The sequence below is a fragment of the Pogonomyrmex barbatus genome, unplaced genomic scaffold (genome assembly GCF_055798465.1).
Source record: "Pogonomyrmex barbatus isolate J1 unplaced genomic scaffold, ASM5579846v1 scaffold1, whole genome shotgun sequence".
NCBI lineage: Eukaryota > Metazoa > Arthropoda > Insecta > Hymenoptera > Formicidae > Pogonomyrmex > Pogonomyrmex barbatus.
The window spans coordinates 8,263,516-8,334,311 of NW_028297098.1; the positions used below are offsets into that span (position 1 = coordinate 8,263,516).

At 35.4% G+C, this 70,796-nt stretch overlaps 7 protein-coding genes and 1 pseudogene across 18 annotated transcripts; 3 read left to right on the forward strand and 5 right to left on the reverse strand.

Moving 5' to 3' along the window:
- Positions 1–7,964: 7,964 nt before the first annotated feature.
- Positions 7,965–16,366, reverse strand: LOC148938004 (uncharacterized; annotated as a pseudogene).
- A 7,467-nt stretch (positions 16,367–23,833) lies between these two features.
- LOC105431936 (galactoside alpha-(1,2)-fucosyltransferase 2) lies at positions 23,834–29,445 on the forward strand. Its single transcript, XM_011646459.2, has 3 exons — positions 23,834–24,253; positions 25,923–26,670; positions 26,831–29,445. The coding sequence occupies exons 2-3, from the start codon at positions 26,198–26,200 to the stop codon at positions 27,369–27,371; spliced, it is 1,014 nt and encodes a 337-aa protein (XP_011644761.1). The 5' UTR covers positions 23,834–24,253; positions 25,923–26,197; the 3' UTR covers positions 27,372–29,445.
- On the reverse strand, positions 29,020–32,506 carry Gas8 (Growth arrest specific protein 8). Of its 2 annotated transcripts, XM_011646458.3 has the most exons (8): positions 31,829–32,506; positions 31,385–31,602; positions 31,060–31,321; positions 30,703–30,963; positions 30,450–30,617; positions 30,294–30,380; positions 29,992–30,201; positions 29,020–29,923 (listed from the first exon to the last, which is right to left on the reverse strand). In XM_011646458.3, exons 1-8 carry the CDS (start codon positions 31,829–31,831, stop codon positions 29,708–29,710), a joined length of 1,425 nt encoding a protein of 474 aa, XP_011644760.2. In that variant the 5' UTR covers positions 31,832–32,506; the 3' UTR covers positions 29,020–29,707. The 2 variants fall into 2 exon arrangements, with proteins under 2 accessions (XP_011644760.2, XP_088935844.1); XM_089079718.1 differs by having other exon boundaries at positions 31,060–31,602.
- A 98-nt stretch (positions 32,507–32,604) lies between these two features.
- Positions 32,605–38,687, reverse strand: fbl (pantothenate kinase 3 fbl). Of its 7 annotated transcripts, XR_016139881.1 has the most exons (11): positions 37,413–37,955; positions 36,647–36,828; positions 35,442–35,620; positions 35,180–35,353; positions 34,931–35,098; positions 34,782–34,858; positions 34,501–34,677; positions 34,268–34,403; positions 34,082–34,195; positions 33,753–33,897; positions 32,605–33,535 (listed from the first exon to the last, which is right to left on the reverse strand). XR_016139881.1 is itself a non-coding variant. In XM_089079751.1 (10 exons), the coding sequence occupies exons 2-10, from the start codon at positions 36,768–36,770 to the stop codon at positions 33,844–33,846; spliced, it is 1,203 nt and encodes a 400-aa protein (XP_088935877.1). In that variant the 5' UTR covers positions 36,771–36,828; positions 38,537–38,687; the 3' UTR covers positions 32,605–33,843. The 7 variants fall into 7 exon arrangements, 6 of the variants coding, with proteins under 6 accessions (XP_088935877.1, XP_088935873.1, XP_088935883.1 ...); XM_089079751.1 differs by lacking the exon at positions 37,413–37,955 and adding an exon at positions 38,537–38,687 and having other exon boundaries at positions 32,605–33,897; XM_089079747.1 differs by lacking the exon at positions 37,413–37,955 and adding an exon at positions 37,962–38,103 and having other exon boundaries at positions 32,605–33,897.
- A 1,615-nt stretch (positions 38,688–40,302) lies between these two features.
- Positions 40,303–46,538, reverse strand: Lamtor5 (Late endosomal/lysosomal adaptor, MAPK and MTOR activator 5). Of its 3 annotated transcripts, XM_089079816.1 has the most exons (5): positions 46,341–46,533; positions 45,812–45,873; positions 45,582–45,696; positions 45,425–45,497; positions 45,130–45,377 (listed from the first exon to the last, which is right to left on the reverse strand). In XM_089079816.1, the coding sequence occupies exons 1-4, from the start codon at positions 46,373–46,375 to the stop codon at positions 45,434–45,436; spliced, it is 276 nt and encodes a 91-aa protein (XP_088935942.1). In that variant the 5' UTR covers positions 46,376–46,533; the 3' UTR covers positions 45,130–45,377; positions 45,425–45,433. The 3 variants fall into 3 exon arrangements, with proteins under 3 accessions (XP_011644752.1, XP_088935942.1, XP_011644751.1); XM_011646450.3 differs by lacking the exons at positions 45,130–45,377; positions 45,425–45,497 and adding an exon at positions 40,303–44,869 and having other exon boundaries at positions 46,341–46,538; XM_011646449.3 differs by having other exon boundaries at positions 45,130–45,497.
- On the forward strand, positions 42,534–45,233 carry LOC105431934 (man(5)GlcNAc(2)-PP-dolichol translocation protein RFT1). 3 transcript variants are annotated; one of them, XM_089079709.1, is made up of 8 exons: positions 42,534–42,675; positions 42,926–43,143; positions 43,344–43,530; positions 43,604–43,888; positions 43,949–44,080; positions 44,141–44,272; positions 44,349–44,854; positions 44,958–45,233. In XM_089079709.1, the coding sequence occupies exons 1-8, from the start codon at positions 42,616–42,618 to the stop codon at positions 44,995–44,997; spliced, it is 1,560 nt and encodes a 519-aa protein (XP_088935835.1). In that variant the 5' UTR covers positions 42,534–42,615; the 3' UTR covers positions 44,998–45,233. The 3 variants fall into 3 exon arrangements, with proteins under 3 accessions (XP_088935835.1, XP_088935825.1, XP_011644754.2); XM_089079699.1 differs by having other exon boundaries at positions 44,349–44,849; XM_011646452.3 differs by having other exon boundaries at positions 42,941–43,143; positions 44,349–44,849.
- A 350-nt stretch (positions 46,539–46,888) lies between the features above and the next one.
- Positions 46,889–58,331, forward strand: LOC105431932 (cytoplasmic aconitate hydratase). Its single transcript, XM_011646448.3, has 15 exons — positions 46,889–47,026; positions 47,701–47,793; positions 47,878–48,044; positions 48,124–48,269; positions 48,536–48,929; positions 49,176–49,347; positions 49,559–49,776; positions 54,440–54,599; positions 55,182–55,402; positions 55,672–55,828; positions 55,905–56,140; positions 56,685–56,821; positions 56,902–57,049; positions 57,416–57,582; positions 57,816–58,331. The coding sequence occupies exons 1-15, from the start codon at positions 47,020–47,022 to the stop codon at positions 58,066–58,068; spliced, it is 2,676 nt and encodes an 891-aa protein (XP_011644750.2). The 5' UTR covers positions 46,889–47,019; the 3' UTR covers positions 58,069–58,331.
- Positions 58,332–68,885: 10,554 nt separating this feature from the next.
- LOC148938005 (uncharacterized) lies at positions 68,886–70,670 on the reverse strand. The gene is made up of 2 exons (XM_089079781.1): positions 70,550–70,670; positions 68,886–70,437 (listed from the first exon to the last, which is right to left on the reverse strand). Exon 2 carries the CDS (start codon positions 69,720–69,722, stop codon positions 68,889–68,891), a length of 834 nt encoding a protein of 277 aa, XP_088935907.1. The 5' UTR covers positions 69,723–70,437; positions 70,550–70,670; the 3' UTR covers positions 68,886–68,888.
- Between the last annotated feature and the right edge of the window lie 126 nt (positions 70,671–70,796).

Consider the following 70,796-nt stretch of genomic DNA (forward strand, 5'->3'; position numbering starts at 1 on the left):
AGATGAAATATTTCCCATATATTACGAATGCTCAAGCCTTAGGCATTAAACAGGCATTAAAATTACATCAACAAAGCTTTCAATAAAATTTTAAAAAGATTGAATAATATTAATTTATTTTTATTTCTCGAAAATATTTATTTTAGAATAAAACTGAATACAAATAAATGTTGATATGGCATATATAAGAGAAATCAAACAATACAACAAAAATAGTTAGACTAATTAATATGCAATCAATTTAAAGATAAAAATATCCAATCAGAATAATAATACGTAGCTTTTTAAGTTTCTTATCGACTGGACGGTCTTCAAGAAACTGCAGGCGGCACTAATAATCGTTCCAGTGGGACGATTCCATCCGTTCGTTGTTATCACGCAACATTACCCCAAGATAAAGCGTTCGACATAGCGATGGCAATGGCGCTGCTGCAAAATTGCTCAGAAAAGGTCGTGGAAATGTAACAATCCAAAGTCAGATAATAATACAATTTTCTTTTAACATCGAATCGTACTAATTTTATGTAACACCTTGTCGATAATTTTATCAAAGTTGTATCTATTGTATCACAAGTATATCTCAATATCTAATATTAAATTAAGATAGCTGTAATAAAAATTTTTCTAAAATGTTTTACACGAGAAACCGTTGAGAATTATTTCGATATGATTTCCAATGTTTCATTCCAATTGCCCATTCTTTTTAAAAATTTTACCAACTATAATCCTTCCCTCGGGGAACGATATTGAACTTTAGCTCTTGGGTAATCGAAGCCAGCTTTGGTTGTTATCGCACAGCATTACCTCGAAATAAAGAACGATACGAGGGAAGAGAGGACAGTTGGCACGAAAGCTAAGGTGAGTACAATACCTAAAAGGCGTGATCTCGTAGTCGTCCTCCACAGATAAGGATTAGGTAGGACTAGACCACCATTCAGTATCGCGACGCTCATAAAGCTGACAATACATAATGCTGCTACACAAATGAGAATCAATGAACGTACATACAAAATCACGCATCGCATATACCAAACATATCCCTGCTATTGCGGGATGCCATAGACGACACATAATGATGTTCCAAAGCCATATGCAAACCGATAAGACCGACTCGTCGGGTGATTGGAACTCGCTTTACCTCCCTTAGGAATCGATCTTATGTTTGCTTCAAAGTGTTAATACATAATAAACGTTTGTCGGCAAACTTTGCATTAACAGAATTGTTCGCAAATTTCATTTGTTTTTATGTCGATGAAATAATCAAATATTGATTCTACATACTTACATGTGCATACGTGATATTGGGATATTTGTTCTTTGATTTCCAAATTGCAGCTTAATTCTAAATTAGGAACAGCGACAGATTTACAATTAGGCATATTCATGCACTGTTCTCTAATTTGCGACTTATGCATAATTCAGCTTTTAAAAGACAGCATTGCAAACTAATGAAATCGATTTGTTGTAACTTGCTTGAGGCTCCTGTTAAAGCATTGAAAATTGTGTATTTAATCAATTCATTAGCATGTTAATTTGCCAAAAATAATGCAATTTGTATGATCAAATGAAGAGAGTTGTTAGTATAAAATAGTCACACTTATCATATTAAAACATACTCAGACAAAATAATTGTCAAAATATAACTTACATTAATTTATTTATTAAATATAATATCTTATTCAGATATTCGCGCGATATTGAATTTAATAAATAAAATTAAAAGTCTGATTATATCGCTAACAAGTTAAACGTCCCATTAAAAACACAACTGTTACTTTTAAAAATATTACAATATAAAGCTAACATATCTCTTAATAAACACGAGTCAATGATTACGAGCATTTGTTACCATTTTATAATATGCACTAATTTGCGAGAAAATTTGTGTTTCATTTGTATTTTATTAAAAAAATTTCACTGTCTTACAGTAGGTTAGTTTTATATATATATATATATATATATATATATATATATATATATATATAAAATGCTTCAAGCAATAAAAATACAGAACTAAAAGACACTTGTTATGATTTTTAAAATAGTGAATCTTAAAATTTTTAAGAGAGCTAAATTATAAATAATACGAACTCATTTAATCTGCTAAATGTAATACTTCTTATATGTATACATAAATTGTAACCAAAAATGTGGTAATTAGATATATATATATATATATATATATATATATATATATATATATATATATAGATGAAACAAAATGAGAAATAATCTTTCGTATTATTCTCAGCAACAACATAACAAGATACAACGATCATATTGTAAACTTTGCATTCCGACTTACAAAATTGCTTCGTAATAAGATATATTAAAGTGTCAATGAAGTAAAATCAGAATCTGGCAAGTTTGTAATAACAAAGGAACCTGCGAATTGAGGACGAACTCCGAAATAAGATCGGCCGCAGTCAGTCATAATAAGAGATATTACCGAAAGAGACACGTGCGCCCGGTTAGAGGCGAGAATAGCCGAAGGTTCATAAAATTAATAAGCCATAAATTTCTGAGAATGTTGTCGGGAAAATTATTCCGACATATATTACCTCGTCTCCGGCCGACTAACTCTTGGCATTTTCTATCCCGAAAATCCTTATTGTTCCCAAGGTGCGGGAAACATCCGGCATTCAAACGCTATCGTCGCTTTTCTTCATTGATCCAGTATGAAGAATCTTGATTAACGGACTGATTCGTTTGCCTATCGATGTTCGTTACGAACACGTACGCGTACTTTGTCACGCGAATAAATTTGACATAGTTCTCCTAAGAATATATTCCGTTTCTGCGACAAACAATGCTTACAAACGTTACTTAGAAGGTATACGGTTATTTACCGAGAAGGTAGGAAAGAAGTCAATATTTATTCAGTAAACAGAATGGAGCATACCGCGTTTCACGCATCGTACATCGACTACGATCGTATTGTTCTAAAGATCTCACTGCGTCCAATCAAACGTTACACGAGCATCCAATACGAGTTTCCCTTCCCATCCTTCTCCTCTTCTCTATTCTTCTTTATCAATCGTCTCTTCAATCGTCTATCAATTCTTCCTCTCTATCTTACCTCAATAGTGGAATCTGTAATAGAGGCGCCGGATCTTCCGGCGTCGTGATCGTTCTTGGTAATTGCGATAGCGATGAGTTATTGTTACGAGAAATATGAGTCTCACGGATAAAACGGATCGATTCATCGCCTTTGGCATGCATTTGTGAACTCAAACAAAAAAAATCTACGGAAACTTTGGCAAGACAAACTCTTTATGAAATTGAAAGTTGGCAACATTATTTGAAATTGTTTAATGTATGGCTCCAATTACAGGAACTGTAATATCAATACAGAACTCAATTGAAAATGCAAGATATTAATTTAAAAATATTTAGTTTTAATTATACTCGATGGATTATGTGTCCGAAAAGTACTTCATATTATTTGATAAAATATTATTAAATAATACTGGATCTTGCAATTTCGTTTATATTCTTCATTTAAGTGAATTGAAAGTTTCTAATTCCTTAACATTTTTCATCAATTTAGGCAGCACGAGAACCGATGAGTCCTTTATTGGCAATTGATAATACATAAATTTGCACTTCGACATGCATCGCGAAATCTAAATTTTGCATGTACGCCGAGAGCAATCACTTAGATCACTATTTCAAATCCTCGTCACGAACAGCTAAATCGTAGGATCTCCTAAGTTCGAAATAGTAAAGTAAAGTACAGCTCTTCGTACTTCGATGTACGTCTACATCATCAGAGAGACGTACATTTTTGAAAAAAAAAATAGGTCAGGAAAAAATATAAAAATAAAAATAAAGTAACCATCGTTATACATATATATTTGCTTAAATACGTTAAATACTGATATAAGCTTAGTTGCAATTAGGATCGCTATATAATTTGAACGATACAATATGATCTTTCAACAATAAGATAAAAAATTATCGTTTCTTTAAGAAAATTATTTCTTATTATTTAAAAATCTTATGATATTTTTCAAATCTTTTGCTTAATCTTACAAAACATTTTGTATCATCATTTTAAAAATCTCATTACATATTTATTCTTACAAAAGCGTAAAACTCTTATTTCAAAACATCAACTTTACTGTGATTCTGAGAAGAAATTCGCCTCTATTTGATACAGCTTAAGAGTATGCGATTTTAATAAATTAACAAAGCGATTATAATAAGCCATTATCTAAGGCCAATTTCTTAAGCGATTAGTCTACTCCTCGAAAGCATTCAAAAAGATAATTAATTTTAGAAGAAACATGCGGTAAAAAAATATAATTAATAACTATTGAAAGAGAATCACTAAAGGATATTGAAAAAAGATAAATTTTTTTACTTTTTTTTTATTTTTGTAAAGTAATACATTTATTTATTATCGCTATAATATTCTATGTTAAACATTTACAGATATTTTTCTAGTGAATTTAAGTAAATTAATAGAAAAAATGTTCGATACTAAACATCACGTTAAATAAAGTAAGGCCGCTATTTTCATGGAGAAGTAAACGATGTTGTCGTTGACACGATAACTTTCGGCAATGAAGAAGTTTTCGTTGGACTCGACGGACCGTCCGCCAGTTACTTTTGTCCACGACTGCAAAATCTATTAGATGCTCGCGCGTCTCCCTTAGGGAAGATACTTGCCGAACTATCGGCTTCCTCTGTGATCGAAGGAGAGAAAGACTCCACAACCGAGTTCAAAGATGTTGCGCTCAAGGCCGCTTAAACTTTACAAGTGAGACGTTCCTCATGCACGCTACCATGGCACAGACTTTCAAGAATCTTTTTCCCTACCCTTCGTTCCTGTTTAACTCCCTTCCCTTCCATGCCTTTACTCGAAAACTTTCACGATGCTCCAGATAAAGCCGGAACGAAAAGCAGGCGCGATGAAATCGAGCTTGGAGAAAGCGTCCCGTAAATTGGGTAAGATTCTGTTTACCTTTCCGCCACGCGCAAAGACAATGACGATCAAAGCTGAAAGTCCCATCATGAGGAAGTTTCTATCATCTTGTCATTGCTATAATCGAATTTAACTTACGTTCCAATTAAATTAATTTGCAAACTTTCTTATCGGTCGACTTATGCGTCATCCAAACCAAGGCCCTAAGTGTCACTTATTAATTTGCAGATATTATCAAAAATACTGTTCTATATATTTTGTAAAACAGGTAACTCGAATGAGGAATAATATAAATTTTTAAATATCTAGAAAATATCTAGAAAAACGGAGTCTCCTCCAATGACTTTGACCTTGACATTTGTTGTCAGAGTCACTACTTTGAGTGACCTTGAGAAGGTTTTAGATGGCGATCTGCATTGTTAAAAAATTATTAACAAAAAAGTAAAGGATAAAGTGAATAATTTATACATTATACACTTAATAATTCATCATAATAATTCATCATAAACGAATCATAAACGACTGGTTAATTTCGCGTATTTAAATGCTATATCGAAAAAATTTTTGCACGACATCTTTCACATTAAAAGAAACATGTATAAAAATTCGGAAACGTGAAATTCATGACAAATTTATTTATTTAAATCATAAGGTAATTTTATTAACCATAATTAATAAATTAATTATACATTATAAAATATTTGTAACATATTTTTTAAAATTTATAGAAAATTTGAACCACAACGATGTAGCCGCGTGTATAGTTACAATGTATATTTTAAAGAAATGTTAGATTTAAATTTCAATCCATATAAAAAAAATACATAAAGTTTAAATATTAAACTATTTTTTGTTTTAAAAACACAAATTCTCTGCTTTAAAACACAAATTTCTTGCTTTAAGACACAAATTCTCTACTTTGAAATACAAATCTCCTATTTTATAAGAAAATGATTGTTAGATTGGATGAACTTACCTGTGAAGTTCGATTCTAATTATGCTCTTTATCTCATCCGGATGGAAGCTATGTAGTCGTGCTCTTGTACCCTGACAATAGATTTTAGAGTACCATCAAAATAAAAACGATACTCGTGCATACCGAGCGCTCCCAGCGCTCCCATCGCGCGCTCGCAGCTTTATAAGTTCAAAAAATTCAAGGCAAAACGCTACTTTTAGGGAAGGAAAATATTAAAAAGGGATGGGGAGTCCATCCGAACGAGACAAAGCGCATAATTAGAATCGAACTTCACAGATAAGTTCGTCCAATCTAACAATTATGTCCCCATATGCCCACGTATGTCTTATCCGGATGGAAACTATGTAGATGTTTAAATCAGCAATTTGCCGCAGAATAAGACGGCTGAAATGAAAAGTAGACATAAAAGCAATATATTTAAGGATACAATTTGAAGCAATAATATTTGAAGCAATTTGAAGCAATTTAAGCAATACACTGTTATTAATAACTGACAATAAAAAGCGTATGACTCATAAAAGATGTGTTATAAAGTCGAACAAACGGAAAATCAATTAAATAAAAACAAATTGAATAAACAAAAAGTAAAACAAGAAATATAAATTCCATTAACTTTCTTCTTTTTTTTTTAAGATAAGAAGACTGCATTGCTAAAGTCCTCTGGATTAATGATAGGCCTATTATAAAATTTTGCGAAGATTTGAGATTGGCCTGTCCACTTCGCAGAGGTCCAATTAGATTAAGAGAAACGCTCTTATCCGTTGCTCGAAAGATTGAGGCATGTCTAGTACTATGAGTCGAAAACATAGACATGTTAATTCCACAATCATCTAGGCCTTGTTTAATCCAATAACTTACAGTTTGTGCTGCCTTAAACGATTTAGTAAAAGATATAAACAAAAAATCACATGTAGATGGACGTAAATCCTTAGTTTTACTTAAATAATGTTCCAAAAGATACACGATACAAAAATTCTCGTGGTTATCAAATTGAGAAAAATATGATTGTGAGCAACTTAGAGCAGATGTTTTAATACGATCTGGGACATAAATTATCAGTTTATCCTCCAAAGAAACTTGTAATATTCTTATGGAAGATAGAGTCTGCGTCTGCTGCCCTGTCCCAAGAGCAAGGAGAAGAATTAATTTCTTAGTAATAATTTTCAAGGGAATTGAGTCGTAAGGATAAATGGAAGCCAACTTTGATATCACTGGAGCCGGATCCCACACAAAATCATATCGTGGATGCAGCAGTTTGAGCGATGCAACTCCTTTATAAAATTGCTTAATTAGGGGGTGATTACCAATCTCGTTATGAGAGATTAAGGATACTGCTGATCTTAGTGTGTTTAGACTTGAGTAGGATGAGATATTATTAAATTCTAGAGTTAAGAAGTCTAATGTCTGAGGAGCAGAGAAAAGAGAGGTATCCGATGTCGCTGGCAAAAATGCTACCAAGAACGTAGCGAGTAAGAATATTTTTGATGGTAGACTCCGATAATGAAATAACGTTGGAATCGCTGCTGGAGAAACTAAGCGATCTTTAAACGCCTCCCTGATAATCTCCCGACCCCCAGAGAAAGTGTTCTCCATGCCAAATGATGAAAGAAGAAGAGAAGAGAGAATAATTAGGAGAAAGGATTAATGATTTCGATATTAAAAGATGACGAAAAAGTGGAAACCAAGGTATTACCTGTAGTTCTGTCGTCCACTATTTTCCTTAGTACCCGTGGCAATAAAATAAAAGGTGAAAAAGCATAAAAATTTAATCCCTCCCATGAGAAGGTGAATGCGTCTACTGCGATCGAACCCGGGTTTGAGAACCAGGATACATAATTTTCACATTTATTATTAATTAAGGAAGCAAATAAATCAAAAGACTCAAAAGTCTTGGAAACATTATTAAATGCTACATCAGACAGAGCTCATTCCGTATCAGGATCCAAGGTATGAAATTCAGCATCAGCCACAGAATTTTCTATAGATGATATATAAGAGGCGAAAATAAATATTTCGATCCTCACACCAACGCCAAATTTGATATAGCGAAAAGATGTGGGAACTGGATGAATCCAAATTTATTGATATAGGCTATTGCCGTATTATCAATACGAAGTAAAATGTCGCAATTGTGGAGATCCGCTGCAAAACATCGAAGGGGATTAAAGATCGCTTTAAGTTCTAAAGCGTTTATATAAAGAGATTTATCGGAGTGAGACCACCACCCGTGTGTACGTAGTTCTCCGAGGAACGCGCCCCAACCGCTCAAAGAGGCATCTGAAAAAATTTCTCGGATGAAACCATCCGAACGAATTCTATTGGATTGGTTGGGGTTGGACAAAGCATTGATCCACTATGAGAAAATCTTTTGAAGATGGAAGGAAATTTCCATAATTGCTGAGTAATTCTCATTATTATTAGAAAGGGATAGGAACTTTTCTCTCTCAAAAGCTTTGGTGTAAAGAAGTCCATACTGAACCGCTAGACAGATTGAGACAAGGGAGTCAATAAAACTAACAAAATCTCTTATGGAACATTTTGTCTTTCTAAACATTTGTTGTTAGATTTAAAAGTTTCATCCGCCGAGAAGCAGGGATCGAAATAAATTGCTCAATGGAGTCAAAAACGAAGCTTAGATATTTGCGTTTTGAAGACAGTTCCAAGTGAGATTTTGAAAAATTGATTATGAAACCCAGAGATTGAAGAAAATTTGAAGATGTAATAACGTTGGCTCGACAGCGGAGGAAAGGAACCCAGGAGAAGGAAATCATCTAAATAGATAATAAATTGGTAATCCCGACTACGCATATACGTGGTCACAGGACGAAGAATTTTGGTAAAGATGTAGGGGATCAGAAAGGCCAAAAGGTAACGCTGTAAACGCATAGGTTGTTTTACGCTACTGAAAACGTAAAAATTTTCTGTGATCCTTGAAAATCGATACTAGTAGGTAGGCATCTTCCAGATCAAGGCCATTTGCCATCCAGGAAGCATGAGACTAATAATCGTCCGCCAATCTTTTAATTTAAAAGTGAGACGGATTGATGTATGTATTTAACTCTCGCAAGTTTAAAATAAAACGAACAGGAGCTTTCCGGTTTCCCGAATAGGATGGCTTGGCAAAGGAGGGTTGAGACTGTTGCTGAGATATTTGGCGCATGGGCTGTAGAGTCTTCTTTTCAATTAGAGTTGCGGATTTAGATACTTTGCGCGCTATTTTTTCACAGGTCTATGCTGTCTTAAGAGACTCAGCGAAGTTTTTGCCAAGCAAGAATTCATCGATAGAGGCTAAGTCCGCAACATTCTTCTTACCGATCAGATTGAAGGAAGGTTTGGTAAAGGCTCTTCTGTTTAGAGAAAGACGATATTAATGATCAACGAGAAGATGGATGTCTTCCGAGAAAAGCATAAGGGTGAATTCCCACTGAGCGCGTCGCGTCATTCGTCGCATCGACGAATTGACCAATCAAAACACCCCATTTTATTGCATCATTTGCCACGCGACGCCTTGCACGATGCATCGGTTAGATTGTTCGACATTCTAGAGACAAAAGGATTCTTCAACAATAAGGAGAAAATAGATCCCAAATCGCGCACGTTTATAATTTTATAATCACAAATCAAAGAAATAACACTTGAATTAAAATAACACACACACATACACACACACACACACACACACACACACACACACACACACACACACATATATCATTTTTAAGGGTGCTTCCAATCCTAAGATATTTATTCGCACAAATTAGTATCTCGCCCAAATTAATATATATCTATACAGAGATAGAGAGGTTATGTTTATGTACGATTTTACTTATGATGATATTAGGTTATGTGCTCGCTCATGTGTTGCGTTGATTTGCGGCGATGCGACGGCAGCAACGCATTCAGTGTGAATAAAAATGACGCTATCTTTAAGTTTACCTCGCGTCGCGTCTTAACGCAATGGATGACGCAACGTGTGACGCGCTCAGTGGGAATTCACCCTAAGGACTGATCTGGTTTCCTCGTCAAAATTTTGTGAGACTTCCGGTTTTAGAAGTAAGAACATGCCTGAGCCAAAAGTATTAAGACAGGCGCCCACCTGTGCCTGTAAAAACGACTGATATTCATCTCACTTGATGACTGAAGGAGTTAATGCTAAGATGAGTTTTTTATTCAGCTTAGGCAGGGTCAAAACAGACAGATTCTCCTTCACTTCATATTTAGAAAGAAGGTTAAAACGAGTATCTTTGTTTAAGCCATTTCGAATCTCGGACTGAATTGTATTAAACATAATAGGATTCCAAGTGGATGATGCTGCAGGAACTTGTGCTTCCCCAAATAAATCAGCAGCTAAAGAATTCGTCTCAGGAACAAGATTTGGATTTTCTGAAGCTCTGGAAAGTCGATGGAGGGAGGATTGACGAACAACACCGTGTGGTTAGACGTCCCGGGTATTAGACACTGATAGTATATTTAAAAAGAAAAGAGCAAATAAAAAAAAGCAGGGAGAAGAAACCTGTCGGATATGTCCTTTCTATGTCAGATATCAAGAAAACTGAGTTGACAAAAAGACACCTGGTACAGAGTCCCCGGTCAGCATGCGTCGATTCTTCTAAACTCTGACTTGAGGTACGTGGTGAGATCACGAAACCTCTTCCAAAAATGAACTTTCCTCCGCCGTTCTCTCAACCTCTTGTGACCAATCGCGGGAATGTTTGTTAGGTTCGTCCTTCCGGCGGAAAAGAAACTCGCAGAATTGGTTGAATATTATCATAAGTCTGTTTTTAAACCGAGAATGTCGAAAAGAAGAATCCCTCGATGATCGCCAATCCACCGAAGAACGAGGACTACGTGATCTATCATCTCGCGAATGATGTCGCGAGCGATCATGCGAGTGATCTCGCGATCTTCTTGAATGGCGGTAATGTTTTCGAGACACTTTATTCTCTCTCGAATGACTCGAACTTCCCTTCTTATCCCTGTGCTTCGACATAGCATTGAAAATCTACAATTAAAAAAGACAGATTAACGAGAAAGAAAAGGCACTATTGTTTGGGCTAACGAACAGAACACAATAAAGCTGCAACAGGCGCGCGACGGGAGCGCTGGGTATCGGGGTGCTCGGTATCGGGATGAGTATCGTTTTTATTTTGACGGTACTCTAAAATCTGTTGTTAGGATATACATGCAGGAGCACGAGTACATAGTTTCCATCCGGACGAGATATACATGGACGTAATTTTTGTTTTTAAAGCAAAGAATTTGTATTTTTGTCTAAAATACGTACACACGCAACGTAGATTTCTCGCTTTGGTTTGATTACATTCGATCGATGGCATTTTCATAGTCAGTACTCATTTCCATTTTGTACTGTTACCATGTTGCTGCACGAATTTACTTTTTTGTTAATAACTTTTTAATGAACAATGTCCGCCATCTAAAATCATCTCAAAATCACTCAGGGTGACCCTGACAACGTCAAGATCAAGGTCATTGGAGGAGGCCGTTTTTCTAAATATTTATCCTCTTTTGTTATTTATATATTTTATTTCTTTGTTTTTTTTGCAAAAATAGCAATACATAAAAAAATACAAAAATTTTTTATCCAATAATTCAAATGGTATATTTACGATGTGTTTAAACAAAATTCATAAATTATGTGACTACGCTATGTATATAAAACAAATGCAATAATATTTATAAATGAAATATCATTCATATGTAAAGCTTGCAAATGAGAAAAATGAATCAGAGAAATTAGAATTGATGAAGAATAATAGATACGAGAGAGAACGAAGAATTTTTTAAATCCCTAACGGGATTCCTGCGTCCGTATTCTCGCGTATCCGTTAATCAATGTAAAATGAAATAAATAGCACAAAAAAATACTCTTACCGAAACGCGTTATAGAAAGGGGCAGGGGGGATAAACTCGGTCGGCACGCTTCGTACGAGTTTTATCGATTGTTTTTATCGGATACGCCTTCGAATTCCGGAAGTCGTTAATAAAACGCAATACTATTTTATTTTTATAACGCTTTTGCAATTCAAAAGATGTTTCAACGGAGCTATAACAGAAAATATTCAGCGCCAATGTATTTTGACAGATTTGTATTGTATTTTGACAGATTTGTATTTTTCACCACAGAACATTCCTTTTTACAATGAGAGAAATTAACGTGAACTTATCACGAAGTTTCCTTTATTACAAATATATTTTAACATCATCATTATAATATTTATCTAATGTTATATTTCTGTAAGATATTAGATAAATATCAAATTTTAATTCAACAGAATTATTAGCTGTTAATTGTTATTTGTATCTTATATACGTACATTCGAGATTTGATTTTTCTTACGCAACGAGAAGATAGCTACAAATATGCACAAATATATAACGATATATAGTACTCTCGGTTTTTGTCGAAACACTCTCGTAAATTAGAGTGCATTGCTTCTCAGAACGGTAGGTAGCGACAAAATGTTCCCTCTGAACTCTGTTAAAAAATCAAATGCTCTGGGTTACGTGCACGGAGTGCAATGACGTGAATAGTAGGTGCAACGTGTATATAGAGAGAACGATATCCTCGTATGCTTCATCAATCAATAGACAGATGCCAACTGCGACCCAGCCAGCTACCTGTCGATAGTTTTACAACACACTCCGTTCGTGCAACGGCATGTGACGAATCGTACTAAGCGATGTGTCGTAATTTTCCAATCCGCGAACAGCGCGACAGTTCGTGAAAAACAATCTTAATCATAATTCTACAACTGCAATTGTTAATCGACATTCTATCCTATCGATGATACTCTTATAATCAATTTTATACATTAAAAATTTATTAAACAAAAATCATTACAATGCACGATATATATCCTAAAGAAATATTATCGTTGCTTAAATTCGTACTCCTTAGGTACTTCTTATAGTGAAAAAATATTGTTCTTTAACAATCTTTTTATCGATAACATGGACCGACATAGTTTCCGTTGTTTGAGTAAAAGATATCTTTTCCGATGTATTTTTGTGCACTGAACAAGATATTTTTTCCGGCAATTAAATTGCTCTATCACGTCAGGTTTTTGAAAAAAGTGAGGTTAAAAGTGTCAAAATTGGCATTTTTTGACATATTTGTGATTTTTTTGCTAGCAAAGTAAATTTTTTTTTATTTTCGTTTATGTCATCTTAAAGTGCCAACTTTCACATCTCTAAAATAGTTTTTTTTAACATCGTATGGTTTTTTTCATTGAGTAAATAATTATTTACTCATTGAATGTTTAATGCTTTTAGCTATATCTTTTTAGCCAAGTAAGTGTATTTTAAAGTTTTAAAACTATTTACAATCTTTTTATTTAATTTAAATTCGAAATTTTTTTTACAAATGTTTAAAATTTCAAAATTAATATTGTGAACAATATTTTTTTTTTAATTTAAATTAGCACAAATAATAAATTTTTGGTCGACCATATATTTGTCCTGTCATTTTGAATTTCGAAAAATCTGACTTCGGATTCGGATTTAGTGCCCTCAAAATCTTGCTATTAAAATCATTACGCAGTTCTTAAAATTTTTTTTTTTAAATATTTTTAGCATAAAATATTCTTTTTACTTGACTACGCAATGAATGAAAAAAAAAAGCGTTACAGCGTTAAAAAAATCTATTTCTAAGTCTAAAAGATGACATTTTAAGATCAAGATTTTGACATCATGGCGCAAACGAAAGTAAAAAAAAAAATTATTTTGCTAGCTGCAAAAAAAATCAACAAATTTATCAAACAAATTTATCAAAAATCACAAACGTCAATTTTGACACATTTAACCTTACTTTTCTCAAAAACTTGACGTAATAGAGTATTTCAAACAACAAAAGAATCTTAAAAAGTCAGCCTCTGTAATGTTTGTCTCAGCGTGTTTTATTCGTGTCGTCTAATCTCGTGCGAATATAATACTCGCGTCGAAAAAATATAAATAAAAGGTAAATAGTATGCACACATGCCTGCGAGCGAGTTGCAGGCTAAAATGTTCCATAAAGATGCAAATAGCCGAGTGGCGTCCGAAATGAGAAATATCGAGTATCGTTCACGGAAGAGGAGAAGATCGGTAGTCGCTGGTGGTTGCAATGCTTCAGCTTCCGGCTATGGTATCCTCCCTTTTCGCTATGTATCGGCGTGTTTGCGCGAGATATTTCAAAATCCGTCCCGGTATAAGCACGATCACCCAATCATTTTTTACAACGCGACCCGATTCGCAACGAAAAGCTATTTTATGTTCACACTTCACAAATGATTGTTCGAACGTGAAAATAGTGTACGATTTTGTTGCCAATTATATCCATTGCATGTATTTTGTATTGTTATTAATAAAATCGTATTGTTTTACTTGCTTAATTAATGTCTAATTGTCTATTTTTCGATAATGATGAGATTAACAGTCTTTGTTTCAAATTAAATTGTTTATATTAAATTGTTTATACTTTTCACTATTTTTGTAAATAACTTTGATGCACCGTGAAGTGATATTAATAGGCAACAAATAATACTGACAGATTATTTTATAGTTAAACCAATAACAAAAGATTCAAGTTAAAATAACATAATTATTATATACATAATTATTGTACACATAATACACATAATTACTATATACATACACATAATTATTATATTATTAATAAACTATAATTTTCCCATAAAATTACTAAAAAATTATTGTTTAAAATTGTTATGAATTTTTATTATAAAAAAGATAAAAATTTTAAAATCGTAATATTATAAACTCATTCGTAAACATTAAAATTTCTTTATTAGCAAAATAAAAACGACAATTACATAAGAAAAGTTGATTACTCTCAATATGTATAATAATATGTATAATAATGTATAATAATACTAGTATAATAATAATATGTATAAAATATGTATAATAATGTGTGATAATAATTAGATTGCATCATTTGTTGGTTTTTTTAGTATCACTGTTGCACATGAATTTTTTACACCGTTTCTACCAAAAAGTTTTATCGAAATGGCGAAAATAGTTTTTCCGCAGCCCCTTCCGCGCGAAGAAACATCTTTGGAAACGCTCGTGCTTGGCACAGATGTGAGAAAGAGAGTTAAAAGGTTGGATGTACACGCTTGTAGTCTTAAATATCCCCGACACGGACACTTTCATTTCCGAGTGTTTCCGCCCAGGAGAAGTATCATCGTAGGAAATTATGGCCGCGGTACGGAATATAAGAGATGGCGCGACGCGGACAGTCACGGACGATGATCCCCGTTGTTTTGGAACTCGCGTGGGAATTGCTGGGCGGTCTCCGGTGCAATTATACGCGCGAGTTAAATCACAATTAAGGCCGACAGGCGCGGCAAACACGACAATGAAAAAGAGGGAGAGCTGGTGTAAATTCTTTTGGAGTTTAATCAATTAGTCGATGCGGCTGGATATCGTAGCCCGATATCAATTCAGCGTCTCATCGCGTTGCATCAATCGATGGATGCAATATTCTCATATATTCTCATGCGAAACAAAGTCACACCCTTCGAACATCGGATCAATGATTATGATCTGATTATTCATGGCGCAACGACGATCGTACCTCACATACTTATTGAACTTTATAACCGTGCGAGTTGTGCGATAATTACGCTCGATAAAGGGTGCGGTGCCTCGAACGCTCTGCCTTCCCACTTCGGAAAAGCGACTCCTTCCTCAGAGTGCGTTGAGTTACTTCGATAAAGAAGATACGCATGGCGAGATGAAGATAAGCTTATTGAGTTCCGTGAAGTGATAAGAACCGGTTCGCGGATATTGACTATCTTGGCAAAATATCCGAGCACACTTTGCAAACTCTGTTTTTATAAGAAAAAGTAACTGTAGTTTGAAATTAAATTAAAAAAATATCATTGTAGATATGTTATATAATAAAATAATTCATGTTATCAATTTCTATTGTAACTTGTTAGAATTCTCTCGATTATATAGAAAAGAAACTTATTTATTATCTCAATTAAGATGGCTCATATACATTGTACATGTATTTTACAATATAATTAAGAATATTAAGAATATTAAAGAATATTAAGAATAATTAAGAATAATTCCATAGAGATTTCAACGACAACATCCAAAATCTTGCTACTGTTTATCGATGTTCAGAGAGGAAGAAGTGGAAATTAGTGAACTCAGAAGTACACCTCGGAAAGCGGAAGAGAAATTCGTTACGTCCTCTTCGCGGAGACGGCTGTTACCATCTGCTAAGAAGAAGATGAGAGAAACTGAGAAGGAAAGCAAGAGAGAAACAGAGAGAGAGAGAGAGAGAAAAGGAGGGAAGGAGGAAGGGAGAGAGATAAGGGAAATACTGGTTTGGCATCTACGCAATTTCCTTCATTAGCATCGAATTTCCGCAGGATACCCCTTCCCACTCCATCTTGCCACTCTATCAACGTGTTTCTCTCCATCTCTCGTCCTTCATCCCCCTTTCTCAATCGCTATCTACATCCGGTTTTCTCTCTCGTCTCACTCACAATGAATCCCGTGCATCTATTCTAATATCCCAATCGTCTCTTTCTGTCTCTGTCAACGCGTCCTACCAAATCTCGGAGCTCGAGATTGGGAAATATACGATATCTGCATTGTCACCGCCCAATTGCAATTTGGTTAGTAAACTGAAGCTTGCTAAATATATGTGTATGCGCATGCAAAGAGAGTGAGAGATACCGAAAGGAAGGACATTGTTCAATATCAATGTCGACTAATTGAGAACTCACAGATTGTTCGATAAAAAACGTTAATAGTATAGGTCGCAATTTATAAATCTTGAGTTATAATTTTTAGCTCGTTACTACTAAATAATAGTGAGAACAATTAATTTACTGTATTTTTAAATTTAGGAAATTATTCCAAAAAAAAAAAATTATAAGAATATCTATACAAAATGTAAAATATAAAATCGAAAATCTCTTTTTAATCAATCAAAAATATGTTTTTCGCTTCATGCGATTTTACCTCGATACTACTATCTATAGTTTATTTTCGCTCTATGCGAGCGAAGTCAGTCATCTTGGTCGCGATCGAGATGGAAACAGTTTAATACTTTTTAATGGTTTTTCATTTGCAACGCCATTGTTGCGTGTCGCGGGCGCAGCATCGGATAAATGAATTACTTATAGGCCACGGCGCTCACAAGTGCGCAATTGGGTGTATAACAATTGAGCGTACGCATTGGCGTACAACAATAGACCGTAAGTGTATGGGATAATTTGATTATGCTTCATGAAACATATGTTGTAAAACTGATTGATTCAAAAAAAAATAATATGAGTCATCGAAAATTTGTCACTACTGTGGTATCAATTTCCTAAAATTTTATTAAACGCCATTAAAGATGTCTTAAAATGCAATATTTTATTAAATAATCAAATTAGCCGTATTCCGTTGCGCGAGAAATCAATAGTTTACTAATATATAAATATATTTGGAAATGAATAAATATTGACGCTTTTTCTTTCCTTCCCTCTTTCTTTCCAAAATATATATGTTGTTCTTATGACCTATTTAGGATCTTGATTTTAACAAGAATTTCTTTAGATTTTAAAAATTAAAATCGTTAAAAGTTTGTTAAAAAAAACAACGACTTACATGTAAAATAAAGAAATAGACGTATTATGTTAATGCACTTCTTTACTTTTACTTTCACAACGTATATCAATGCGGACATTTATTGGATCTGCTTCGAAGTATCGAAATGGACATGACAAAGTCAATATAAAGGATCTTTGAAACAGATTTAAAGAGACGAATGCATCTCTCATGTAAAATTGTTTGCTAAATCACATCATATCTCGTGTGCAAAGCGCAAAGTGCAGTGTCTGTCCGCTATATCGTCCGCACTCTTAGCCGTCCGAGATCAAATATCGTTTGCCTTGATTTTCAACGACGACCGAAATGCAATTTTCGCGCAAACTCCGGCACGGATCTGAACTCCGCGCAAACGACGAGGCGTCGATGTAAACTAGGACTAATCAGAAACCGGGTTTGGAAGTGATCGAATTTGATGACGCTCGGTAGGTTTTGAGAATGAACAAAAATAAAATCACTACGGATATCTCACGAATTAAATATAAATCAGAACATATAATGAAAAAATTCTGAAAAAATATAGATTATTCTAGATCACATTTAAAAGTGATACAAAAAATTTTGCGGTGGTTTAGAACGATTGGTTTAGAATCTGGATTAAATATAAAGTAGAAATTAAAACACATTAATTAAAATTAAAAAGTAATGACAAAAATCTCAATTTTTTTATATAAGTATTTAAGTATTCAAAATAATTTATGTAAAGTTTCGATGAAAATTGCGATGCAGAAATTAGAAATCAAATTTTTATTAACAGTACAAGCGAAAGAAGTGGTGATACAAGTTAAAAAATTAAATTAAATTTTTATTTACAAAATAGTTAATCTTTGCATCGCAATGAAACTTTACATAAATGATTTTGAATACTTAAGGCTCTTGAGTAATCCACCGCAGTCATATTGGAATCGTGACGTGACATTATAGGCGAGAAATGACATAGTAAAATTTATTGCACTAATTTTGCAAATAAAGAAATATTTGATTAAAATAACACCTGATATGGCTTTAAGACACTTGTGAAAATGGGCGGCTGCTATCCTTTCTCTTTATGATAGTCAATAAATAGCTCTAAAAAACACGTGAAATGAAGCCTGTTCAGGCAGAAAACATACGATTTGCTGTTAAAAGAAGTGGAAAAAATGTTTTTACATGTGATATTCAAAGATAATTTTAGATGCCGCCCATTTTTACGAATCTGGTAAGTACAAAACAAGTCACATTTGCACGATTAAAAACATAATAACGAAAATAGTTGCAATAAAAAATTTCGTTGTCCTCACGTCATTTATATAAAGATAAATAAGGACAAGGATAAGATAAACAAGGATGAATGAGCTTCTATTTTTTCACCGCGACGGTACCGTCAATGCGGAGTTCTTAGCTGAGTACTCAGGAGCCTTAAAATACATATATAGAAAAATTGAGATTTTCGACATTATTTTTTAATTACATTTCCATTAGAGCATATTTCTACTTATTTAAATAACTTTTTATTCAGGTTTTAAACCTCTGGTAAATCATTTTGTACTATTTTTAAATGCGATTTAGAATAATCTATAATCTATATTTTTCATTGTAAATATAAAAATTAATGATACATTCTTAAGTACCAAACTATTTCAAACTGTATTTTAATTATGAAACTACAGGAATATTTAAAATGAGTATAATTTTATTGATAAAAATTTACATAAATACAATATAAATGTACGTTACGAAAATATCATGTCACATTTTGCACAAGTGTCCTTATTAAAAATAATAGGAAACTTAAAGATAATAGAAATCGATTAAATATATAATATATTAATTACGACCATTATATATTAACATTAAATATTACTACATTCTAAGATATTATAATGTATTGTGATAAAACCATTATAGAAAAATCTTCGAACTAAAGATGCATTCGCAGGAAACAAGCATGAAGCCTTGTCGGCTAAAGCGAGAAGAGCGGGAAAGAAGGAAAATGAAAAGACTACGGTGAGATAAAGGGAGTGATGGTAGCACGATATCGAATGTCGGATTGCCGCCGTCGGTTGCGGAAAAAGGAGCTCCAAAAGGGATATGGTGAAATTGCGGAAGAATTGCGATGCACATACCTATAAAAGACGGCCTGTCAATAGCATGGACCCGCTGCCGCCGCACTGTACGCGATTTCAATCGGTATCTTCTTTCCTTTCTCTCCTCTTCCTTCTCTAAAGCGATACGTGGCGCATAGGCAAGGCACCGTGGCCGTACGTATGCATGTCACCAAAGTGTGCTTGCATCTGCGCAAGCACAGGGGCGGATTTCTGTGTGAAAGCTAATGAGATCGGTAAGCAAGGAAATTGAGACAGTATAATTTCGGAGAGAGTAGGGTTTCTGATTACATCGACACCCAAAGGAAAGATGGTACCGTCAATCTTTATTGCGAAAAATAAACGTAATCGTGATTTCTGTACTTGCTTATGTAGCATCGCAAAGTCTGAAGAAGATGGAAAGGAAAGAAGAAGACTTAATAATAAACAACTATGAAAATTTTTTCCTACTCGGAAAGTTTCTCTTTCGTCAGTTACAAACTTCGACTTTATTCTCAGAAATCGAAATTCGTACAATTTTATTAAATTCAAGTTACAAACAAAAAGAAATGTTATAATTCAAATACTTCTTTTTACGTTATATTTTGAAAATTCATGCAACACATGTTTCTGCAAAAAATTAATGGACTTTCCCGATTTATCTATGATCAAGTTTATTTGTAAGAGATCGTGTCTTTTCTTGCAATAATCAATTCAATTATTAGTTCCCAAGAAGTCAGCAACTTGTCTCTGCGCAAGAGCATGCGGGTATACCTCACGGGACGTGTATTCATCCCGATATAAAAACTTGTCCGAGAAATTTCCCATCGCGGCTCATTCCGCTGCGTCTTATTTCGTGGTCGAAGGGATTTCGTAGGAGTCGAAAACTTGGCCGCGACCAATGCAATTGACAGGTACGAAAGAGAAAAATCGAGACTTCGTCGAAAAATCGTGAAGAATCTGTGAAGCATCATGTAATGCGACAAAAAAAGAACGCAAAAATATTACTTAAATTTACGTGACGAAAATGTTGATGATTGATAATGAAAATCAGGAATAATAAGCACTTTGCGAAATTACAAATTCTTAATCTTCACTAGTCTTCTCAATTCTAGTAGCAGTAATGCTGATAATTTACGAAATTATAAATAAAAATATGGCTATATTTAATTATGTATGCAATTGTTCCGCAAGCAAATCTGCCTTGCACTTCTATACATAACAACAATAGATGAATAAAATCAAATTTAGAAAGTTGTCCAAAAAATGATGTTTTGATGAATAATACTTCGAATTAAAATTAATTGATTGATTAAAAGTATAAGTGTATTCAAGTATAAGTGTAATCATTACAAGAAAAATACATTTTACCTAAGACTCCCTGCACACTGTGCTTGTCTGTAGACAAGCATGTTGTCTACAGAAGCAAGTTTTCGTATAACAATAATATTCGAATATAATTACGAGCTAACCAAGAAATCCTCTGGGGCATTGAAACGATAGAAGAAAGTACACTCACAGAAAATATTTCTGGATTTAATACTATTACTCTTCAAACTAGTATAAAATAGGCTCGATATAAGGCTAATCATATTTATAAAAAACAGAATATTTTAATTTTAATTGGAATATTCTTAAATCTAGAATAAAATGATCTTGATGCTACAATAAATAGTAGCATAATATTACACCAAATACTAGCGCTAGTATCGGGCATTATATCGGGCGATGATTTATTCTATACGCAAGAATAAACAAGCTTAAATTTATATGTATTATTCTGATTCAAGATAATTCAAGATAAAATGTCAATCATTTAATTCAAGGCAAAAGAATAGAAATTATTAATTTAATCTTAAAATGGTTTTAGTTTTATTGCATGAGATAACGGTAAGATTAAATGCATCAAGAATAGTTTTCGTCTCATTACTAGAAATCCTTTTTTGAGAGAGTATGTATCATGTAACCTTTTTATTTTATTCATATTATGCTTCGAAAAATCGTCGAATAATATTATTACAGCTCTGATATTATTCTTATTTTGAAAATTGTGAAAGTATTTTTCTATACAAGAATCTTTATCGATATAAAATTACATTTCAAAAAATAAAGACACCATAAAACTGTTATAAATCTCATAATAGTTTTCAAAATTTTTATATCTTAAATCATATCATATAGACGAACGTAAACAAACACAAATGAACAATTTATTTTCAATCAATAACTATTTAAACATTTAAAATAAATTATTCGTTTTTACTTTGATCACGCTCGTTTTCTTCAATTGATTTTCTCTGAAATGGATTTTATTTAAAAATAACCATAATATGTTTCATCGAATGTAATAATTAGAAAAAGTAATCTAGGATTCATATATACAACAATAATGACAACAATAGTACAAAACAATTTATATATTATTAAAAATTATATTGTAAAGTTAATAAGAATAATTAATAAAATCAAAAAAATTATTTATTATTCTGACAATATCACAATAATCTTATGTATATAAGAGTAATGATGATAACAATGAATAATGTACGAGTAAAAGCATTTATTAAGCTTTTAAAGTATGATTTTTTTAACTTCGAAACATTTTTTATTCCGAAATTTCTCTTCGCAAATGAGAAATTATTTGATTTATTCTGTACAAATTTCGAGATTACAATTCTTGGAGAGAACAAATCCACATTAAACAAAAACGTACCCAACCAAAAAGTATTGGAAAAGGAAAACGGCAACAAGAGGAAAGAAAAAACAAAGATATTATTATAATTTGATTTCGTGGCTTATTTCGACAATGAACTTTCAACAAGCTTGCAATAACAAGGGCGTGAAAAAACGCCGCGAATGATCTGACTCATTTCTTTTCGAAAGGTAAAATAGGAGTCGACAAACGAAATTACATGAGGAATTCAAGTTCCGCAAACTCAGCCTCGGAATTACAAACGGATTTGGAGAAGAGAAGATGTAAAATATTCTTAAAGAATATGCGTTATCTCGCGCGGCTGTTTTTGCTTAACCCTTAACCGGGGGCGCCTCCCGACCGAACATTAGTGGGCGCGCGCGGCACTAAGTGCCGCATCACAAATTTATTATTAATAATTGGATAAATAATTGGCTAAATAATCGTTATAAAAATAATCGTTATAAAAAGTAAAATATATTTATAATAAAATATAGTATTAAAATTTAACTATAACATTAAAATTTTGTGTCTACTTTCTTATAAAAAAAGACCTGCATTTTCAATGATTTTTCAGAAAAATGAATTTTGCGGCAGATAAAAAGCACTCAGTGCCGCGACGCGCCCGGTTAAGGATTAACACAATGATAAAGGCATTCAGTGACAATCAACGGTAAAATTTTTGAGATTTAAAGCACGTTTCTCGATCATTTTGATCTTTTACATGTAGCGGAAAGAGCGCGCGCTTTTTGAACTTGAATAGATCAAATGATATAGTCGGATTCGTTCATACCATTTATCGTCCCTTTTCCGTCATTATCGATCATGGATTAGTCATGATTCTTCACATTAGTTTATCCGAGCATTACGCATCGGTCACGAATATTTGTTGCAGTAAAATTTTTGATCGGATACAGAAATATTAAACATTCACCAATTTCATTATTTTTGAACACTATCATCTATCGACTATTTATTTATTATCCTTTTATATCACGAATGCCGCATCGTACATCCGCAAATCTTTCTCTGAAATTGGAAAAAAATTGTTATGCTTCAATAAATCGTGACATGTTATTTACTATTTTACTCTCTTATATATGGATAGAAGCGATATCTTTTTATCTTACAGATTTCACAAAAGATATATGAGATTGAAATATTCGTGACCGATGCGTAATGCTCGGATAAACTAATGTGAAGAATCATGACTAATCCATGATCGATAATGACGGAAAAGGGACGATAAATGGTATGAACGAATCCGACTATATCATTTGATCTATTCAAGTTCAAAAAGCGCGCGCTCTTTCCGCTATATGTAAAAGATCAAAATGATCGAGAAACGTGCTTTAAATCTCAATTAGTCAGACAAATAATTTTTTATTCAACTAATAAACAATTGCTGATATTATCGATAACATCTCCGGTACCGCTCGTGGAAGGCGCGAATTACCGACGGATAACAGTTGGTAGAGGGCGGCCTGGGAAAAAGCGCCAATGGGAAATTAAAAATCCATACCACCCATATCCATACTACTCCGTCGTCCGGCGCCGGCTGTGAGGTGGTTGACGTCACCCCGCGAGAAAACATCCCCGGATAACGGCTCGTGCCTAAGTCGGACAGCGCTGTCTGAGACTGTCTCGGACGTCGCCGTCGTTGCGTCGCAACGCAGGAGAAGTGCGCAAGGCGATCGACGGTGAATCGAGCGTCATCACCCTGAAGGGGTTGTTGCGAGACAAGAGCGAGAACGGTCAACGGTGTTGCACGCTCGTGGCATGAGATGTAAGGCGTAAGGCGTGACGACACCCATCGACGGTGGAGACGAGGACGGCTGAATTACCGCGGCCGGGGTGCAACAAGCGTCCGCGCCGGGCAAACATGAGCGAGCCGAGTCCGCGGCTGGTTGCGAGGCTCGACGAAGCGAATCGCACCGAGTTCGCCAAAATGGGTGAGTAGGGGACTTCTCGTTCGTAAAGGGCTTGGCACGACATCTCGTGCTTTATACGGTTCCAATAACACCGGGAGGGCGAAAGTTAAAAAAAAAAAAATAAGGAGAAATAGGGGTAAATACTGGGCGTCCGCTGGCAGAAGAAGACCGGAGAAGGCCTATCGTTAGACGTTATCGTCTATAATTATTGTGCTTACGACTCTCGTGTTATTTTTGATCGCGGTGCAAATACAAAAAAGGCAAGTCGAGGATGGTGATGTTGATGCTTGCAACTGTCCGATTTTTATTTTCCGTTGCAAAATTGGGGAAGATAATAATGCTATTGAACATAATGAATGTAGTGTGATTTCTCGAAAACCCTTGTTAAGCTTCTTCAGACCCTTTCTCTCTTTAGGATTGATCTCGACGAGCTGCATGCGCCGCGTCGAACAATAATGGTTTTGAGGAGAATGTGTGTCATGCATCCGACTCTCATCTTTGCGACGCAATAACTTTGCATCACTACGTATATACACAAGACAGATTTGTGGATTTGTAAAATTGTGAGGACAGATAACGAGGACGCGACGTTACTTAGTAATTTTCCAAAATGTTTCAAAATCGCCTATAGAATCTCGAGAGGAAGCACGTGTATAAATAATAAAGTATAATTTTTGACGCGTGCAACGAAATACGCAACTTACGTGCAATCTTTTTCTCTAACTGCCCTAACAATTGCCGCAACTGCAGAAAATTGTTTATGATACATCGTTTCGTAACGCTAGCGTTTACGTTTACGTTTAAAGCTCTAAATTTTAAACTTTTCTCATACTGAGATAGAAAGGTCACGTCGTTAAAGATGACAGCACGATACGTGCTATTTTTCAAAACCGACGGTAAATTAAATGCCACCTACCCTCTCACTCACCGAGAGATGAGAATGCTCTGTGAAGCGCGAGCATCATAATAAGGAGTTTCACATCTCTCGCGTATTCTCTCATCCACCATATCCACCATCTTTAGCCTCCCCAATATTAATTACGCTCTTATTAACAACGTTCGGATATAGCTGCAACTTGTTGGAAGAGAATCAAGTTATTGCATGCTTTGTATTGAAAATCACACTCGACGAAATTATATTAACGGTTAAATATGATTTATTTTACGAGTATTATTTTACGAGTTGGCTGGTATAATTTATATTTACGCCGCTTACATAGGATTTCGGCTTTACGTAGTAATTGTGTGTTAGCCATGTCCTTTTTTAGGATTTTCCAGAGTCGAGTATAAGATGTGTGATTAAATAGAAAAGTATTTCTTTCGGATCTAATACAGGATTTTTAAAACTACATATAATTAATATTTCTGAATATATAAACTAACTGTTTCACATCATTTTTTTTTAATAAAAAAGATTGAAATATAATGAACTTGCATTCATTATATTATTGACAGCAAATCTCGATAATTTTCTATCCTTATAGAAATTTTGTTCTATTTTATACGTTAAATTATTGTTTCAATTTTTAAGATAACAGCACATAATATTTAAAATAGTATATAATAAAGATCCAATATTACCTTAAACGATACACTTTGATATTCTTGAGATTATCATTCAAATATCAAGCAATGCCTAAGCGATATTGTATGTTCATTGTTCATTAATCACTTATTTATTGTTGTCAAGATGTACGTCGGAAAGCAAAGGACATGGCACATCTGTAGATATGAAATGCCGGAGAAGCGAGCAGCCGATCAGTAGAGGCAGAGCAAGAAGCAAGAAGCAGAGCAAAGTAGTGAAGAAAAGATAGAGAGTGAGCACGTAGAGTGAGAGAGAGAGAGAGAGAGAGAGAGAGAGAGAGAGACAAAGAAGGGGAAAAGAAAGTTAAATAAACGATAGAGAAAAAAAGAAAAGGGTACCCTATCGCTAAAAATTTTCGTGGCGTAAAGCTAGTCGAGAGAATGAGTCACGCTCAACAGCATGTGCTTGCGAGCGCGATAGTCCTCGCATTGTTCGTGGTATTCGGCATCCACGTCTTCCTGTTTCCCATGTACACATCGACCCCGCCGGCGCGCCACATGAAAATCTCCGCTTACGAGCAGGCACTCTGTCGCACAAGCTTGAAGAATAATGTCCGTATACCGGTGTCGGAATTGCGTTACAATCCCTGTCCCAAGTACGGCATAGTCTCGGCAGTACAGGGCGGTAGGCTTGGCAACCAGATCTGGGAATACGCGTCTGTGTGGGCGACCGCTCGGAGAACCGGCTTGGAGCCGTTCATGCCGCGCTGCATCCTCAAGACCCTGGAGGAGTACTTTGAGAATCTCAGTATCCCGCCGCTCAGCTATATCGGCAGATGTACTCTTGATGTCGGCCAGATAGTCAATTCACTTGGTCAGTGGAATAGCACGGAGCAGAACATTATTATACCCAGGTTAGATCATCATCATTGGAGATTTTGCGACAGAAATAAATGCAACTAGAAAATAAAATGCGATAAATAAAATAGGTTTTACAAAATAGGTTCTCTTATTTTTTTATAATCTTTTAACATAGATATTTAAATGAAACGGAAATATCGAATTTCTTCTCAGACATGCGGCTTATTGGTCTTTGATATTGGTTTGGCCTGACGATGTACGGCGGGAGTTTACGTTTAAACCGAGTCTAAGAATCTACGCGGAAAAGGTGTTGAAACGTGTGGCGGAAAAATTCAATCTGTCCTCGCCGACTTATGTCAGCGTACATGTGCGCAGAACCGATTACGTGGATTATCTTTGGCAAAAGTTGAAGACACGACCGGCGCCGGTAAGTTACTACCTGTCGGCGATGAATTACTTCGCCGGCAAGTACAGCAATGTGATCTTCGTAGTAACGAGTGATAATATCGCCTGGTGCAAGTATAACTTGTGCAATAAGCGTCATCGAATCAGCTTCGTATCGGAAAACGACGGTAAAGGCCCGGGGAAAGATCTGGCGGTTTTGTCTGCGTGCAATCATAGTATAATAGATTATGGTACTTACGGTTCTTTCGGAGCTATTTTGGCCGCTGGCGAGACCGTAGTTTACAATGTAACAACATACTTTTCTACATTAATTGCTGACGTTCTACCAAACTGGAAAATAATGAGTTGAACGAGATCAAATCAAATGTCTCGAACATAAAGCTAAGAGAATGCATTTATGTTACATCGGTGTTACACGCGTGTTTTTCTTTTCTTTTTCTTTTCTTCCTCTCTCTCTCTCTCTCTCTCTCTCTCTCTCTCTCTCTCTCTCTCTCTCTCTCTTCTTTTTTTCTTTTTTTATGTGATCTTTTCGAAAAGCGATAAATTATTCTTGGAAACTTTTAATTAATTTATAAGGAAAAAGTTTTCAAGAACACTTACGATTCTTTTTGAATACTAACAAAGTACAAAATTTGCGATTCAATATTTATGTTAATTTACACAACTTTTATCAAATCGCAGACCAAGTGTATACAAGTTACACAGCAAGTAATCACATTGCATATTTGCTATCTATGCAAGAATAGTAATTTTGAACTACTTGAAAGTGTATCTTGCCTTTCTTCTACTTAGATAATACACATATATACTCATATATATATATATATATATATATATATATATATATATATATATATTTTTTTTTTCTTTTTATTTATCATACAAATTGCATAAACATTTCGCTAGTAATAAAATTAAATGAAGGTATGTTGCTACATCACATTAAATTTTATATGCATAAATGCATCCAGTTGTTTAATGACATTGAGCCATGTATTATGCTCGTATTTAAATTTAGTATGCGTACACAAATTAGAAATCGATGCATCTGTAAGTATAGCGAACAGATCTTTCAAGGAACTCGAGGGAAAAGTTATGGAACAATGGAACAATGGACCACTAATATCTAAAATTAAAATAGATGCTTATTTTTTCTACGACTCTGATACACTATTGACACGGCCGTAAAAATTTAATAAAGAAAAAAAAAAGTATAGGATTCGTTCCAGATAAGGTGATAGATGAACTAAATGAGCCTAATTCAAAAAGAAAGAGAAAGCAAAAGAAAAAAACATGCAGACGGTACAGATGAATTCTAAATTTTGCAGTGATCACAATTATATCCGAGCTAATCTCTCTTAGTCGTTTCACGTGATTTTTTTCGAAATCTGGATTTTTTATATATTATTTCATAATTTGTGTAGTTTTCTATAATGTAGCCTAGTATTGTGAAGTTTCAAGTTAATTGTGTTTACACGGTTCATATCGTAGCAAGCGTATAATATACATTTCACAGACATGAAACAATATTGACAAAACGATTTGCAAGTCTTATAATGTACAATGATTTCAACTGTGATTCTATTTCTTATTGTGCCAAAATTCTTAATATACACATAAACGTGTGTGTGTGTGTGTGTGTGTGTGTGCGCGCGCGCGCGCGCGCGCGCGCGCGTGCGTGCGTGCGTGCGTGCGTGCGTGCGTGCGTGCGTGCGTGCGTGCGTGCGTGCGTGCGTGCGTGCGTGCATGTGTAATGAATAATATGTATATAAAAATACACATATACACACACATCTATATATGTATTATAAAATTATATCTATACAAAGCGTTGTATAATATTTACAAATCTGTGAGCAAATGATAAATTATTTCTTCACTTAACCATTAAGTATAAAAAAGTATTATATAAAAGTATTATAAAAAAGAAAAGTTTACAGACTATTACTCTTATTGTGCGAGGAAAAGATAGGGAAATATTTTACATAAAGCCAGTGTTTGAAATCTATTAACCATGTGACCTGATGTATTTAACTTATTATTTTACAAGTTAGACTAGTCAGTGTCTAGTATATTATATATCTTAATAGTCATATATGAATGTATCCTCAATGTATTTGTGCCTGCTAGTTGTTAAGTATCTGACATGATACAGGAACGCGAAGAAAAATTATGTAATTAATAATAAAATCATGATAACTATGTATGAGTCATATGCAATATCAAATTTTTATCAATACTAATTTGACGAAAAGCAAAAGCATAAATATGTTGAATAATTAATGAGACTATGCAACTTCCAGGCACCAATACGATCTACTCTGTATATTCTCTGTGATAATTTTGTGTAATTTTTGAGAACGTATTGCGTAAACTGAAATGTATTCGTTTTACAAAATAAAAATACTCTGTGTCAAAATTAATTTTACGTATTAATCATATTCAAAGATTACGTTTCAGCTTTTTCAGAGCATCGTTTGTTAGGAAATATGAGTAAGTAGATTAAACGTACATATTTTGAATATTCTGTACACTACTTGTAGCATATGTCAGGCTTAATAAAAACTTATCTCTTTCATTTAAATATGTAAAAATAGTGATAAAACAAGTATAACTTGACATAATTTTCTAAGAAAAGACAAAATTTCTATAAATGCATTAGATATAAATATTTTATGAAATATATTAATGACTTGCAGTAATGAGACCAATTGGATCTAAACCCAGTTTCGCACAAGTTTTCTTCATTCTCAATGGATGAAATTTAAATTCAGTCTTGGGAATTCCGTATTCTTGCAATTTACTCTCATAAGCTGCTAACAAATCATCGTGCGCTTTACATACTTTCGCCAATTCATATTGTAAATCTTGTATTGCAGTATTTTTTCTATTCAGCATATCCTACGAAAAAATATTACATTAATGTTCTATACCTAATTGGCATGATCATAATAAGATTTAATGCCTACCTCTAATTTTTTATTCATACTAACCACCGCTGTAGGATCCAATTGAGCAGTAGCTAACACTTCGCTGATCTGCGCTTCACGTTGCTCCAGTAAATCTGACAACTTCTCTAATTTTTTTTCTAAAAGCACATTCTTTAAACCAGTTTTCTGTTGCAATTCAAATATAGCCGAAACAAATCTAGAATGTAACTCGTCTCTTTCGGATTGACACTAAATAAGAAAAAAACAAATTAGAAAAGTACATCGAAAGTATCTCGAAGTTGTTATATGTTAATATATAATTCTAATATATAATATCTCACTTTTTCAAAACGCATTTCGAGTACTTCATTTTCCCATTTAAAATTTTCTAGATCTTTCACTGCTACAGATAATCTCCGTTTTGTATTCTGTAATAATCATAGTTACGTTTCAGTTTTTAACAAAATCGTAATTAAAGATATATTTTAGATACCGACAATTAAACATTGTTTGTCTTTTTCGTAATTTGCAAGTTGACGATTAAGTTCGGCAGTCGTTTCTTGCGATGCTTTCATATCAGCCGAATATTTTTTATTCTCCGCTGTCAATTCACGTACTTGTTTTTTCATACGTTCCTCATTGCTTCTCATTACTTCCATTTGTTCCTGTTAAAACATTTGTTTTATATTAATTTAAAATTCTACGATTTTATTTTATTCGATAATTGTGAGATATAATGGCGGAATTCACCTTCATACTCTTAATTAATGATAAGTTATTCAGAGTGATATCATTGTAATAATTTTTCATTTCATTAAACGAATTTTCGTGATTCTTTATCAGACTCGCGATTTGTGCGTTTTTTCTTTCTTCTACTTCAGTTATCTCCATGCGATGCTTTAATATTAGAGACTCATATTGACTGGTTAGTTTTTGTTCGTACTTTTGCTCCAATTCTATCGCTTCAGACTCGAATTTTTTCATCATATTGTTCATTTCCTCCGAATTTTGCTGTATTTGTAGATTTAAAAGTTTGTTTTTTAAGTTACAAGTTAATAAAAATATACATAGCGATTATAGCAAATTATTGTATCTTGTATATCTTACTAGTTTCAGTGCACGGATTTCATTCATGTGTGCGAATTCTTGTTCTTTCTGCGTTTTCTTGAGCTCTGTTTTATCTTTAATGAGTTCATTTTCTTGCGTAACATGGTCGTCTTGTGCAAGTTTAAGAGCAACCAAGTGCTCGGCCTTGGTCTCAGATAAATTAGTTTGATGTTCGTACATTAAATGTTTCACTTTTTGCTTGTATAATTTAAGTTCAGCCTCATGTTTCTCTGTCAATTCCTCTTTTTCACGTTCTTTATTTCTGTAGAATTTACAAACACATTTAATATATATTGCAAATGAATAATTATTATCGGTAAAGCACCTGATTGTAGCGCGTGCTTCATCTAGTTGATGTCTCGTAATTTCCCAAAATGTTCGCAATTTGTCTCTCTCTAGTTGAAAAAAATTTCTTTCCTCTCGCTCACGTTCCATCTCTTCCAGTATTTTATGAGCATATATCTCCAATTGTTCCCTATTCATTTTTGTTGTATCAACTCCATCGACAATGTCTGTTGCTTTGCCTTTCACTTTTTTAGGACCCTTATCAATTTTAAATAATTAACACAGTTAAGAGATGTCAATTTATAAAAGATGGAAGAAGGAACAGAAGAAATATAATTACATACATGAAATTATATAATAAAAAAACTTGTAATAAGAAAAAAGTATTGATAAAATATTAACAATATTCATGAAAATATTGATAATTATTATAAAACAAAGTTTTATATGAAGCATTGCCAATAATTAAACTCAGTAAACTTACCATCGTTTTATTATTGTCAGGCTTAAAAAGATTTATAGATTAGAACTAATCTCTTCAAAGATTATTGCAAAATGTAACGCACGAGTATAATAATGATAATAATATGATTAGAAAACTTATAGTATCATATCAGCTGACCATGTACAAATCTAGGCTAGCTTTACTAGCTTGACATTTAGAGTGGAGTTGTTTTGTAAGAACGTTGCTAAGTAACTGCGATGTATATTCTTATCTCTTATATATGCAACTTTCGTATAATTTTAAATGCAATTTTCAAATATGAAATATGCTAAGATATATACAGGGTATCCGCTAATAATTGTATCATCTCTCGTGGGCGAGTAAAGCGAATTATATTGAAATAGAAAAATATGAATAGAAAAGTCTTATATCATTTTACGATTTTTGCAATAATTAGAATTATTAATTTATACAGATTCGCGAACGAGCAAACATTCGCCTAAAGAAATAATCCAGCACGTTTACAGTTGTTAGGTGTGTGATAAAATGCTTGAATGTGATCTAGATAGAATATCCATTTATAAATGATATGATAAAATTTATAATTATTGCAAAAATCGTAAAATAGTACAGAACTTTTTCATTTAATGTAACCCGCTTTTTTTACTCATGAGAGGTAATACTATTATCGGACATTCTGTTGTGTGCGTGTATGTATATATATATATATATATATATATATATATATATATATATATATATATATTATAATATACTGTAGATGACATTATTAAAAGTAACGTATTCAGAATATATTTAATTATTTTATATTCATCATTTTTTATTTTTATTGTAACAGGATAGCAGATTATAAATATTAACATAGCATTGACATATATATTTTGTGTTATTTTATTAAAATTTGGCATGTGCTTCCGTAATGCTATGCAACGAAAATAAGCTATTTGTTTTGTATAAAGATGTGCTTGCAGATGTACTGTATAAGTAAATTGTACTCGATAAATTACAAATAATATATGCAAAATTTTATTAATTATTAGATTGTTAAAACGAAATTATGATCATTGATTTCTAACGCAATATATACGTATTTCTTTTATGGTAATACCAATATTTTAATTTCAATGATACATTTTCACTCATTTACGTCATCGCATCATATGCTTCTTAAAATAAAATTTTACATTTGACACACATGAAATATGTATTATATGATTTCGTAATAGTCATAATATGAAGGACGCATATGTATTACAAATTGGGATATATTGTTGAGACAATTCAAAATTATTATTTTACAACTGTGTTGCGTAACGCGTGAATAAATAGTGCTAAAAAAATTTCACTAATCAATTTAAAAATTTGTATTGAAAAATTCATCTATTTTATAATACGTAATGCATTAACAACAAAATTATAGATATTAACAATTAATATGAAAGTATTGCTTCAATAATTTTATACAATTATAAATTTACGAAAAAATGTGCAAATATGTAATAACGATTGCTATATTACTTATATACATAAGAATGTGTGCACATTTGTAGAAAATCTTTACAATATAAATTATGAGGTAGAACTAGTCTATGTGGCATGTAATGAACATGGGAGAAGAGGCAATCTCTTAATCCCTTTGGATTTGGTCCATTATCGATCTGTTTGCCGAATCGTGCTAGATTTGTGCTCGTAATCAAAAAATTATATCGAAAAATAACTCCCCTCCTACCAACAGAAAAGAGATACCTTAAAAAAACTTTTTTCTTACCTAAAGATATAAATTATGACTTTACAAATATATTCTTAATCCTATTATTTGAATATCAAGGTTCTTTCATCTCATAATCAATCATTATTTAATAGACTGTAGCCTGACAAATAATTGAAGAGTATAACAAAAATAGATATGATTATATGTGAGAAAGAGAACAATCTCGCTCACTCGCTCACACAAGAAATGTTCTGTGAAGTTGGTCATATGGAATGCTGAATATGTTTATGTGGCTGTGTTTTCTCAATATTCTCTATTCTTTTTAACTCGATTCGCCGTTAAATTGTAAAAGACATCCCACTGCACCAAAATAACCCTGAAATGAAAAAATAATACCGCTATGATATTTAAATATTTAAATATCATTTTTAAATATTTCAGTTGTAGAGAGAGCTTTCAGTTGTAGAGAGAGAGAGAGAGAGAGAGAGAGAGAGAGAGAGAGAGAGAGAGAGAGAGAGAGAGAGAGAGAGAGAGAGAGAGAGAGAGAGAGAGAGCTTTACTTCATGTTCCAAAAACAGGGCCTTCAAAGTTCCTTTAGACCAATAATCCATAGCATAGGCCAATAATTTCATTGATATAGGATTTACTCTGAGAAAATTACCGACAAATACAACCTAAAAACAAAAATTGTTATAAATTTCCAGTTTAAGAAATTTGTATCTAATATAGATTGTATATATTATTACTCTTTCAATTTTTTCATTAACAGCGCACATACGCGCGATAGAACCAATATTATTTGTGATAGTAACAAGAGTTGCACGCGCCAAATCTTCCTTCGTGACAGTATTTCTGCGATCTTTGGAATTCATTTGTCCAAAACTAAAAACAATAAACATGGGATATAAATAAAAATTAAAAAAAAAAGATTCCTTAGAAGAATTAATAATGCTTTGTTAATTATACTTTATAGTTGTACCTGCTAGCGACTAAATCTCCAGGAAGACCGAAAGGACCGTAATCGCCACCGTATATATCTTTAACTAATTTATCCACTCTTGTGTTATCGCCACCCGTTGCTAATTCTATCGCCTCTTCAAAAGTATTACATCCAGTAAGTAGGCAACATAATCCCAAAAACGTTCCACCGCCTAAACTATATAAGATAATTAAATGACATATTGGTATTATTTGATAATATATATAATCTTGTTGATAATATATATATTTTGTTGCTACAAAATATAACACGCCATTTACCTCGTCCCAGATATCCTTTTATAATTTTCTGGTCCATATACAGCTAATATACTTACTCCAGAGCCTATATTAACGAGCTGCAAAATATAATCGATCAATTAATTGTCCAATGAGAAAAAAATGTACAAGATCTATCCATATATTCTTACCAAAAAAGGATATGGTTCAGAAAAATCATAAGGTACTTTCTGGCATTTGCTATCATCGGTGGGATTCGACCAATAATAACATTCGTGCGGATTTGTAGTCTCTATATAGAGCATTCCACGTATTAAACTATCTAATTCATCGAACTTTGCTAAATTCATGTTTACCTCCTGCCAGAGATATTTTATTATGTTTTATTGTGTTTTTATAATTCATATTACAATTATAAGATAAAAACCAATTTTTCAAACCTTTTTGAAATTATCTTCGAATTTAAAAGCGCCACCACCAGTAGCACAAACAGTAGTCACAAGATTTGCCATACCTTTTGACTTTGCTAGTGCTAAAAAATTTCCCATTTCACTTGTAGGAAATCTAATGAAATGTAATGTTCCTCGTCTGCCTCTAATACAAACGTCATCCATCTGAAACAATTGTTAAAATAGTTGTCAACAAATTTTATACGAGTAATAAATTGCAGAAAATACAAGTTGAATATTTCATAGTGCTCACTTGTAAATGCGTATCACGATGACCAGTTTTTCCATATGCCGAATTCTTTGTCAAATATCGACGAATATTTTTTAACGTTTCAACTTCCGTATCTGCCTCATCTCTCGTTATATCCTTTGGCTCAAAGTATACTAACTTGCATAATGTGCCGCCTATGTCCATTCCAAACCAAGGCATTGCTGTAATAACAATATATGATTAATGTTTTATTCTACAATTTGTACAGAATTATGATCATATTAAAAATACATTTTTATAATGTTAAAAATGCAATAATCACATAATTAGAAAAACACAATTTTGTATAGATTACATGCCAAATCAAACTTTGAAAAACATTAATAGGCTCATCATGCAGAGAAATAGTTGTAACAAAATATAAATATGTACGTAATAACAGAGGGAATTTATTTAATTATATTGTAAACAAATGTTTTTCCTAAATAACAATCCAATGAAATAAAGATTATTATCGCAAGCATATGTCTACTTCATTACAAATATGATTCAGTTCAACAAAATTAAATTAAAAATATAATTTTATACTTTTCATAAAAGATCTAAGCGATAATATTTACGGCCAGATCAATACAAGCTGGCAAGTGTAGACATCTATGTGATAAAATAATTATTACAGATAACTATTTAGAATATTAAATACGATATAGACGTGGTATATTTCCAGTATATATATACATTCAATATTCATAGGAATACAGTAGTATTCCTACTGTCCAACACAGTATGGATATAATATTTCCAGTTCATATAATCATATAATTAATATCCGATTTTACCTTTGATTTTTCTTCATATCCTATTCGAAAAAGCTGGATATTAATAATTAACTAATAACATTTAGTAATTAACCTTTAGCTTAAAAAAATTTATATATAGAAAAATTCTAATCGACAATTATATTTACAAATGATTAGATACTGAAAAAGGAAACACTATACGAAGGAAATACTACAGCTGTTAGTAGTTATACATACTATATTATACTGCATAGATATCTTACAGTTTATATTAATCTAGAAATCATTGCTTAAATTAATTTATGTAATTGACTATCTTACTTTAACATTAAAAATTAAAAAGATTACAGTAATCACGATACAAGATTACTACTAAACACATTTGCTTGTGATAATCAACACAGTATGTAATAAAAAGTAAAATATTGGCAATCTAAGCACACATACAATCCACTGACTCACAAGGAGATGAATGATTTCTTGTTTCTTTGGTCATAGTCTTGCCAGCAGAATATCCGTTCGACTCTATACCTTTTGGAGTTAAATTATTCTTATGGCTTTGTGGACTCATTGCTCAAAGTTAAATATTCCACTATAGATCCCGTCTGCTATAATAAATAATGTATTTGCTGAAAAAAAATTATCTACATATATTCTCTATATCTTATACATTTATATCTATATCTATATCTTATATCTGCCTTTATAACGCCTTTATACGTCATATTTGAAATAACATGTAAATATGATTTTTATATGATTTTTTTCTTAAGTCATCATAGTTAAGTCATCAGTTTTCATAGTCATTTCATAGTCAACTTTTTTCAAAATTATACAACAGCAGAGCTTATGAAACCTTAACATATTCATATGTAAAAGAATATTTTCAAGTCAAGAGTCAAAGATCATTCTTTTCATTTTGTGCACACAATATGTAACGCGCATACACACATACATATGTACATATATTTACATAAAACATGTCAAATAATTCATGATATACGGTATGTACATTTCTTATGTATTTTTTTCAATCGCTTTAATGAAATGCTTTAATATAATGTACATATGTACATTTACCGAAAGATAGAATTATATATAATTATAATTTTAAATTTCATTTTTTACTATTATATAATCTGTCTATTGGAATAAAATATAATATGAGAATGGATTCATGACGTAAAATCTTAAGTACTTTAATAAATAGTACCTTTTTATTATACAACCATTATATAGTTATTGCTAAAATAAAATCGCAATGTCAAGATAACAAATACAGCATTGCACCGAGCGTTTATTTATTTCATATTTTAATTACATGCGTGGAAGTATCCGTTTCAACAAACATCCATAAACTCGCCACATTCAAACAACAGAAACGCGCGGTTATCGTGTTACATAAGAAACGCGGACGATAAATTAGTAATTATCTAAGCGATCGATCTCCCGATTCTATCGTGACATTCCTATTTCGCAGTTTGCGTTAACGCAAATTCCTAACATTCGCCGACCTGTCACCAACAGCGTCTTGCAGAACACTGACGTTCTCGTCGCGATGAGCTACCTCAACGGAACCTTGCACACGATATCCACTATCATCCAGCCAATCGCTTGTCGTTGTCGCCGTCGCTGTCGCCGTCCTCCTCGACGGCGACGTCGAACGTCGCGTCGATCCAAGAAGTCACGCGTCAGCGATAGAAACATACGACGAGGAGTGACGGTGGCGTGACGTTTCACGCCAGGCCGGCGTGACACTTACTCATCAGATTTTCGCGAGAGCGTCGGGAGTGGCGCAAGTCCCTCGCGCGCGCACACCACCGCGATGACCCGTCGTCGACCCGGACGCTCCCTTCCGCTCCACTCGCGCTGTCTGACCGCGAAGCGCGAATCGGCTGCGACGAGTGACGTAAATGACGATTACATATCTACAACACCGTATAAATTATACCGCGCGATAACTACAACGAACGAGACGCGGAAACGTGGCGTCCACAATCGCTCGCATAGCGAATTCAATTCCGTCGAGCGCACACCACCTTGGCGATCACTATAAAGGCTGCCGTGCATGAAGTAATTTGAGTTCTGCGTAATTCCCGAAGGTGATCTTGCTCGATAAGATACTCGGTCCATTTCAGTCCACTAAATGACGTGATGATTTTTATTAAACATCTCGTTATAGTTAGATCACTCGTCACTTGTTGTGTCGATCCTGTATGAAGCGCGAAACGCACTCTTTCGAATTATAAGAAAACGTTCATCAATCCATCATTTTCATCTCCCTCTGTCTTTTGTGCAATACGTCATTTATTCTTCTGTGCTTAAATAGGTAAATACCTGAGACTGTTGTTTTTGGTCGAGAAAGCCTTACTCGCCATAACAGAATTATAAAAACGCAGTGGCAATCAGCTGATCGCGCATTGACTCTCTCCCTTTCCCTCCCAGCCCTTCCTCTCTCCTCTTTTTCTCCTTCCCTTCTCTCTTCCTGTCTCCTCTTTTTGCCTGTTTCTTCACTTACTTTCTTTACTGTATCGTCTATAGATCTTCCTTTAAAATTATTTAAATTATTTTATATCTTATTAAACAAAAACTTCCATTTCAATTATTTCTCTCTCAAAACTTACTCAAAATTGCTTCGTTTTTTTTTCTTTTTTTTTCTTTTCTGAACTTGTTTCTTATTTGACAACACGTTATTATCTTTGGATTATCTGTCGTATTTATTTGTTTAATACTCTAGTATTTATTTCTTTTTTTACGGAAAATAAAGAGAAATATTAATCATGCAAGGTTAATTTTTTTCTAGTTAATGTAGACCTTCGGATTTTACTGATAATATATATAATTTATATCTTTCGACATATAATTTATCGATTATCTATCATGTGTCGATTCCTGTGCCAACGTCTCTCCATATTGTTTTATATCACCATCAATCACTATCGCTATCACTCTCGTTATGTCATTGCGATAACACGCGAATTTCTTTTTTAAAGAATTCTGTAAGTAGTTCAACGATTGAGTCTATGTTCTGTCGCGAAAACTGTTTTACGTAATTCTACTACAAAAAATAATCGTCCATGTTAGTAATCTGCTACTCAAATTGAAGAATAAACGTTAATTGTATGATTCTCATGTAAGATTCCCATATTAAAATTTTCAAAACTAGGACAAGCTAAAAACCCGGACATTCGGTTGCAACTCCGGATATATACAAAAATGCGCTTAAATTAATAAAATTGATTAGAATAGTAAATGAAATAATTATTTATTATTTCATATCTAATTGTTCATTAGCATTTAGAGCAAAGAGAAATTTGAATTGGAAAATAAATACAGACTATTTTGATTTAAAATAAAAAGTTTTATTATAGGTTTAGTTTAAGTTTTATTAGATATTAAAATTAAAAAATTTTAACTCTTTTATATGATACCTGTGCTATTTGTTTTTTGCTTTTAATGCAGTAATGCGAGAGGAATCAAAACAAAATATTTAGATTTTCTGAAACCTCGGACGTTTTCAAAAAATCCCGCCGGACGTCACCGGACGTCCTAAAAATGAGGACAGTATCCGGAAAAAAAGAGGACGGATGACAATCCTATTCTCATGTCATTATATTCGCAAATCATAACACTGCACTTCATTTAAATAACCTGCTCTTTCTTGCATCTTCTCTTTCTCTTTTCAAATAATAAATTACATTCTTAGACTTTATTACTTAGATAGAAATAGGAAGAGAAATTGTGGGAAGATATGAGGAAGAATACAGCGAGAATGTCGATAATTCCGTAATATCTTTTTAAGAAAATAATCTGGAAGTTTATAACAACAGTGAGTTGCAATAATTATTATTATGGCTTTCATCGTTAATTATTATTGCAGATAAAATATCTTCTTTTAATAACAAGTCTTCTTTTAAAACTACTTTATTACTTTATTATCTTTTTTAAAACTACTTTATTACTACTTTATATACTTTATATACTTTATATACTTTATAAATTACTTTATATACTTTATTAAACAAAAACTTCCGTTTCAATCATTTTTCTCTTGGAAATTTACTCATAAAAATTGCTTCGTCTTTTTTTTTTTCGTTTCTGAATTTGTTTCTTGTTTTGAGAGTACGCTATTGAACATAGTAAATTTATTCAGCGTATATGACATATGCGTACATGGCATTCAGACATTCACATTTATAAACGAAGATAATATTAATTAAAGATAACATTAATACAATTCAACAAAAGATAACCGTTTACTTGAAACCTAATTAGAATCTCCTAATTTAATATTCATATAAAAAAGTTATATAAAATATTTAACTAATTTAATTTACTCAATAAAAAATTTATTTGTTTATTCCCTTCGAAATTTGTTATCATATTCCTGTATATTCCTACATCGATCCATAAAGGGTAGCATCATCCAATTCCGAGAATTATGATATCCACCAATTCTTCGAGAAATCATTAAGAACAACTTTCATGAAATTCCAATTAATTTAATTTACAATTGATTCAATCGATAGGATTTATTCATTTCTATCACTATAGATTATCTTTAATCTTACTGAACTTATTTTTTATCTTATTTTTTTAGTTTTAAGAATTAAAAGAATAGATAAAGAATAAATTAAACCGAAATTAAAGTTAATTTACATCAGTAAAAATAGATTAAAACAATATTTTCCACAGCACTTACCATGTAGACTTGTAAAAGATGTTCAAAAAATATCCTTTTATCCTATGAATAAAAGGATGTTCTAAAGATATTTCCAGAATGTCTCTCGAATAAAGTTTATTGTATGAGTTCTAATGCCAATTTTTATCAATGTTTATCTCGGTGTTTAATCTAATATTTATATTTCTTTCTTAAGTCTTAAAATTAAAAAAAGATAAAAATAAATTAAGCTGGTATTAAGTCAATTTACATTTGAAGAAATATACATATACATACTACAACTTTGAAATCTTCAATTACTCTAAATTTTTTTCTCAGGTGTTAAACAATCAAAGGTGTATTTATATTAACAAGACGAGTATTAATTAATACTAATTACTAATTAAGTTAATCAATGTGATTGTGATTATTTACAGTAAAATTTCTAATTGCACACTTTATCATTTAATTTAATCTTTTTCTCCATATATTGGGTAATAAAAAATTTATATATCTACAGTAACAGATGTTACTTGACAAATTAATCGTCGATTGAATTAATCGAAGTTTAGTCGAACTTCGATCATCATTCGCAATTGGCGACGAGGTTAATTTACACGATGCTTTTCTTCGAAATACCGTGAGAAATCGGCATCGTGTAAACAGTACGATTACAACGCAGTTACATCCATAGACATATGAAATATATAGACCGAGCATAAGCTGCCACTTTAGATAAGGGGAGTTCTGATGCGGGGCGAGGGACACTCCAGGGCACTCGTCTGACATCGGTTTATTTCGAGTAGACTCGGTAACATTCGGTTTATTTATGTTTTGTGCTCCATTTGAATAGTGTAAATGAAAGTTTGAAATTAAAATATATTAAAATAGTAATGAGTTTTTACGTTATATATAATTGTAAAAATCGACATAAAAAAATATGGATCAGCTAGAGATGGAAAATATTACAAATAAAAAAATCTCGTTTCATTTGTAAATATTGTAAATATAGGTAAATATAGGGTGGATTAAAAATTTGTAATATTTAAATTAATTTATTATTTGATGTACGTTTTGTGTGTGTGTGTGTGTGTGTGTGTGTGTGTGTGTGTGTGTAAAATTACTATATATATAATATATTATAAATATATTTTATATAATATATATTTTTATATATATATATAAAAAAAATATATATATTAATATATATATATATATATAAAGTTACAAAACTATTTCGTCTTAAGAAAATATTTTATATAAAATAACGAAAGCAGCATGTTTCATTATTAATTAAAATATTTAAATTTAAAATATTTTTATGTATCACAGTTTTATTAAGAATCACTAATTACAATATGATAGTCACGTGAGAAGCCGAATATTCGAGAACTTACGAAAATAATCGAAGTCAGACGAGTACCTTCCTTACTGCAAATATCAGTTACCTCTCGTACTAAGGCTCGGTCTATATATTTCATATGTCTATGGTTACATCACAGTATGTTATCACATTGAAATAGTTGTCGATTCTCTTTTTTTTACAGTGACAGAATCGACGAATTTTATGCAAATAAAAAGATGAGTGCCACATAAGAAATCAAGGAGATATGACCGACGAACGTTGTCTCGGTTGTCTCTACAATCGTGATTGCTCTACGTAACCTCATATAATCTCGAGAGGCCGTGCTGACATTTCTTCCACCTTCGGCGGGAATCTCGAAATATTCATGCCCTCTCTTAGATCGATCTGAAAATGCCACCGAATATTTTAAAGAGCAGCTTGGAGTATGCTTCATTCAGCATTATATTTCAGGTATGCCGATGAAATCGACATCGATTATGCGCAGTTTTTCATGAATAATCTGAGCGTCTTGAAATTCTCTTGTTGGAACATGCTGCAATGAATTAAATATATATTTGATATTGATTTGAATTAAATTCCTTATTACGATGTCTGAATTCGTTACTCGTAATGAAACTCGTAATGAAACTTAAGAGTATTAATTAAATTCGGTTGTATTATTTTTATATTGATAAATATATCATGTAAAATTTCAGCTAAGACTCTTCCTTCACAGATATTCTGTCGCTGTGTTACATTTGTCCTGAACGCATTTGTTGTCAGACATGTAGGCCAGGCGATCCTGGGCGTGATTAATGTGAGACTACTGTTACTGGAATCTATGATTTTGTTCTTGTCACGCGAACCATTTGTGAAAGCATGCCTGACTAATACAGCAGAGCATAATTGGGCTCAAGTTGTGAATCTACTTTGGTTGACGTTAGTTTGTCATGTATATAATTGAATCTCTTGAAAACTGATTGACTTTACAAAATAAGAAGTGAAGAAATTATAAGCCAATTATGTATTAAATAAAAAATATACAAAAATTGGAGACGATCAGTTTGGATTTTGAGATAAATTTAATTATTCCTCTTTAATAAAAAAATAAATTATATGTATTAATTAATGTATTCTAGAGTACCGATATGTGCTGTAATGTCCTTCTTATTTGGATATATTTGGTTATTTATGCTCTCCACTGAAGAAGCATTACCATCGTATTATACATTTGCAGTTTGGGCAGTTGGACTATCATGTATCATAGAACTGTCTTCCTTAGTCATTCAATTAGCTGCAAATGCATTTCTATTCGTTAAACTTAAAGTAAGACAACAAAGAAAAACTAAGTAATATCTTTAGAGAAAGAGACGAATGTTTCACTGTTACATTCTTTCAGATAATTTTGGATACAATCATGATCGTCATTCGCACTATGACATTCGTCCCGCTGATAGTATATCATCCGGAGAACGCGTTATTCGCATTTGGTGTTGCTCAGCTTGTCGCGGCAATATTTTACACAATTAGTCATTATGCATACTTTCACTATTATATCGAGAAACTGAACAAATGCTCGCAGAAACGGCGAATGTCTTTGAAAGATAGTAATGACGAATATATAATAAAGGAGTTTCCCTTTCACGCTGTGAAAGATTTTTTACCTGGACAATTAGAAAATAACGTATGTATTAATGCGTTCATATTGTTATCTTATAAGAACAATACAACAGTCGTTCCGTAGGATTCTTATCTTGATAGGAAGTTAACTATTCTCACATGGAGCTTCTTTAGGCAAGGAATACTAAAGCAGATCCTGACGGAAGGTGAAAGATTGATTATGACTATAATGCCAGTATTGACGTTCACAGAACAGGTACATATTGATATATTCTGCAATATCAACAGACACTGACTTTTTTTTTCTTTCTTTAAGGGTGTTTATGAAATTGTAAATAATATGGGTTCGTTAGCTGCTAGATTTATTTTCCGTCCAATCGAAGATAGCGGATATTTTTACTTCACGCAGATGGTGAAAAGAGACAAAGCAATATCTGATCAAAATCCAGTAAATGAATCCCTTCTGGAATTAATAATTACATTTTTGTACATATCTGTAAATTATATTAATTATATATTTTCAGGTGAAGATACAAGAGAGCGTAAATGTGTTGACACATTTGTGTTCCATTGTTACATCTATCGGTCTGATTGTTCTAATATTCGGTCAATTTTACTCGAGCATGTTGCTTGAGCTGTACGGCGGCTCGAAACTGACCTCACCTTTACCAGTTTTTCTGCTAAGGGCACATTGTCTCGCCGTGTTACTGTTGGGAATTAATGGCGTGACAGAATGCTACACTAACGCGACAGCTGACAGCGCGACCATAAACAAGAGCAATGTGATCATGATTTTCGAATCGATCGCGTTTTTAGGCGCATCATATCTATTTGCTACCTGGTTTGGCCCGGTCGGCTTTATATTTGGCAACTGCATGAACATGATCTTGAGAATCATATATTCGGTGATGTTCATCAGTAGGAGACATCAAGATACGATTTATCGCCCATTGCGCGGATTAGTACCAAAGCCCATGTTTTCCACGTGTTTACTTGTCGCAGCATTCGTTACTAGTCTGTCACATGTAAAGTAGCGTCCTGATTTCTATAAATCAATATTACAAAGCAATTTTATAAATCAATGCACGTGTGTTAAAATTACGCAGCGTTAAAATAATTTTTCACTATTTCAGAGTTATTTCTTCCCGGATGAAAAAGTACGCCATCTGTTGATTGGTATAATAATGTTTATGATTGTACTTATATCATGGACATATGAAAATTATGAATTGATCAAGCTCGCTACGAGCAAGTGGTATGAAAAAAGAAACAAACAAAAAAAGAGCGACTGATCCTAGATCCTCATATGCTATACATTATTTATTTATGACTTATAAATTAACTACATTTAGATTCAGTGCCTTGTAAAATGTTGAAAGATCATATATAAACATTTATTTTTTCTATAATTTTAGTTGGAATTGTCTACAGATCCTTGTGTGAAAGCTGTCACATATATATATATATATGAATTTTTTATCAATAATTTACATACTTAACATCTAAATAATAAAATATTTCTGTAAAAAAGATTTCTTATTCTGGATAAATAAATCTCATATATATATATATATATATATATATATATATATATATATATATGATTATTTCAAGTTGATATATCTTTGTATATAGCACCAACTACAGTTTCCTTACGAAGTATAGTACACTGTCTGAAATTCATTGAAACAAATTCTCATTTTAAGTTTGAAAATATAAAATACAAAATAATTAATACAAATTAATAATCTGCTCACCTGTTTTCATTTTGAAGTGATATGATTGGTGATCCAGATTTAGGTTCCAATTTTGCAACTAAATCCGCTATAGCCACTATCAGTCCAGCACTGTCACTTGATGCATCACCTTTAACTAAAAAAGTTCATTTACAATTTTGTGCTATTTTTATTATATGTGAACTTTATGCTTGGAATTTTGTTATAATGCTCAAGCTTTATACCAAGCTATTTATACCAGTGACAATTACCTCCTAAACAAAGACCAGCGTGATCAGCCAAGATGCAACCAATAATATTTTCCTTATCGTATCTGTAGAATATAATTTATTCACATACAAGATTGAACTATATAAACTAAAATATAATGTGCATAGAAAGTACATATACTGTATTAAATGATATTAAATATTTATTTGCAATAAAATAATATGTCAAATCCGAGAACTAATAGCGAATTCCATTCACTGCACTGGGGGGGTTAGCATACTAAATGCTGATATACATAAAATTATTGAAATGTAAAAATACATAAACACTTCAAAATGATTATACAGTCAACAATTTGTCATTATTTAGCTGAATATGAATTAATAAGAAATAAATACCATTAATAATTTCATTATTATAAGGAAGTGATATTATGCTACATATTATGCTACATTTAAATTATTTCAAAACAGTCTTTAATGTGCACTAACCCGGTGTAGTGTAGTGAATGGAATTCGCTATAAAAAAACTCGTAAAAAAAAAATAACCTGATGGGCATCGCATACTTACGTATCATCCAGAGTTTTCACCAAATTTCGTTCCATCTTCGACTCTCACGAATGACACTCGTGAATCGATCAACGAAATTCGTAGCCAGTAGTTTTCGTAAAAAATCACGACGTTCCGTTAGAGGAAGAGGCCAGGCGGTCGTGTTATCATGTGAAATCTAACTCAATGTTTACGTCGCTTATGACAGTTGCAAAAGTCTGCAATCGCACGCACAGCGCGCACGCGTGCCACGTGATCGCTTCCATGTACCGAGCGGTGCCTAACGAAGCTCATCACGCGATAATTGAACTTTGCCCTTCTTTCATCGCATAATTGTATCGCGCGATGTGAATTATGTATCGAATTAATTTGGAGAGGGGAGGGACGCCGTATTACGCAACAAATTTCGTTTCATCACAATTTGTTTCACTTTGTTTTTTCTTACTTTCGACTACGCCGCGCTCGGCGACGAAGAGATTCGAGAGATTGTATACAATTTATAATATCCGCGGAATCGCTTCAAATTGCGTTTACGTAACGTACGTTATAGCTACGTCGTGGCGAAACATTATCGCGAGAAAATTGTATTGTGAACGATTCCGTTTTCAACATTTCGCGAAGGTGTTTCTAGGACACTCGGTATAACTTCGCTATATACGTATCGCACGACGGGGCCGACGTGACTTGTTCAGTGACAATCATGGCTGGTAAGTAGAGAGGTGTATACTTATTTGTCGCTGTTATTTCGTTGAAAAATGAGATGTAAACAATTGACAACGGATTTGTCATCGCAGTTTTGTTACATCGTATCGATTTTTCGTAGAAAAATTATTAATTTGAATTTTTTCGTTAATAATATCCGAATTTAATGAAATTTAAATTTATGAATATTCTGAGTATGGATGGAATTTGCAATATATAGAAAATATAACATTTAAAATTTTAAAAAATTTAATTTTAAACATTATATATTTCATATAAATATAAAGGTGAAAAATATTATGAGTCGTAAAAATATTATGAATTTTTAAACACACTATGTAGATTTACATATTAGTTTAACTGACAATAAAGATTGCAACAAAGAGAAATTGCAGGAAAGATAGATTTCAAAATTTGAAGTGTTTATTTAATAAATTACAATCTTTCATAAATATTTATGTGATATTTTTATACACTTTGCAATTACAACGGGAAATGCAATAATTAAATTTGAAAGAAAATATGAATTATTTAATTCTGATTTTTTTATAAAAATGTAATAATCTTCTATTTTAGTAATAACATAATAAAAGTATAGAGATTATATAATCTATTTTGTTATATGCATATATATTTTACAAAAATTTATGAAAAATTATATAATTTTCTGTTATTTTAGAGATAAATCCATATAAACATCTATTAAAACCCCTCAAAATTGGATTGAAGGAGTGTCAATATTATGATATTGGCAGTTTTGGCATAAAATATGGTAAATTAAATTTTTTGTTTATTATATTTATTTAATAAATACTTATAATATTTATATATACATATTTTTATTTTTATTTTGTAGACAGGCTTCCATTTTCTATTCGAGTTCTCTTGGAAAGTGCTGTGCGTAATTGTGACAATTTCCAAGTAACAAAGAATGATGTTGAGAAAATTTTGGATTGGGAGAATAATCAGACTATTCAAGATGGAGTTGAAGTGGCTTTTAAGCCAGCACGAGTTATATTGCAGGTAAAGAAGTCTTTCAAAATTTTTATATATTAATTATGTATAAGGTGTACTTATTGTACATTTCTTTTATTACAAACAGGATTTTACTGGAGTACCAGCAGTTGTGGATTTTGCTGCGATGAGAGATGCTGTAAAGAGACTCGGTGGTGATCCTAATAAGATTAATCCAGTTTGTCCATCAGATCTTGTAATTGATCATTCAATACAAGTCGATTTTACAAGAAGGTATGATTTACTGTTTTATCAAACATGTTTTGATTTTTAATAATAATTGGGAGTTAAAAATTATCAACTCAACAAAATGTAAACTCGAATAATATTGCTGCAATGTATAATAAAAGAAAAAAGAAGTTTTATATGATAAAAGCTTGAGTTATACATAATACGAAAAGAGATACAAATAAAATGTAAGAATCTTGTTTCAAATTTTGTATCAAATCATTAAAAAATCTGTTTTAAATCAATCTGATAAATTATTATTCATATTTCAGCAATGATGCTATAAAGAAGAACGAAGAGCTTGAATTTGAAAGAAACAAGGAACGTTTTATGTTTCTCAAATGGGGTGCAAAGGCATTTCAGAATATGTTAATTGTACCTCCTGGAAGCGGTATCGTTCATCAAGTGAATTTAGAATATCTGGCTAGAGTAGTATTTGATTCCAACAATCTTCTGTACCCTGATAGCGTAGTTGGTACTGATTCTCACACTACTATGGTCAATGGTTTGGGTGTCCTTGGATGGGGAGTCGGTGGTATTGAAGCAGAGGCCGTTATGCTTGGTCAGGCAATTTCTATGTTAATACCAAAAGTCGTGGGATATAAATTGGAAGGTGTATTGAATCAATACGCTACATCCACTGATCTTGTTCTTACTATTACAAAGGTAAAGCTTTCTCTTTTCATTTGCACGATATAAAAAGTAGAACTTTTTTGAGATCTCATTATATAATTGTATTCTTTTATAATTTAATAAATTCTTAAATCTTCATAACCTTATTTATTTTTTTCAATAAAAAAAAGTTTATATAACCTGAATATTTTTAACATTTTATATTTTATACTTGGTTTTTTTAAATATAAACAATTACAAACTTAAATATTATATATTTAATATTCTACGCATGTGTAGAATCTTCGACAAATTGGAGTAGTTGGAAAATTTGTCGAATTCTTTGGACCAGGCGTTACACAGTTAAGCATCGCAGATCGTGCTACTATTTCTAATATGTGTCCGGAATATGGCGCAACCGTTGGCTTTTTCGCAGTAGATCAACAAAGTTTAGCATATCTCAAGCAGACAGGTAAGCAATTTTCTATCTTCTGTTTTCAATGATTATGTTATAAATATATGATATAATATATAATTATTTTTATAATTTAATATTCACAATGTATACAATTTTTTTTTTGTTAAAAGAAAAATATCTAAATAAATATCTACGTTATAATATGTGAATACTTCTACTGAATATTTTAATATTTACAATATATAAAATTTTTCTTCTATTCCAGGTCGATCCGAAGAACATATTGATAGGATTGAGAAGTATCTTAAAAGTGTACGTATGCTGAGGAATTATGATGATCCGAATCAAGATCCAGTCTTCTCCGAGATGGTCACTTTAGATTTGAGCACTGTAGTTTCGAGTGTTAGCGGACCCAAAAGACCTCACGATAGAGTTTCAGTATCCGATATGCAAATAGACTTCAGAAATTGTCTTGTAAACAAGGTAGGTAATTCTTAATATATTACGCCCGCGAGAAAATCTATTTTATCTGATATATTTTGTTATTTAATAATAGTAACTGTATCGATGAGTGTATATACATTTATAACAATATGACAAATCTGCTAATACGAGTGCTTTAGAAAAGATGGTTATTTGATACATACACGGGACGATTACTACCCAGTGACTACAAAATATCAAGTCATACTGGGTAATATTCATCTCATGCTGTATCTTTGTTCTGTCGGTTCAGTTAAATTGATGCACAACATTTTCTTGCTAGAAAGAAAAGGATATATGAGCATAAATTATCAACAGAGACCTAGGTAACTTTCTACTGTGATACGATTATCTTAACGTATCACAATAAAAGTTCCTTTGAACTCTGCGACTGAAAATTTATTTTACGCTACAATATTATATGAATTTAATGTAAAAGCGTTTGTTTCGAGAAAGCATTAATGATTTTGTATATCAGTTTATAATAGAGACACTGATATATTAACGTCGCAGTAAAACAAACTTGGATATATATATATATATATATATATATATATATATTATTTCACATGAATTAATGTTAGCATTAAATTTCTACGAAATTTTTACGAAAAGCGTGTCCATTACTGTTGATATCGTCGACGATGTCCCATGTTGCTATGTCTCGAACATTTTTCCTTTGCTGATCTAGCTTTATGATATCTTGATTCGGCATATAGTTAGATCACCAAAGAAAAACGAACGAGACATTAAATGATTCTTCAGGATGTTATTTCTGGCCATTAGTGATGAGTATATGATCTAGTCACAAATTTTCACTTGTGTGAACCGGTCATATGCTCGTCTCTAATAACTAGTATATTTCAAAGAGCGATGTACACACGAGTCTAAACGTTGAACAGGGATTTAATATTAGATACAATCGTCACCCGGTGAAGTTTTTGCTACATCCTTACCGAATATGATTGTATCCAACAATATAATCCTCTATGCAATACTGATTTATTGATCAGATTCACGAAATCTTCTTAATGTTCTTCTTGAATATTTGAAAAAATATCCGAAACTATGCCGAAGCTATAAATAGATAACATAAAATTATATATTAATCACAATATACTCACAATAATTATTCATTGAAAACATCTTCAGTAGTCGTGGAAATTTCTTTGTTTTTAGAAACACAAAATACCGATATAAATTGAATGAAAAGAATCGCACCAATTTATATTCGAGAAAATTCGTCGATAGTCATAGATTTGACTTATTGCGTGCCAGCAGTAAGTGATCTTTCGTACTATTGAATTGCTAACATGTGACTCGACCCTTTTATAGGGACCATCATCCCTACTCCTGCTCCCCTCTATATCTTCCAATGAACGTTTGTCTAATTTTTAATATCAAATTTTTTAAATAAGAAATTTTTAAAATATTGGAAATTATAATCTTTTAGCAAAGTCGAAAATAATATCTCACGATTTTCACAATGTATACTGGATCACTATTGAATATGTTCTTAAAATAAATAATGGAACTGCAAAAATTTTCAGCAAACAAGCGAAAAACATACGTATAATATGTTTATCACGCGAATATTATATTTTAATTCACAATTACATTGAGAAAGTCGCGATCTTAATCTGGTGAACGAATCACGGCGAATGATCACTTAACGAATGGAAACAATACATGTTTAAGAACGTACTGATCGATTTCTATTCGAAATGTTCAACATTGGTGTCGCGTTACCTAGCCTATGACAGGTACAAGGACATTTGCCGAAGAAATTCATCCACGTGAGTCATAAAGCTGACTTTTCTTCCGCGTGAAATTTAATTCCTCTTTGTAGTCAGATTTAACGATCGAAAACGTTTGGGAAAACGTTGACATTGAAGATCGATAAAAAATATATTATTGTCCTTTTAACAAATATCAAGATATATTAATATAAATCATAAATATTTTATACATGTATATTTTATAAATACATGTTAAATTATAATAGAAGTTTTTGTAACTAATTTAGAATTGATTTTTCTGTATATAAATTTCGAATTATATCAAATTTAGAAATTTACAAAGCATAATTTATATATCTTCGACAAGAGTATCTTCAACATAATTGAGTTCAAACATTCAAATAATATTATTTTATTTGTTCATATTGGTTTAATCACTTTCTTTTAACCGCTTAAATTTTATTTTTTGTATAATTTTAAAACATATTTTAAAATATTTGTAACAATTTAGAAATATATCATTATATGCTCATTACATATTCATTTTCGGCATTTATAGGAGAGATTAGGAGTTAATTTAATTGTTATCAATCGCGTTATCTTTTTTTTTTTATAAAATAGTAATTTATCTAGAAAATACAATTTATCTTAAATTAACAAAATTAACAAGCATTCGATTACTCATAGATTCCATCTACTAAGCATCATAAAGAACTTTCTATGATAGGTTTTTCTATGTAAATATATAAATACAGTCACGTTTTAAATCACCTTACCGCTTAAAATTTTTGATATTTATAATATAAATTGTTGAGCTGTTGATTTCTAGTGCACAATATTTTTTTTCATTCTTCAAAACATGGAAAAATGCAAGTGAAGCACTTAACGATTTATGAAGAAAAATATAATTATATGCACGTACTATTAATCGATCAATCCGTCCGCCTTGTTGGAGAAGACAAGAGTCTTTGGTCGTACTTCGCATAAGTTCTAGGGAAGACGTATTCAGAGCTCGCGTTGAAATTGCTGATACAACATCCTACTACATTCGTTTTGCAAAGCTCACACATTTCATTGCAAACGAGCCATCGTTTGTCGTGCATACTGGTATATAGAAAGAGCTCGGGTTTCTCATCAAGGTACCTAGGATCTGGTTTGAAAAGGGATATGTTTATGGAAAATGCTAGAGAATTTTGTTTAAAAGAAAGATTTTATGATTTAAAGAATATTGTTGTAAGTAGTTTATTATATTATGTTATGAATATAAATCTCGTAATCTATAATCTATAAGTTGCAACTTTTTTTCGAAATACTCGTGGACAAAAGGCAGATGTCGTTGAAATAAATAAAAATTTGGTGATGTGATATAAAAAGAAGACAATTCTCTTTGTAATTCCATAAAATCATTATCTATTATTATTGAATCTTCTTTCATAGAATAAAGAAAGTATTTTCCTTATCAAAACTTGTAAAACTGAAAACAATACTGCAGCACTCTTTAGTCTAGTCTAGCAATAAATTGTTAAAAATTATAAAAACATAAATCCAACTATTAGCGCTATTTTCAAAATTTGTAATTTTTTACTTTAAATATTTGATTATTTTTTAAATTTACATATCTTATTAAACATGAAAAGATATATTTTCAAGATATTTCTACAAAAATAGTATTAAACAATTAATATTATCCATAAAGATACGAATAAATATCATTATTGCTATTAAAATAAATAACATGTCATTACAGTTCATGGACATAGTATACATGGACTCCAAACGTCCTTTGTTCTGCCGACTAATATCAAGATATATTAATATAAATCATAAATATTTTATACATATATATTTTATAAATACATGTTAAATTATAATAGAAGTTTTCGTAACTAATTTAGAATTGATTTTTCTGTATATAAAGTTCGAATGAAGCCAACATCTAGAAAGACAGCGAGAATAGAGGGGTTGATTTTCTTACTGCACCATTTGTCCGCGCAGAAAGAAATAGAGAACTCGATATGTTGGCTTTACTTTTCTGATCATATGCGGAGTCCATGTATATGTTCCGTGTTTTATTCTTAGTTTTTATTTTATTTGTATCTTTATTAGCCTTATTTAAAAATATAATTTTAGACTGTATTATATTTTCTTTGATATTTAATAGTGTGTGTGTGTGTGTGTGCGCGCGCGCGTGTGTGCGTGCGTGCGTGCGTGCGTGTGTGTGTGTGTGTGTGTGTGTGTGTGTGTGTGTGTGTGTGTGTGTGTGTGTGTGTGTGTGTGTGTGTGTGTGTGTGTGTGTGTGTGTGTCTGTCTTGTTTTATCTTTTTTTTTTCCCATTATACTTTTCATTATAATGCTCGTCATTATTGGATTGAGCGTTGAGGTCGTAGACCTTCCGATTGCTTAAAAATCGTTGCGAGTCTACTGCTTCTTCAGCAAATCATGTGTCGAGTAATGAATTTCATCATACTTTTTTACTCATTCGTTAACGTGCCAAATTTATGGAATAATAAATAACGCAAATAACTGGGAATAATAAATCACATAAAAAGAACCAATTCTTATCAGCAATTCTTGTAATTATTTACCAATTTTATCGTGGCTTTGCAGATGAAATGCTGTATTTTTCAAAGAAATCCTCGAACGAGTAATTTAACTCAAATTTGTAATTCAAATTAATTTATTTTTTTGTTTACTTTTAATGTGTTAAATTAGAGACAGATGTTTAAGTGATCTTTTTTAAAGATGAATATTTCTCTGAATTAAATATCATTAGTAGTGATTATCAATGAATATTTTTAATAAGAATGAAATAAAGTCTGAAATCGCAGTTTTTTCTTTTTTAAGGATTGTATAAATCTAAATACATAGATAATACTTCGGTTAGTCATCGAAAACACATAAAATGAGTGATTTTTCTTTAATAGGTAGGCTTTAAAGGCTATGGTTTAACTCCGGCAAAAGTAGATACCGTAGGCAAATTTAAATATGAGGATAAAGAATATGAATTGAAACATGGCTCAATAGTCATTGCAGCTATTACCAGCTGTACAAATACCAGCAATCCTAGTGTTATGCTTGGAGCAGGTATGTTATGAGTTTTGTAAGAAAAATCGATCTGTTATAACATACAATTATATACAATTATATACAATTATATATAATATTTAACATATTAACATTTTATAATCTAATATATTGATGCAAAAGATTTAAAAAGAACGCGGAGTCGAACCAGTCTATTTAAAGTTTAAAAATTTAAAAATCAAATTCTAAAAATTATTCATTTTTTTTATCTTTGCTGACGCATTATCATATAAGAAGTTTTCTTTTAATGATTTATTTTTTTGATATCTTAATACCATTGATATCTTAATAGAACTGATAAAATATAATATAATAAAATTACAATAAAAATAATGTTTTGAAATAATCTTTATTAAGAGAAGCATTAACATTTTATTTTGTTTATTTAGAAAAAAATTATTTCATTAGATTAGATTGTGATAAGTGAAATATAAGAAAAGAGAAAGGCAAACAACAAACATTGTCTTGTTATTTTTCACTATTAATATACACTTTTATTAATAACGACACTTTAATTACAAATGAATACATAATTCTGTAAGAATAAAAATTGTAAAAGTATAAAATATATTACTTTAATAGGTCTTCTTGCTAAAAAGGCAGTGGAAGCTGGTTTGAGCGTCCAACCATACGTAAAAACATCATTGTCACCTGGTTCTGGAGTCGTTACTTATTATCTTGAGGAAAGTGGTGTAATTCCATATTTGACAAAATTAGGATTTGATATCGTTGGTTACGGATGTATGACCTGTATTGGAAATAGCGGTCCACTTCCTGATATTATAGTTGAAACTATTGAAAAGGTGAAATAATCGAATCATGTCATTCTCGAATTTTATTTGTTATTTCCGCAACTTTTGTTAAACAAGAAATAATTCAATAAATTGTTGATTAATGGACAAAGTCGCATTTAAAAAATTATCATTAAATTATATAAATTTTTATAAATTTATAATGATTGTAAATTGACCAATTAAGTGATCGTTGAATTAAACAATTTCTTCTTTTTATAAACATTAATATCTTTGTATATAAAAGAACTATTGAAGAATTTATTGTTGAATATGTTTAGAATGAACTCGTCTGCTGTGGAGTTCTGTCAGGTAATAGAAACTTTGAAGGCAGAGTCCATCCGAATACACGAGCGAATTATTTAGCGTCTCCACTTTTGGTCATAGCCTATGCCATTGCTGGCACTGTAAACTTTGACTTTGAGAAACAGCCGCTGGGTAAATTTATATTTTGTTAAGTTTATAAAAATGCATAAAACATAATTTGTATAACGGTCCTGTTGTTATTTTCAAGGTTACAAAAATGATGGTACCCCGATATTTTTGCAAGACATCTGGCCAACCAGAACAGAAATTCAAACTGTTGAACAGAAATATGTCATCCCAGCCATGTTCAAAAAAGTTTATAGTAAAATTGAGCGTGGTAGCGATAATTGGGCGAATTTGGTAGCACCTGATGGCAAGTTATATCCATGGGATGCTAATTCTACATACATCAAGAATCCACCGTATTTCGATACTTTGCAAAAGGTCATTAAAATGATGATGAATCTATTGCACAACTAAATGCAATTAATGTCTGATCTTTTTTTAATACTTTAGAATATGAAAAATATTTAAATTTAACGTTTTTTAACTTCACTAGACATTACAAATGCGTGCTGCGCGCGCACTATTTATCATTCTCAACACAAGAGCAAAAATTAATATAATACTACTGTTACACTATAATAGTTTTAACTTCTTGATACATAATTGTCAAAACAATCCTCTATGAGATCAATACAATGATAGCTATTCACGAAGTTAGCGCAGTGAGAGAATCAATCAGCATCGCGGAAAAGCGTCAATAATAAACTTCGAGAAAATTTCGAGAGATGCGCGTATCGATGTCATGCCTTTTTTTTAGAAAGAGAATTTGAATATTTTAATTTTCATTCAGATACAGCTAAAACTAAGTTATATTAATTATAATAATAGATTAAAAAGTCTTTGAATCTTTTTTAAAGATATTTTATGTAAAGAAGATGTATTTTTATTTCTATTTGTATGAAAAGTAAAAATGATTTTACAGAAATTGTTTCCAATAAAATCGGTCACGAAAGCGCGAGTGCTTGTAAATCTTGGCGATTCCGTTACGACCGATCATATTAGCCCGGCAGGTAGTATCGCACGTAATTCGCCAGCGGCGAGATATCTAGCCAGTCGTGGGTGAGTTTGATGAATAAAGACATGCGAGATGGCAGACGAGAACTGGCTGAATTTTTCACAATAATGATCTTCATTTTCAGCTTGACGCCAAAAGATTTCAATTCTTATGGCTCACGTAGAGGAAACGACGCTGTGATGGCGCGAGGCACGTTTGCTAACATTCGTCTCGTAAATAAATTCATCGGTAAAGCAGGACCACGAACTATCTACATTCCAACTAATGAAGAGGTACATATACATCAATTTTTTCACTTTGTATATTGATTTCGCTATGTGTAACTTCTTAAATTTATAGCGCGATTCTGTAACTCTTAAGCATTTTTCCCATATATTATACCTGCGCAATGACGCTATAACGTAACGATAACGACACTGTCGTTAAGAGTTATAGAATCACGCTGTTAGCACAATATCCGTTTTATTGATCCACTTCGTCATAGATTCGTATGCATACGTTTTATATTTTTTTATATTATTTAAATATATGAAATAACCTATAAACTTTTTGAAAGATTGCTATCTGTAGTAGGAGGTATTTTTAAAATATATGTTAATAGAAAAGATATTAATAACAATTAATCGAATGTTATTTAGATGGATGTATTTGATGCGGCCGAAAAATACGCGAAAGATGGAACACCTCTCATTGCTCTGGTTGGCAAGGAATACGGATCTGGATCTTCCAGAGATTGGGCCGCTAAGGGACCGTATCTGCTCGGTATTCGAGCCGTTATAGCAGAATCGTATGAAAGAATACACAGGCAAATATTCTTCATATTATCATTTATTTTCAATGACATACAGTATTAAATTGTAAGATACATTTTTTTTAAGAAAAGAAATTTGAAAATAAATCCATTTAAAGTACATGATTTTAAATAAAAAGAATTATGAATTTTTATGGTACTTTTTTAAATAAAAAAAATGTAATTTACAATTGGATTGATTTATTTAAAATGCACTTTTATATCATATAAAATTGATTTATTTGCAGGTCGAATCTTGTAGGTATGGGCATTGTTCCATTGCAATATCTTCCTGGAGAAAACGCAGAATCTTTAGGATTAACAGGTTACGAACAATACGACATCGCGATCCCTGTGAATTGTCAACCCGGAGAAAAAATCATTGTGAATACCGATAACGGCAAGAAATTCGAAGTTGTTGCACGGTTTGATACAGAAGTCGATTTAACCTACTTCAAACACGGTGGTATTCTTAATTACATGATTCGAACGATACTTTGATGAATCTAAAAAGAGAAATATATAAATAATCCTCTTAGAAGGTTACTTAATGAGATACTTAATATTGGTTTTGGGATATAAAATGTATCTCTTTTAAATAAGATTAAGTTTCAAATACATGGAAGAAATATAAAATAAGAATACATTTTGCGCTATAATAAATGCCTATTACTTATTTTATTCAAAAAGGATGAACGTGGCATTTTGTAATATTCGTGTAGAGCACATCATTGATTAATATATATATTTCATAATATCTCAAATTTTGATTATATCAATCTCTTTGCATTGCAATAATTTTACAACATAGTCGGAGATAATTTAAAATCAAAGATAGCGCAAACTTTGATTTAACAGACTCTGCTGCTATTGAAAAGATTTTTTTTATTTATAATCGTATTATCACACACACGCGCACACACACTATATTTATATTCGCGCGCGCGCGCGCGCGTGTGGTGTGTGTGTGTGTGTGTGTGTGTGTGTGTGTGTGTGTGTGTGTGTGTGTGTGTGTGTGTGTGTGTGTGTGTGTAAGATAATATGATTATAAACTAGTATATATTGTATACGCGCGTGCGTGTATGCGTGGTGTCGCGTGCGCGTGCGTGTTCGTGCGCACGCGTATTATATATGTATACGTATCTTGGGGAAAAACATCTTCGCTTTTACGTACATCGCAATAATAATAAGTTATTGCAATATTGTTGCAATACAATTAACTTTATTATTAATAATAATATTTCATGTTAAATCATTCTTAATTATACGTCAATATTTCAAAGTATTTAAAAAACAAATTTTATGAACACATCATTTAGCTGGACTATGAAATAATAACATATAATTACGTATGCATGCGCGGTATATACATATATAATTGCAGTTTGTTTTCTTACGATTTATATTAAAAATATCACTCTTTTTATAAAATGCAGTTTTCTACAAAGTTCCCACTATTCAATTCCTAGCATTTAATTTCTTCCATATTTTTTATGCTTTTCTGGATTACAAGTAATATTTATTAGAAGAGGAAGGTAAAAAACAAACTTTAAATCTATATGGAAGAAGAAGAGATATCTTCTATATAAAAAAAGAAAGAAGAAGAAGTTGTGACGCGGTCACCTCGCTCGACGCTCAGATCGGCTCGTCGGTGTCCGGGTTCGAGAGGAGGGGAGACTCAAGTGTACGCGAACACAAGTGGCGGCGAAAAGATCGCTTATTGGTGGAAAGGTAGATATAGAGTAGTGCAGAGCTGGATGATGTCGCAGTGTCGCTGGTAGTATAGGCAACAGATATCTTAATATGGCCGGCGTGAACAGTGTCGTCGTTCGTGCCTCCTGTGTGCGTATAGTCACCAGGCTAATAGGAGGAGAGGGTAATTATTCAACTCACTGGCGTTAAGAAAACTGAATAACACTTTATTGTCTTGAGGTGTCGTGCGATATTACAATATATGTAACGGCGGGTGCGAGATGTCTTGCCCGAGAGCTGTACCAAGACTCTCTGTCTTCGAAACCAAAAAGGGGACGAAATCGCGCCAAAGCGTTCGTAAATTCGCTCTCTCTACGCCATAACGTACACACTTATATAGAGAGGGATCGCTAACAGAAAAAGGACGCTGAGCCTACATACTCCCCCCCGACTGACAATGTTACATAGTATAAAGGAAACTGATATATATATATTGTATGTAGCTAATATTAGTCACTTAGAATGATATTTAACTTAGATTAATGTTAATGTCACTTACTGTCTAGGCTAAAACGAACGTTTTTTTTGCAAGGGTAGGTTTTTAACTCGGTATGTGGTGATTGTGTATGAGTTGGCGGGTCTGTTTGTGACTTTGACGCTTGTTGGTCGGCTACATCATTAACGGGCGAGTCTGTGTCATCGAGCGCGAAGTACGCTGGCTTTAGTCTCTCTACTGATATATTGTTTGTCTTTCCTTTGATGTCTAAAGCGTATACTCGCTCTGAAACTCGCTGTACGACTCTATAAGGACCGGAGTATGTTCTAATGGCCGTTTGACCTCATTCCGAACAAAAACATGTGTGCATGAAGCCAAATCCTTAAAGTAGAAAACGCGTTTTTTGTACTTGTGTGTAATAGGCACTGGTTTACAGTCTCGCATGAATGTGCGGAAATCTTCTACGAATATTTGAGGATTCGGAAAAATCGCCTTCTGTTACAAATTCTCCGGGGATTCGCAATGTTGTTCCGTATAAAAATTCGGCTGGAGAGGCACCTGTGTCCAGTCTAATTTGAGTACGCAATCCGAGTAGGACCGTAGATAGTACGCCAATCCAATTCCGAGATCCGCGACACATGATTGCAGTTTTAAGGGTGCGATGCCACCGCTCAATCATTCCGTTGGCCGCGGGGTGGTACGCTGTTGTGCGAATTCTATTGCAACCGATCAATTGGAGGAGGGCTTTGAAAATTTGACTCTCAAATTGGCTACCCTGATCGGTAGTTAAAATCTTGGGGACGCCGTAGCGTGCTATCCAGTGATCGTAAAATGCACGGGTTACAGTCTGCGGGTAAAAGTTTAACGTGCCGAGATATTTTCGATTGTTGGCAGTCGGTGCAGTTTTTGGCCCAATTAGCAATGTCGCGATGCATGTGTGGCCAAACGTATCTTTGACGGATAGTTCGATCTGTGACTTTAGCACTAGGATGGGCAGATGCATGAAACATGTCGAATACTTTTTTGCGCAACGAAACCGGTATATAGGGTCTGAACGATTCGCCTGACATTTCGCAAAATATGTGTGCGTTATCCGAGCCGAATATAAGTTTTTTAAATTTTAATGACGTAGTTGTCGACGTAAGCAGGCGCGGTAGTTCCGGATCGTTCTTCTGGAGTTCCGCCAGTTCGAGTAATTCGATTTCACACGGTAAACGCAGCACTTGAATTCGTGACAAGCTGTCCGCTACTATATTTTCCTGGCCTGTAATGTGCGTAATGTCCGTAGTAAATTGCGAAATGAATGATAACTGGCGAAGCTGTCTTGGAGATGCTTTTTCCGATCGTTGATTAAATGCGTGCACGAGGGGTTTATGATCCGTCAGGATTTTGAATTGTCGCCCTTCGAGGAAGTGACGGAAATGCTTAATGGCTTCGTAGATTGCGGTTAGTTCGCGGTCATAAGCACTATAATTTTTTTGAGCGGGCGTAAATTTTCGTGAAAAGAATGCTAGCGGTTTCCAACAATTTGAAAAACGCTGTTCAAGAGCTGCTCCCATTGCAAAATCGGAAGTATCGGCTACCAAATGCGTTTCGGCGCTAGGCGAAGGATGCGCCAGCAACGCGGCGTTAGATAAACTATCCTTGCATTTCACGAATGCGGTTTCCGCTTCGATGGTCCACCGAATAGCACGTTTATCATTTTTGTGCGAGCCTTCCAGGAATGTGTGCAGAAGTGCTTGAATACTCGCTGCGTTGCGCAGGTAACTGCGATAAAAGTTGAGAATGCCGAGGAAATGGCGCAAGTCTGCGATTGATTGTGGTTTAGGGAACCTCTGTATTGCGCTGACCTTCTCTGTCATAGGCTTGCAACCGGACTTATTAATGTGATGTCCCAAGAAAACTAATTCCTCAACGCCGATAACGCACTTGCTCAAGTTTAAAGATAGGCCATATTCCTTGAGTCTGGTAAGGACTATGCGTAGATGATGTTTGTGTTCATCCACGGTCGTGGACGCGATTAAAATATCGTCAATGTATGAAAATGCGAAATCGAGATCTTTTAGTGCTTGGTGCAAGTAACGCTGAAACGTCTGTGCGGCGTTACGGAGTCCGAAAGTCATCACAGTAAATTCGTATAACCCGAACGGGGTGATCACCGCGGTTTTTGATATATCCTCTTCCGCGATGAGTACTTGGTTGTATGCTTTGAATAAATCTAACGAAGAAAAAATGTTTTTTTTTATGTAAGTTTGCTGAAAAGTCATGCAAATGCGGTATGGGATATTTATCCGGGACTGTCATTGCGTTGAGACGACGGTAATCCTTACAGATCCTCCATTCGCCCGTTTTCTTCGGGACCATATGAATAGGGCTGGCCCATGCTAGAGGGTCTGCACAGACCGAGTTGGACCATGCGTCCGAATTCCGCTTTGGCTGCTTTTAATTTATCCGGCGGTAATCTTCGTGGGCGTTCAGCGACCGGGGGACCAGAAGTAACAATGTGATGATTCACCGCACGCGGCGAAAATGCGCGATTTTGTGCAATTCCCGTGACTTCAGGGAATTCCGCAAAAATGTGCGCAAATTTAGTTGAACGGTCAATGATGGAAATTTTTAACGCGGGTGTCGCTATAACCTTCCCTCTGACGGACAGAGTAGTATACTGATCGGTCAGTGTGCCTTCGTGCAAATTAACTGTTAGGCGATAATGTTTTAATAAATCGGCGCCTATTATGGCGAAAGGTATATTCGCGACGCAAAAGTTCCACGTAATGGGTCTGCGAAGACCTAGATTAAGTGTTAGACATAGTTCACCGTAAGTATCGATGCGCGAGTTATTTGCGGAGTACAATTTTAAGGCGGCTGGAGTTCTCTTACTCGTGTAAGACATCGGATACATCGAAATTTCTGCGCCTGTATCCACAAGGAATTTTTTACCAGTGGTTCTGTCAAAAACGTGGAGACGATTCTCAGTGTTAATGCCTCCGCCGACCGTCTCTAATCGGGGAGGTTTTTTTAGTTTTCCTGCTTGCTGTTATTCCAAGAGCATGGTGACTGGCACCGGCATGCCTTGTCACCGAATTTGCGATGATAAAAGCACTTTTTACCTGTGCTGTTAGGTCTATTACGTTTCTTTGCATTACGATACGACGGACCGGGCGACTTGAAACGTGCGCGGGATTCCCTTTCGCGCAGTAGTGCATTCATGCCGTGAACTAATTGTTTTAAAACCGATATCTCGGATGCATCGTTGGCGCCGCCAACGGAGGACGATTGAGGGGTGCGGCGGGCCGATGTATCTCCTGGTCCCGAACTCGTCATCGCGGCTAACGAGTTATTCATTGTCATTGAATCCGCGATCTTGTCGGCTATCGTCGCGAACTTGCCGAGGTCAGGCTCATCGATCGTTGCTAAAATTATACGGTAGTTTTCCGGCAGCTGTTCCATGAACAACGTTTTAAGGATGCTATCGGTAACTTGGTCTCCAGCCAAATTTTTAAGTTCTAATAAAAAATGAGACGGTTTCTTATCGCCGAGAACCTGTCCTTTTAGTAATTGTCGCAGTTTAGCGCTCTGGGACACCGAGAAAATGTTCAACACACGTTCTTTTAAAGCGTCATATTTATTGTTCGATGGTGGGTTCATGATTAAATCTTTGATGTGCAGAAGAATCGCAGTGTCAGCGTTTGCTAATATAATATGGAATTTTGTGGTATCATCTACGATTCGCGCTACTTGAAAAGAGGCTTCCACTGTGGCAAACCAAATCTCTGGATCATTAGCCCAGAAAGGCGGAATTTTTGGTACTCTGTATGAGTTTACTTGATTCGCTTCTTCCGCCATCGTAGATACTAAACGCAGGGTTGCCAGCCAAAAACACGGTGGATATTCACGAAAATGCGCAGGCTCGATCGACGACGTATGCGCGCGAAACAGACAAAGGAAATTTACAGGCGCCGGCGTCGTACAAATGATTAACGGTCGGAGGAGTAACTAAGACAAAATACAATAAAATTAAGATTAAAATCGCCTCACGAGTGTCACTAAGCCAATCTGCAATTACCGCCGTTGATCTGCGATGTTTCAGGAATGCGCTCGTCCTGACGGATGTGAGGGTTCTCCTTAGCTTTGTTGATTGCGTCGAAACTGCGGATTTTCGATGACGGGGTGTCATTAGGTCCTGCCGATCTGGCTCTTCCCTTCACGTAGTGGCAGGCGATGTCTCCGGAAATAACAAATGGCGGGCCGAAATCCGGCCACGTTCCACGTGCGGCCGTCTGTATTTTCACAACTGGCACTTATCGTGGATGAGTGCGTTCTCGCGGCTTTGTAGACCCGCAGCACGACACAAAGCAATGATCGACAGAAGCGTTATACGACGGATTATGACGCAAGTGCTGTTCTACGCGGTACTCGCGGCGCACTAATTCCATTTGCGTCAAGTCACTCAGGCACTGCTCTTCCGTTGCCTCAAAAAAAAATTTCCGGCCTTTAGCTGCTGTCAATGCGAGAATTGTTCGCTTTTTTTGTTGTGTCGGGTCTCGGTAATCACGTCGGGGTCACCACTTTTATAGGCAGCAGATATCTTAATATGGCCGGCGTGAACAGTGTCGTTCGTGCTTCCTGTGTGCGTATAGTCACCAGGCTAATAGGAGGAGAGGATAATTACTCAACTCACTGGCGTTAAGAAAACTGAATAACACTTTATTGTCTTGAGGTGTCGTGCGATATTACAATATATGTAACGGCGGGTGCGAGATGTCTTGCCCGAGAGCTGTACCAAGACTCTCTGTCTTCGAAACCAAAAAGGGGACGAAATCGCGCCAAAGTGTTCGTAAATTCGCTCTCTCTACGCCATAACGTACACAACTTATATAGAGAGGGATCGCTAACAGAAAAAGGACGCTGAGCCTACAGTAGCAAAGCGGAGACGCAACCGGTTGGCGTAAGTGTCCACAATAAGTATTTAATCTTTAAGCCGTAAGAAATTGACTAATCAGTATGACTAGTCGAGTATTCTTTTCATATTCGATTATAATTGGTCAATTTCTTACGACTTAAAGATTAAATACTTATTGTGGACCGACACTAAGGCGATGAGATGCGCAGGACGGGTGAGGCGTGCGGTCGACAACGGTCTATTTACACGGCGCGGTTACCACTAGGGATCTTAGGATTACTGACTTATAACTAGCGGCCTTAATCTCTATTGCATGCACTTACGAGCTAATGTCAGGCGGGACGGTTAGGTATTGCGGGCAGGGTCGAGTGCCACGTCGAACCCTGCCTTCGCAACGGAAACCGGCGAAACCCAGTGGAGCTGAGCGAAACCTCAGCCCGTGGAGCGGTGACAGGAGTCGGCGAAACCCGACAGAGCTGAATGAAACCTCAGCCCGTGGAGCGGTGACAGGAGTCGGCGAAACCCGACAGAGCTGAGTGAAACCTCAGTCCGTGGAGCGGTGATAGGAGTCGGCGAAACCCGACAGAGCTGAATGAAACCTCAGCCCGGGTAGGTAGAGAAAGCCGGTGAAACCCGGCAGAGCCAAGTGAAACCTTGGCCCCGAGAGGTAGTAGGTACTGGTTAGGTCGGTATCGGGAGTCGGATCGCAGGATAGGATCTGGTCTCGATGTCTCGGCCGGCCGGCTTATATACCCGGCATTCCCCACTGCGCGCCGTCGGTCCGGTGGCGGGGAGTCGATATCGCGTGGGGGCACCGCGAGCGAGATAGCGTGAGCGAGACGGCGCATGCGCCCTACAGGCAAGCGAACGCGATAGCGCGAGTGGTGTACGTACAAGCGGGATGGGTAGTGCAGGATAGTGAGCCCAGTGTTTGTATATTTATGTATATGTATGTATATGTATATATGTATGTGTGCTCGTAACGGCCTTGCCGTTATATCACCCCCCCCCCTTTTAGGCCGTGTCGTTGGCGGCGATGTTGTTTTCGTGTGCTTGCCTCGGAACGCAGATAAGTCGGTGTTGCATTAGCGCAGTGAGGCCGGGTGCGCCTTCAGGTCCTGTACATGGACCTGTCGATGCCAGCGTCTGCGGGTGTCCCGTAGGTCGACGATGACAGTCGAGATGATCCTCCGGACTTCCAAGGGCCTCACGAATTTTGGGGCCAACTTGGCGTTGAACGCCTTAGCCTTGTCGGAAAGGACGTGATTTCTCTTCCATACCAAATCCCCGACTTTTGGCTTCCATTCCCGACGACGCAGGTTATAATGTCGTTCTTGACATTGGAAGGCCCGTGCCAAGTTCACCCTCACGAGGTCGTAGGCCTCTTGCAACCGTCGGTGCGTTGTCTCGGGGGTCGGCGTGTTTGCCAGGTGCCGTCGGTCCTCCGGATGAGGTCGAGCGAGCTCCCTGCCATGGTTGAGGTAGGCAGGAGTGTGTCTCGTGGCCTCGCTCCAGGCCGTGTTAAAAGCATATTGGAGCGGTGATGTGCTCATCCCATGTCTTCTGGCTCCGGCCCACGTATTGAGCGATCATGATCTTCAGTGTCCGGTTGGCCCGCTCGACCGGATTACACTGCGACGTGTATGGCGGCGCGGTGCGATGTTGGATGCCGAAGGCGGTCAGCAGCTTCCCTAGCTATTTGGACTTCAATTGCGTCCCATTGTCCGTTATTATCCGCTGTGGGCACCCATGTCGGTACACGATCTGATCGGTGAAGGCCCTGGAGACATTTGTTGCAGTGGCCTTCCGCAATGGCGTGACTTCGAGCCACTTCGTGAATCGGTCCTGCATCGTGAGGATCCACGTGTGTCCACGGTTGGAGCGGGGTAGTGGTCCGACCAGGTCGATGGCGACCTGCTGCTACGGCGCAGTGACCGGGGTTGTGTGAAGGGTCCCGGCGAGTCGCTGTTGTGACACCTTGTGGGCCATACAGGTTGCGCAGGTGCGGACGTATCGTGCGATTTCCCGGAGCATCCCCGGCCAGTAGTATTGCTGGGCGACGCGAGCCATAGTTTTGGCGGTCCCCAAGTGTCCGGATGCGGGGTCGTCGTGCCATCGTCTGAGCAGGGCAGCACGCTCGGGTGTTGGCACACATCGCTTCCATTGCTCGTCGGCGGGTATCTCCCGGAAGTCCAGGGCGTGGAGGATGTGCCGGTACAGGAGTCCATCCCGCATCAGTCAGGCCGGTCGGCGGGTCGGGTCTGGACTTCTCGGCTAATTCGATGATACCACGGGCAGGACGGCGTCTGTTGTGCCGTGGCGACCTCGGGTTGACGGAAGAGCGCATCGGCTACTAGATTTTGGGTGCCTCGACGGTATTCGATTTCAAAATCGTGCTGTTGTAATTCGAACAGCCAACGGGCCAATCGACCCGACGGGGCTTCCAGGCGTTGGAGCCACCGGAGGGACTGGTGATCGGTGAGCACGGTGAACCGATATTCCTCCAAGTAGTCCCGCATCCGGCGAATCCCCCAGACTACAGCGAGGCATTCCAGCTCAGTGGCGCTGTAGTTCCACTCGGCGGGGTTCAACGTGCGGCTGGCGTACGCAATGACCCGTTCTCCTTCGACCAGTCGTTGCGTTAGGACAACGCCTAACCCGTGCGTGCTGGCGTCGGTCTGCAGGGTGAACGGCAACTCGAAATTGGGACACGCGAGTACCGGAGCGGACGTTAGAGCGTCCTTGAGGCGTTGGAAGGCCTTGTTCTCGATGACGGTCCAGGTCCAGCGGGCGTTTTTGCGGGTCAGGCGTGTGAGGGGTGCGGTCACGGCGGAGAAGTCCGCGATGAAGCGTCGATACCACAACGCCATGCCCAGGAACTGACGAACTTGCCGGAGGTTGGTGGGCGGTGGCCAATTGACGATGGCGCTCACCTTGGCCGGGTCAGTGCGGATTCCGTGGCGGTCAACAAGGTGACCCAAGTAGCGGAGGCTGTCCTGGCAGAAGTGGCACTTGTCGGCGTTGAGTCGGAGTTTGGCGGCTCGCAGGCGCCGAAAAACCTCGGCCAGGTGTTCTAGGTGTTTCTCAAAAGTTGGACTGGCCACGATGATGTTGTCCAGATACACGAGGACGTTGGGCTCGAGCTCTGGCCCCAGGATAGAGTCCAGGAGGCGTTGGAACGTGGCGGGAGCCGAATGTAGTCCGAACGGCATGGTTCGGAACTGCATGAGTCCCCTCCCCGGCACGGTGAACGCGGTGACTGGTCGGCTTTCGGGTGCCAGCGGGACTTGCCAATACCCGTTTTTAAGATCCAACGTGGTAAGATATTTGGCACCGCGCAACTTATCGAGAGTAGCCGCAATATGTGGTAAGGGATAGGCGTCCTTTTGCGTGACGTCGTTCAGTTTCCGGAAGTCGATGCAGAAATGATACGTGCCGTCCTTCTTTCTGACGAGCACCACCGGGGAGCTCCAGGCGCTTTGAGACGGTTCGATTACGCCGGCTTCTTCCATCTTGCGCACTTCCTGGTCTATCATGGCCTGCATGGCTGGATTACGCGGTCGGTACCGTTGTTTAATTGGTTGGTCGGTCATTAAGCGGATACGATGCTCGATACGGTCGGTCGGGCCGCGTATTGTCTCAAAGGCAGCTAGCTCTCGGTGTAGAAATCTCGTAGCTGTAGAATTCTCGTAGCTGCTGGTCTTCGTCCGTGGTGCGTGGCGTTAGCCCGGCCGAAATCTCCCCTACCACAGGTTGGTCGCGGGTCTTGGTGATCGGGGGTGCGGGGAGGGCGACCCCGAGTTTAGTCCAAAGATCAATGCCGATGAGGATCGGCCCGCTGAGGTTCGGCATGACTTGGAACGTGTGGGTCACGGTACGGTCGGTAATGGTGATCGGCAAGTCCACCGTGTGGGTGATGGGGACCGTGGTGCCGTCGGCCAAGTTGATCTGTTGGGTTACCCCCCGAGGGGGGTAGTCGCAGTACCGGGCTCGCTTGGCCGTGGCGGGACTCACGAACGAGACCTCGGAGCCGGAGTCGAGCAGGGCCCACAGATGCCGACCGAGTAGCTGGATCTTCAGATGCGGCCTAGGCGTGAACTTTATGGCGTTCTGTCGGGACGGGCGGCGGCCGCTGGTTCCCCGGCCCGTGTGCCGTTTCCCGACGGTGGGTAGTCTCGAGTGAATACGCCGTCCTTGCCACAGCGAGAGCAAAACTTGCGTGGTGGCTTCTTACAGTCGAGGCGTGTGGCCTCGCTGCTTGCATCGCCAACAGCACTCCTCTCTGCTGTAGGCGGCGGCCGCGACCAGCGGGCTCCGGGTCGGAGGCTGTTCTTCCTTTTGTCGACGGAGTATCCTTTCGTGTTCGGCTGCCCTGGCGCTTAACTCCGCGATGCTGGTAGCTTCTGTCGATCGGATGTATAACTGGTAACTGGAGTTTAAATTGTTGTATAGCCGGCGGACTTTCTCTTGTGGCGAATAGTCCCCAGCGCGCCTCATCATGGTCAGCAGGTCCGTGGCGTACTGGTCAAAGGATTCCCCTGGTTTTTGCCTTCGGGCCTGAACATCCTGCCGTAGCTGGTCTTGGTAGTCGGGTGGGAGGTATTTCAATCGGAAGGCGGTGCAGAAAGCGTCCCAGGTGGTCCAGTCCTCGTTGCGATACCACAACAATGAATTTCCGCGTAGCATCTCTGGTAGCCCTAGCAGGAACAATTCGTCGGCGTAGCGGTAGGATCGCCTTAGCTCCTCTAGACGTTCGAGGAATGCGAACGGGTTTTTGCCATCGAAGCAGAGGCCCCACTTTCGGATTCGATCTAGGATTGCGGTGGGGTCGAGTGGCATTGGCTCGACCCGGGCAGGGGCCGGCTCGGGCGGTTCCGGCGTCGCTTTTTCCTCGGTTGGCATGTCGGCGGTGTCTTGTTCGACGAACAGCTCCGGGTTTTGGATTACGAATTGGCGTAATCGATGTCGTAACATGTCGGTACTACCGATATTGTCGAGGCCGTGCGTGGCTAGTTGAGTAGCGAGCTGAACCTTCGAAAGACCGTATATCCAAGAGATTTTCATCGGAGTGCGCACGCAAGCCGGAGTCTCTACTGGGCATGTCCCTGTTCGGGTGCCATGTGACGCGGTCACCTCGCTCGACGCTCGGATCGGCTCGTCGGTGTCCGGGTTCGAAAGGAGGGGAGACTCAAGCGTACGCGAACACAAGTGGCAGCGAAAAGATCGCTTATTGGTGGAAAGGTAAATATAGAGTAGTGCAGAGCCGGATGATGTCGCAGTGTCGCTGGTAGCAAAGCGGAGACGCAACCGGTTGGCGTAAGGCGATGAGATGCGCAGGACACGTGCGGTCGACAACGGTCTATTTACACGGCGCGGTTACCACTAGGGATTACTTCTTAGGATTACTGACTTATAACTAGCGGCCTTAATCTCTATCATGCACTTACGAGCTAATGTCAGGCGGGACGGTTAGGTATTGTGGGCAGGGTCGAGTGCCACGTCGAGCCCTGCCTTCGCAACGGAAACCGGCGAAACCCGGTGGAGTTGAGCGAAACCTCAGCCCGAGGAGCGGTGACAGGAGTCGGCGAAACCCGACAGAGCTGAGTGAAACCTCAGCCCGTGGAGCGGTGACAGGAGTCGGCGAAACCCGACAGAGCTGAGTAAAACTTCAGCCCGTGGAGCGGTGACAGGAGTCGGCGAAACCCGACAGAGCTGAGTGAAACCTCAGTCCGTGGAGCGGTGACAGGAGTCGGCGAAACCCGACAGAGCTGAGTAAAACCTCAGTCCGTGGAGCGGTGACAGGAGTCAGCGAAACCCGACAGAGCTGAGTGAAACCTCAGCCCGTGGAGCGGTGACAGGAGTTGGCGAAACCCGACAGAGCTGAGTGAAACCTCAGCCCGTAGGTAGAGAAAGCCGGTGAAACCCGGCAGAGCCAAGTGAAACCTTGGCCCCGAGAGGTAGTAGATACTGGTTAGGTCGGTATCGGGAGTCGGATCGCAGGATAGGATCTGGTCTCGATGTCTCGGTCGGCCGGCTTATATACCCGGCCGGCATTCCCCACTGCGCGCCGTCGGTCCGGTGGCGGGGAGTCGATATCGCGTGGAGGCATCGCGAGCGAGATAGCGTAAGCGAGACGGC

Excerpts from the sequence above, each read along its gene's own strand:
- LOC105431936 (XM_011646459.2), top strand. The coding sequence starts at position 26,198 with ATGAGTCACGCTCAACAGCATGTGCTTGCGAGCGCGATAGTCCTCGCA. Across the intron at positions 26,671-26,830 it reads CAGAACATTATTATACCCAG|ACATGCGGCTTATTGGTCTT; the intron begins GTTAGATCATCA and ends ATTTCTTCTCAG.
- Gas8 (XM_089079718.1), bottom strand. Across the intron at positions 30,964-31,059 it reads AAATCCGTGCACTGAAACTA|CAAAATTCGGAGGAAATGAA; the intron begins GTAAGATATACA and ends CTACAAATACAG. Across the intron at positions 30,618-30,702 it reads CATTAATTAAGAGTATGAAG|GAACAAATGGAAGTAATGAG; the intron begins GTGAATTCCGCC and ends ATGTTTTAACAG.
- fbl (XM_089079751.1), bottom strand. The coding sequence starts at position 36,770 with ATGAGTCCACAAAGCCATAAGAATAATTTAACTCCAAAAGGTATAGAG. Across the intron at positions 34,859-34,930 it reads CTGAACCATATCCTTTTTTG|CTCGTTAATATAGGCTCTGG; the intron begins GTAAGAATATAT and ends TATATTTTGCAG. Across the intron at positions 34,678-34,781 it reads AAAAGGATATCTGGGACGAG|TTTAGGCGGTGGAACGTTTT; the intron begins GTAAATGGCGTG and ends TATCTTATATAG.
- LOC105431934 (XM_089079699.1), top strand. The coding sequence starts at position 42,616 with ATGCCACCGAATATTTTAAAGAGCAGCTTGGAGTATGCTTCATTCAGC. Across the intron at positions 43,889-43,948 it reads CTGGACAATTAGAAAATAAC|GATTCTTATCTTGATAGGAA; the intron begins GTATGTATTAAT and ends GTCGTTCCGTAG. Across the intron at positions 44,850-44,957 it reads TCGTTACTAGTCTGTCACAT|AGTTATTTCTTCCCGGATGA; the intron begins GTAAAGTAGCGT and ends TCACTATTTCAG.
- Lamtor5 (XM_089079816.1), bottom strand. The coding sequence starts at position 46,375 with ATGGAACGAAATTTGGTGAAAACTCTGGATGATAC. Across the intron at positions 45,697-45,811 it reads CGCTGGTCTTTGTTTAGGAG|TTAAAGGTGATGCATCAAGT; the intron begins GTAATTGTCACT and ends GAACTTTTTTAG. Across the intron at positions 45,498-45,581 it reads TCACTTCAAAATGAAAACAG|ACAGTGTACTATACTTCGTA; the intron begins GTGAGCAGATTA and ends AATGAATTTCAG.
- LOC105431932 (XM_011646448.3), top strand. Across the intron at positions 48,930-49,175 it reads TTGTTCTTACTATTACAAAG|AATCTTCGACAAATTGGAGT; the intron begins GTAAAGCTTTCT and ends ACGCATGTGTAG. Across the intron at positions 57,050-57,415 it reads ACATTCCAACTAATGAAGAG|ATGGATGTATTTGATGCGGC; the intron begins GTACATATACAT and ends AATGTTATTTAG.
- LOC148938005 (XM_089079781.1), bottom strand. The coding sequence starts at position 69,722 with ATGAAAATCTCTTGGATATACGGTCTTTCGAAGGTTCAGCTCGCTACT.